The following is a 72,089-nucleotide window of genomic DNA, read 5'->3' as shown; positions in this document are numbered from 1 at the left end:
ATTTTGCAAAGATTCGTGCAAAACACGTACAAATGTTTTTGGCTGCAATTTGGCAAATGAAACATGATGGTTGCGTTCTATACAATCAATGTTTTTCAATAACTTTATTAGTTAGAACGCATATTTGGGATTGCAACAACAATTACACCTGTGTACTTTCTTTTGCACGTCAGTTTATATTGAAAGGGCTGGGTGATATTACGTAAGGCCAGTCTCGTCGGGGCCTTCATGTTGATAGACGGACAAATCTGACACAGGAAACAGTGTCCGGAACACATTTCAACAACATTTCAAGATTAGGAGTACCCGCTGGAGACGTGTCTAGATCAAGGGGAGATAAGTCACATGGTCAATCTGCAGGCTATAATAAAGATGTCCAGGCTGTGTGATTAGTGTCCTGTCAGGTACAGCGGCCGCAGCCGGGTGTGTAAATGGGAGGGAACGCCGATAAACACTGCGCCTCAGTAGCGCGGCATTGTAACCAACATATGTTAAGAGGCTGTGTTATCAGCCGACACAAAGATACCCAGCTCTCTAATGGTTCTCCCAGCTGTGGGTGTTCGAATCCGCCCAGGAGGTCGCACTTGCTAAATCGGTCCGTGTCATCTTGGGAGAGTTCACAACAAGGAGAAATCCTCTGAGTGAGAGTGGTAACGCATTTCGTACACAATTTCCAGAATTCATCCTGGGTTCGAACCTAACGGCCAGCAGATCCTACCACGGCTAGCAAGACAAACAAAACACACGGACTAACAGTAGACTGTGTATTAAATAAATAACAACAGTTGAAAGGGACATGTACAGATAAACAATTAAAGCGGCATTAGAAAGTTTGACATCTCGTCATATATTTACTGAAAATCTGAAAGGAACGGGGATTTCTGTAAGACCGATGTTTGTGCCAGTGATACTGGTAGCCGGTAACTATTGCCGGTGCCGACTCCGGGCAGATGAGCTCCACATATTGACTGGTGCCCGTGTAGTAAAGCACACAAACACGGCGTCTCTGACATCTTGTTGAAGACTTGCCATCAATACAAGGGGATCAACAGAGGACAACCCCATTGGAAAGTCAGTCTTTTCTATGCATCTGCCACCTCGAGATTTGATACTGTGACAAAACCAACAGCCACAACCTCTTCTCCATCAATCACACTCGCTGTCAATAAGTCACGCTATGTTCAATAGCCTATTGTCGCGAGGGTGACACTAGCCCAGTGTATCGGCATGTCAAACCACAATCGGGCCTTCATTTACACAGTGATAGAGTCATTGAGGCCTTTGATAACACAGCGTTGAAACTGGAGACGTTGTGGGCACTGATAGCAGCGTGACCAACGGGGATGATGATAACATCGTTGTTTGCAATCAGTTGCAGCTGTGAGATGGGGAAGACGGGTTCCATCTTGTTGCTGTTCACAATACTCAAGTTTTGCGGTTCGCTCATGTTGTGCGATCGGTGACAACAGGGACAATTAAGGGTCGAACGTTTGGGCTGACACTAAATGTCTGTCCCGCAGTGTGAGGAGCCTTGGCATGTTTACGATTAGGGACGGATAATTGGTGTCTTACGGGTAGGGGAAGGGGGTACGTTTTACGACATGGGAACGGGTAACGTCGTCTGTGTAGTAGAAGGGGGTGGGTTTTATTTTATTGGGGAGCTAATTGACGTCCATGGGGAGAGAGTATGGGGTAGACAGAGTGGTGGGGTGAAAGGGTGACTAGAACCCAGTCATTTGCCTGGTTGGGGTTTTATACGATGTTGATGTGTATTTCTCATTCGAAATTGCCAGAAAGCAAGAGATTTTGTACATGACTTGATGGCGGCTAGTTACATATGGGAGGTGAATATAGGCAGTGAATATGGTTGGTGTATATGAGTGAAGAAAATAGGTGGTGAATATGAGTGATGAATATGGGCGGTGAATATATGTGGTGAATATGGGTGGTGAATATGGGCGGTGAATATGGGTGGTGTATATACGTGTGAATATGGGCGGTGAATATGGGCAATGAATATGGGTGGTGAATATAGGTGGTGAATATGAATGATGAATATGGGCGGTGAATATAGGTGGTGAACATAGGTGGTGAATGTGGGCGGTGAATATGGGTGATGACTATGGGTGGTGAATATGAGTGATCAATATAGGTGGTGAATATGGGTGATGAATATAGGTGGTGAATATGAGTGATGAATATGGGCTGTGAATATAGGTGGTGAATATGGGCGATGAATATGGATGGTGAACATAGGTGGTGAATGTGGGCGGTGAATATGGGTGATGACTATGGGTGGTGAATATGAGTGATCAATATAGGTGGTGAATATGAGTGATGAATATGGGCGGTGAATATGAGCGGTGAATATGGGTGGTGAATATGGGCGGCGAATTTAGGTTGTGAATATGGATGGTGAATATAGGTGGAGAATATAGGTGGGTGTGTCGGCTGTTTCTGTTGCCATAAATCTGACATGACACGTGGACATTAGGGCGACATGCTGCTTGTGTTACAACCACACACATGTGTGTGACAGTGTATACCCGGCAGTCATTGGTGGAAACATCTGAAATATATATCGTGCTATATAGATGGACCATACTGTCAGTACAGGTGCATGATATTGATATATATATGGACCATGCTGTCTGTACAGGTACACGGTATTGATATATAGATGGACCATACTGTCAGTACAGGTACATGATATTGATATATAGATGGACCATGCTGTCTGTACAGGTACATGGTATTGATATATAGATGGACCATGCTGTGTGTACAGATACATGGTATTGGATTGATATATAGATGGACCATGCTGTCTGTACAGGCCTGTACAGGTACATGATATTGATATATAGATGGACCATGCTGTCTGTACAGGTACATGATATTGATATATAGATGGACCATGCTGTCTGTACAGGTACATGATATTGATATATAGATGGACCATGCTGTCTGTACAGGTACATGATATTGATATATAGATGGACCATGCTGTCTGTACAGGTGACATGCTGTCTGTACAGGTATTGATATATATAGATGGACCATGCTGTCTGTACAGGATATTGATATATAGATGGTCCATGCTCTGTACTGCGTACATGTACTGATATATACAGGTACATGGTATTGATATATAGATGGACCATGCTGTCTGTACAGGTATGGTATTGATATATAGATGGACCATGCTGTGTGTACAGGTACACGGTATTGATATATAAGTATTGATATATAACATGGTATTGATATATAGACCATGCTGTGTGTACAGGTATGGTATTGATATATAGATGGACCATGCTGTGTGTACAGGTATATTGATATATAGATGGACCATGCTGTCTGTACAGATGGACCATGCTGCCTGTACAGGTACATGATATTGATATATAGATGGACCATGCTGTCTGTACAGGTACATGATATTGATATATAGATGGACCATGCTGTCTGAACAGGTACATGATATTGATATATAGATGGACCATACTGTCTGTACAGGTACATGATATTGATATATAGATGGACCATACTGTCTGTACAGGTACATGATATTGATATATAGATGGACCATGCTGTCTGTACAGGTACATGATATTGATATATAGATGGACCATGCTGTCTGTACAGGAACATGGTATTGATATATAGATGGACCATGCTGTGTGTACAGGTGCATGGTATTGATATATAGATGGACCATGCTGTCTGTACAGGTACATGGTATTGATATATAGATGGACCATGCTGTCTGTACAGGTACATGGTATTGATATATAGATGGACCATGCTGTCTGTACAGGTACATGGTATTGATATATAGATGGACCATGCTGTGTGTACAGGTACATGATATTGATATATAGATGGACCATGCTGTCTGTACAGGTACATGGTATTGATATATAGATGGACCATACTGTCTGTACAGTACAGGATGACCATGGGTGCATGATATATAGATGGACCATGCTGTCTGTACAGGTACATGGTATTGATATATAGATGGACCATGCTGTCTGTACAGGTGCATGGTACTGATATATAGATGGACCATGCTGTCTGTACAGGTGCATGGTACTGATATATAGATGGACCATGCTGTCTCTTCGGGTACATGGTACTGATATATAGATGGACCATGCTGTCTCTTCGGGTACATGGTACTGATATATAGATGGACCATGCTGTCTCTTCGGGTACATGGTACTGATATATAGATGGACATGGTACCATGCCATGCTGTCTCTTCGGGTACATGGTGTTACCGTAACGTTCTGTAACTATATTTCACTTGATATTTACGTGAAATTTTATAACTGAATGTTCAGCGAATTTAGAGGTTCCCAATTGCAGATTGTTGGCCGAATGTTGGCCGAATGACGGACGAAACACGAATGTAGTTTCAGTAGGTAAAGGCAGGCGTTGACCTGTGTGTGTTAATCCTGCCCTATAAACTGCGGGAAAAGATAGTATACAGTCTGGTTTGATGGTAAACAAGAACGTAAACAAAAATGCTTGTTCGACAGTGATGTATTTGAAGGCTGCAGTATTTTGCATAATGATTCCAGTCCAATAACCGTTTGAAAAGATCGGTGTATGCTTTGGTCTGATCCAATGCCCAAGTTCATACTTTCTTTTGCCTGACAGTTTTTATTTGTCAATGAATTCATCTCACAGCTTTCTAAACTTTCTTTATATAATGTCAAACGTGTTCGTTAAGTTACATAGCACATTAATCAAAGGTTTTTGTTCCCCAAACTGGACAAGCATTTCTATTTCGTTGTGTGTGGTTGTGGCAGCAGGGTGAGGGCTATTACTGCACGTATGCCGGAGGGTAGTGGGAACGGAGGGCGGGGCAGCAACATGAGGGTCAGATGTTTCGTGTGAGGCCAGACTTGGCGTGTCAGGGGAGACCTAATTACAATTATGTGTGTATGTTGTGAGGGGGTAGGGCTCAGTTGGCATACGAGAGTCTGACAATGTACTTCGGCTGATATCTGATGTGTGGAACAATAGTGCAACAATAGTTCAACAACAGTACAAATACAACAATAGTGCAAGAATAGTACAACATTGTAACAATGAATGTCTAGGACTACTTGATTCTTGTCATCAATGACCGTTGGAGATTCATACACAGCACTTCCTGTATGTATTAGAACTGGACAGCAGTTCGTCGTATTTTCATTGCCAATATAATGATGGGACGTATAGCTTGCAGTCGGTAGAGGGCGATGTCGGGCACGTGATTGCCTCCATGACGCGAACTTTGTAGGTCATTAAAGACAACTAGGCTCTCGGGAACGCTAGTAATGATTCGTTGTGAACAGGGTTGTCATTTTAGGGAGAGGTGGGAGGCTGAGGGTGGGTCTGGCGAAGCACCAGGTGCCGGCCGACATGGCTTCATTACGGCACTGATCGCTGCAGTCACACAGCAAGTATATCCAAACCCATGCCAATTACGCAGGGGCGGTTGTCCCTTCAGTCGGCGGGTACCCGGTGTCACGGTCAGGCTAGAATACAAGTAGTAGGCTCACCAGGCTCCCCAGGCTAACCTCACGTGCATCCCTTTCCCTGCTAATAAAACTGAGTCTTTTACTTTCCGATTGCTAGATCTGGTTGATTCCGGCCACAAATGACATGGAATAATCCGCAAGGGTACAAGAAAGTGGAAAACAGAAGGAATAAATACACTTCGCTTTGAGATAAAAAGAGAGCATAAGAAAAGGACTTTAATCACCAGGTTTTAGTTACCCAACATCAACAATGATGGTACAGAAGCGTACGTCCACATATACACCCTAGCAAAGGAAACTTCAGCTGAAGGGGTCGTTGTCGGTACGGGTACTACAGATGTCTACCCCAGGTACGTTTCTGTATACAGACATGTACCCTAGCCAAACTCAGAATACAGAAACGTACTCTAGGACGATTCCATTCCGCACTGTGTCGTTTTCTTGATCGGAACTGCCATGCTGTTGTATTACATGGCGTTATATAAGAAACGGCCTTAAACAGTAATGAATATTTCGCGATGCACAAGAACCACTCGCAATCTGTTGAACGGGAACAGCTACATACGGTTCCGGTTTTGGATTGTGGAATGTGGACTCGTCTCCCGTTTAGGGTACCGGGTACGTTTCTGTATTTTGACTTTGTTTAGGGTACATTTTGTATACAGAAACGTACCTGGGGTACCTGTGCCGACAACGACCCCTTCAGCGAGTCTACACTTGAAACCTGGATTTGACTAGGACTGACCGATCATTAAAAATGCCTTCTCTATTTTGTTTCGTTTTGCTGACTAGGGTGGATGTGTTGCTGAACTTTTCTCGGCATCGAACACAGGAAACAGCCCGCGTGGGAAAACCCCCTCGTCCAACTTCTGAGGGCCCTCTTTGTCCCCAGCATGTGACTGACACTTACACACCTTCATACAGATCGTAGTATCGACGTGACAGGCATCTACCTGGGAAACAAGACACTGTGGTTCCATTGTTGATGGTAAAAGCTGTTAGTTTGGACACTGATGTCGGAACCAGATAGACAGCCAGTGCTAATGTTCCAACAGCGCTGACCCCTCCTCCCCAGCCAGGTGGTCACACATATACAGTTTACTTTTCTATTTGCACCTGTAATTGGAAGTAAGTGGTGACGCTTTGAAGAGCCCGTGAAAAGCAGGTTTGTCCCAGGTGTTGACAAGATTTACCCATACTGCATAAGTGTGGGTAATATTAGCTAACTCTGTGCGTGCGATACCCGTCCTGTTAAGCTGGTCACGGTATGGCCCGAGAATGCAAAACCGTAGACTAACGTCGAAACATACATTACAGAAAAAACGGTTCCTTAAGTATATTCACAAAATATATAATAAACAGGAGCTCAGAGACTTTCTTCGTTTTAAAAAATTGTGGTAATCTAGACTTGACAAATGTCGTAGATCTGTAGGCTGTATTGGGTATATTGGTTTTTGTAGACTAGACTTGACAAATATTGTAGATCTGTAGGCTGTATTGGGTATATTGGTTTCTAGACTTGACAAATATTGTAGATCTGTAGGCTGTATTGGGTATATTGGTTTCTAGACTTGACAAATATTGTAGATCTGTAGGGCTGTTTTGGGTATATTGGTTTGTAGGACAAATGTTGTAGATCTGTAGGCTGGGGTATATTGGTTTCTAGACTTGACAAATATTAGATCTGTAGGCTGTATAGAGATCTGTAGATCTGTAGGCTGTATGGGGTATATTGGTTTCTAGACTTGACAAATATTGTAGATCTGTAGGCTGTATTGGGTATATTGGTTTCTAGACTTGACAAATATTGTAGATCTGTAGGCTGTATTGGGTATATTGGTTTCTAGACTTGACAAATATTGTAGATCTGTAGGCTGTATTGGGTATATTGGTTTCTAGACTTGACAAATATTGTAGATCTGTAGGCTGTATTGGGTATATTGGTTTCTAGACTTGACAAATATTGTAGATCTGTAGGCTGTATTGGGTATATTGGTTTCTAGACTTGACAAATATTGTAGATCTGTAGGCTGTATTAAATATTGTAGGTATATTGGTTTCTAGACTTGACAAATATTGTAGATCTGTAGGCTGTATTGGGTATATTGGTTTCTAGACTTGACAAATATTGTGTAGATCTGTAGGCTGTATTGGGTATATTGGTTTCTAGACTTGACAAATATTGTGTTGGGACTATATTGTAGATGGTTTTGGGTATATTGGTTTCTAGACTTGACAAATATTGTAGATCTGTAGGCTGTATTGGGTATATTGGTTTCTAGACTTGACAAATATTGTAGATCTGTGTAGGCTGTATATTGTATATATTGGTTTCTAGACTTGACAAATATTGTAGATCTGTATTGGGTATATTGGTTTCTAGACTTGACAAATTGTAGATCTGTAGGCTGTATTGGGTATATTGGTTTCTAGACTTGACAAATATTGTAGATCTGTAGGCTGTATTGGGTATATTGGTTTCTAGACTTGACAAATATATTGTAGATCTATTGTAGATCTGTAGGCTGTATTGGGTATATTGGTTTCTAGACTTGACAAATATTGTAGATCTGTAGGCTGTATTGGGTATATTGGTTTCTAGACTTGACAAATATTGTAGATCTGTAGGCTGTATTGGGTATATTGGTTTCTAGACTTGACAAATATTCTGTAGGCTGTAGATCTGTAGGTTTCTAGACTTGACTGTAGATCTGTAGGGCTGTATTGGGTATATTGGTTTCTAGACTTGACAAATATTGTAGATATGTAGGCTGTACTGGGTATATTGGTTTACAGACGGCGGACTGACAGCACCGTTACATGCTTGAAACAACAGACAGGTGAAACAACAGGTTGCTGCAGCAGCAGCAACAACAGCAGCAGCACTCGTCCCTTACCGCTACCATTAAAGATGGCACGGACACAGTGTACAAGGTTAAGTTTGAAGAAGACAAAGCGTCGGGGCTTTACAAAAACAAAACAGTTAATGAATAATGAGGACTATATTTATGGATATACAACTTCTTTATTCTATATAGGCGACGGTTCGACATAGATTCTAATGTCGTTGTCAAGCAAGTGGTGACAACGACATTAGAATCTATGTCGAAACGTCGCCCATATAGAATAAAGATGTTGTATATCCATAACAATAGTTCTCATTCTTCATCTACCCAACTTCTAGAATGCCAATCAAAGAAAACAGTTAATGAAAGAAACCGCGAAATACGTTTTGCTTTTTGCTATTTTGTGCCTCCTATACCTTTGTCAGTTCATACAAGTCTAAAGATGTTCTTATAGCTATGTATGTGTAACAATGGTTACAGAGGAGACCGGTAAAGGACAAGATAAGTTGCCATGAATTTAATCTTTTATATCACCTCTATAATACGTTTTAAGGTGAGATTTGATAAACAAAACAAGGTGATGGGTAAAAGTGTGTTAAAGAAGTGAAGCTAAAAGTGTGTATGTGTAAAGTTAGAATGGATGAAATAGTGCAGTTAAAAGTGAAAGTTTGTATGTGTGAAAATAAGAATAGAAAGGGTAAGCTACTCGTACAAATAGCAAGATGTAATTAAGTTATTAGAGATAAAAGTACAGAGAAAGAGAAGTGCGTACTTGGAAAGTGAATTAATAGTGCACAAAGGTAAATGCTACAGTGTATGTAGGTAAATATGGAGGTGTGTGTAGGTGTAGAACGGTATGAATAGAACAGGTAACACTGTCACATTTAAACCTATAACTGTGTACTCACAAAACGATCTTTAAGCATTCAAGGTATTCTAAACCAGCTTGCTAAATCGTCTGTCTTCATAAACATATTAGCAGTACATTTCTTATATTGGAATATTTTTCTTTTTAAGTCTGTTTGAAATAGCTATGGCCTCCAGCCCACCAGGGGGTCGTGATACCAGGTGGATGTGTCTACCTCTATTGGCAATCATATCAAAAACATATCGGGTCCGATTCTTGTTTCTATGCAATATGAAGTGAAGTGGATGTTTGTATTGTGCGATATTGTGTTACACACCTTTAACATTGTTAAGCATCGAAAAAAACTGCATATTGATATGTAGATCAAATATCGCATATGTATTTCAGGGACATGAATGTGGTGTTGACTCTGTGTAGCCTATGATAAATCCAGTACATAACACTCACTCCAGTCGGGGTTCTCAGTCACCGAGCGCTCTCTCAAATGTTCACCTCAGCAATCAAGAGTGTTGATAAAGGGCTGCCATTAAACATGACATCACACGTGCAAACAAATCCCTCAATAGCGTATTCTAACCGTCTCTGCTGTCAATGGCGTTTCATTCTCAATCAAATTTCTCATAATCGACGCGGTTTATTGCAAATCTTGTGTCAAACGAATTGTAAAAAGTGCATTCCCGCGGTGTATTAGCGTAGTTGTATGTTTTGGGTATAAGTGATATTGGTATTTAGATGTATATGGAGTTGTGTGCAGGTGGGTAGAGCGGCCTATTGTTACCTGTAGCGCTATTGAGCCCACACACCTGTGAGGGCCGACTCCGCCGTCGGCGAGACAGACTGGCGCCATGCAGATACTCAAGTATGTGAAACGCCGCACACCTGAGGCCCGTGATTGCCCTGGTCCACCTTTTCTCACCTGTAAGGACCCGTAATCTCTATTGATAACTGCTTACCTGTAGCGTTCGCGAGCTTTCGATAAATATTGAAAGATTTTATTCTATCAGTATGTTATGTTTGCCAAAATAAGGTTGGTTTGATAAATGAGTCACACACAGTATATTGTAGGGTAGGTTTCCGACGGGAATGCTACATTATTCCAAACACACACACACCACCTTGGGACTTTTTAGTCCACAAAATAAATTAACAGTATAAAGCAATGAAACAGATGAGTCATTTGGATACGAAATAGTTATATCAGGAAGATAATCCTTATCTTGTCAATAGGCAGCCCTCCACAGGGGGTAAAGCTGAACGGAACGTGCGATGAACATGACATTGTGACAAAACAATATGACATGAATAATATTATAATTAATTGCATTCGACATTAAATACTTTGCCTCCATGGGGAGCACTCAGTATTATCCACTCGACTTAACGTTTTCAATAAGTGTAACATGGCTACAAATCCATGTCATGTTTGGTACCTCTAAGCTCTCTCTCCACCTCCCAGTCTAGGTACAGCATGAACGACCGTTGTAAGCATAGCCGCATTTGTTGAGAATAAAAAGTATAATAATTGTATTTAGACAGACAAACATGTTTACTCATTAGATACCAAATACCACAGTACAGTCATTGTGTTAAGTATCAGCCATTGCATGTCTTTCCCAATTCATATGATACTAACATGCCTCTTTCAGGTACCCACAACAACTGCAGAGTTTCTGGATTTTGTGTTCCTTACATAGGGACAGACTTATGTTGAGTCCTTTAGGGGGAATCTTCTGTTGCCTAACGTCAGATAGCATGTCGGTTTTTATTTAAACATATTTTGAGTCAATGATTCTAAATCCGTAAACAAACCAAGAAGGTTTATGTTGAATAACTCTAACACATGATGAAAACTAAATATTGTTGTCAAAAGTATGTGGTCATGAAAAACAGCTTTGCGTGACGACTAGAATATGGATATGCGGGGGTTGTAGTCTCTCATTTTTTAAGCCTGTAGGAATGAAGTAGGTATGAATGTACAGGTTTCCACCATCTAAAGTACTATGTTTTATAAGGTTCATTACCTGGAAAGGAAACAGTGTGCCATGTTTTCATGTATATAGCCACAAGAACAACGCGCTTCGCTCGGGTCTGATTGTTATAATCTTCTACGACATGGTGGCTAGTTTACACTGGTTATCAGTAATCATTCCTAACTACATGTACATCAATTAGTACTGCCAAATACAAGCCAGATACCTTATTAGTGTGACATTATGGAATGATTCGATGTCCGCAACATGCACCTGCAGTCCGAACAATCCTGAACGTGTTAGCCTTGGACAAGCCATGTCAATGCAGAGATTGATATAAGACAATACATGATTATCACAGGTTCAAACGGAAAAATATATATGGTAGTAAATGTTGCGACTACTTTTGACATTATTTTAACTTATTTATGTTTTCCAAAGTGAAAACTATCCTCGCTACAATATCAACAAATGATATATCTGTATTCACTTCGATGTAATGTGGATTGTGACGGATGTACACACGGGACCGCGCACACACACACACGCACACACACACACACACACATTTTCAAGGGCCATAGTTATCCACAAAGAACACATCTGACGACGATCATTTGATAATATTCTTAATTACGCTTCACAAAATTTGATACTTGTATGCTCCAGTACAAGCATTGAAGACTACTTAATACAAATTGTTGTACCTAAACTTGGGTATTCAAGTTTCATAACACCCATTTTCTCTGCAAGCCATATTAAACATTAGATTAGCTGAAAAGATAGAAATATTCGGGGACGGGGGAAGAGGTCAAATCACTTGGATACACCTATTGCTTCCCTGCTTGGGAAAAATATGTTTTCTTTTCACAATTCCTATTTTCTCCGAGTTAGCTGTCATCTGTTCTTCATGCCCAAGCATGTGATCAAGGCATATTTTTTAATCGACTTCTCATTCTTTAGCATTTCTAAACATATTCATGAGCGGATAACCCTATTGTACTGCACTGGTTAACCAATCAGAAGAGTCTGTCAATTTTCCACATCGTGTCTCGAGGAAACAAACACCGCTATTATCATGCTAATGAAGATGACATTTATCCACGAATTAAACAATTCTAATAACAATACTACTTTTTCCACGTGAGAAGTCACGGGGCGAACTTGTAGATAAAAGACGAGACCACTGCGATCCCAGATTTCAACAAGTGTGGGAAAAGCTTCGAAGCGAGTAATGAGTGGGGGTACTACAGTAATCTCAGTCTGCCCGGAGCCGACATGTGAAAGAATGCGCGTTAAACGCCGGGCGAGCGGCCCAGGTGCGCGCGAGACAGACTGGCGTCAGGGCTTTACACAACGAGACCCATGTAAACAAGCCACCAACTCGCTGGCTGCGCTCTTGAAATCACAATACCCACTGACTGCCTGAACGGTTATCTGATGTTGTCTACCTATCAAGTCAGCGCATTTTCCTCACCCCTCACCTGGCGAGTCAGGGAGTAGAGAACCAAGGACAGGGGGAGGGAGGGATGGAAGGGGGAGGAGCACTTAATCAGCTGACGGGAAGTCAGGCGTTGTTTCGAGTGCATCCCATGTGTAATTAGTGTACATATTTCCACATGTAATTACCACGGCCTGAGAATGCACCGATGATAGCCATGAGTGTAATGTTTATGACACAGTTACTACAAAAGCCCAAGACCAAACCGATGAGTTATGTTGGCTATGCGGAAATTGTTTTAGAGAGATTCCATGGTGGTCTAAAATTGCCAGAAGAAGGAACGGAAGTGTTTCTGCGAGTAATGTTGTCAGAAGTTGTTTCTTTTACCTTCTGTTCAGGTCTAAAGAGTCACGAGTTTGTCAGATATTAGTACATACACATCGTAGTCGATTACACATGGTTCATAACGAAGGAACCCAATGTTAAAGGAAACATATAGAAACATGATGGCCCACGAAGACACTAAACACAAGACGAAGACAAACCTGGACGGTCACCGGGGAGTCACTTTGTTGCTAGCAGATTGCCTCGTGCTCGGATCGGTCGCTGTAACTTTCAAAGTTACCCGATAATACAACACTCGAATGTCAAATACTTGAATGATTAAAACGATAATCTCAATAACAGATTTCCAGTTTCGAGATCAAAACCAGTAAAATGAGGAAATGAAGCATTACGGAATATTTTCTAACTTAGAAGAGTATGTAACACCGTGTTACTTTATTTCAAATACAAAAATATTTCTCAATCCCTAACTGAAGAAAAATGGTTGCCAAACTTCAAAGGAAATGAAAAATGACTGTATATCTTAGATATATCGTGAATAATAACAGTAATCTAAATTAACAGATATAACCCTCTATCGTTTTAAATATTAATAAAAAGATAACAACATTTTATTGCGCAATTCATCTGTCGGCTAGTGCATATGTAGGTAGAGACATATTACCATGATTTATTAGAGTGTTATCCGTCGGCGCCGAATGTCTGTCGTTACAGCGGGATGTGACACCCGATGACATCGCCTACAACACGAGTCTATTTAACTCTGTCGTACTTGCCGTCAAAGGTCCCGGTGTCTGGGTAGTTGGTAAATTACCCATATGTCACGGACACGAAACATGGGGAGTAAAATAGACATAATTCGCTGTCATTTTAAATTTACTGCATTTACATCAAATTAGCGTACCTCATCAGTGTAGATATTAAATACAACTTGATAAACCCAGTACCACTGGGACCGATTACATAGTCTGATTTGGACTCATTACTGTACTTGTAGACTCGGAGTCGTTACTTGGAGTCATTACTTGTAGACTTGGCGTGATTACTTGTAGACTTGCAGTCGTTACTTGTAGTTGCGTCAACAGAAGACTTCGACATTGACGAGTCAGAATTTCCTGAATATATCGACAGCCACATAATAGAAATACAATTAATCATTAAAATTGAACAAGAGTTATTGTAAATCAAATAAAAATACTTCTTACATTTTAGCACAATATGTACTATAGTCTTGGAAAAATAAGGACACTGTTTCCTGAGCGATGGGAAACTCAAGAAAATTAAAGTAATATTTTGATTGCATGTTGTTTTATCACGTATGTATTCATTCACTTGTATTCAGAGCCGACAATTGTACGTAGCTACAAGTATACGTGTATTTCGACAAGTCTGAATGTGGGAGATATTCCTAATCTATACATGTAAATATGTATGTGAGGTGTTCCTGGTCTATACAGGTGAGTATGCATGCGTGGTGTTCCTGATCTATACAGGTGAGTATGTATGCGAGGTGTTCCTGATCTATACAGGTGAGTATGTATGCGAGGTGTTCCTGATCTATACAGGTGATATGTATGCGAGGTGTTCCTGATCTATACAGGTGAGTATGTATGCGAGGTGTTCCTAGTCTATACAGGTGAGTATGTATGCGAGGTGTTCCTGATCTATACAGGTGAGTATGTATGCGAGGTGTTCCTAGTCTATACAGATATGTATGCGAGGTGTTCCTGATCTATACAGGTGAGTATGTATGCGAGGTGTTCCTAGTCTATACAGGTGAGTATGTATGCGAGGTGTTCCTGATCTATACAGGTGAGTATGTATGCGAGGTGTTCCTAGTCTATACAGGTGAGTATGTATGCGAGGTGTTCCTGATCTATACAGGTGAGTATGTATGCGAGGTGTTCCTGATCTATACAGGTGAGTATGTATGCGAGGTGTTCCTGATCTATACAGGTGAGTATGTACAGGTGTTCCTCATGAGTATGTATGCGAGGTGTTCCTGATCTATACAGGTGAGTATGTATGCGAGGTGTTCCTGATCTATACAGGTATGTATGCGAGGTGTTCCTGATCTATACAGGTGAGTATGTATGCGAGGTGTTCCTACAGGTATATAGGGTGTTCCTAGTATGTATGCGAGGTGTTCCTTGTCTATATCTATACAGGTGAGTATGTATGTATGCTATACAGAGGTGTTCCTAGTTCTATACAGGTGAGTATGTATGCGAGGTGTTCCTGGTCCTATACAGATCTATCTATACAGATGAGTATGTATGCGAGGTGTTCCTGATCTATACAGGTAAGTATGTATGCGAGGTGTTCCTTGTCTATACAGGTGAGTATGTATGCGAGGTGTTCCTAGATCTATACAGGTGAGTATGTATGCGAGGTGTTCCTGATCTATACAGATGAGTATGTATGCGAGGTGTTCCTGGTCTATACAGGTGAGTATGTATGCAAGGTGTTCCTAGTCTATACAGGTGAGTATGTATGCGAGGTGTTCCTAGTCTATACAGGTAAGTATGTATGCGAGGTGTTCCTAGTCTATACAGGTATGTATGCGAGGTGTTCCTAGTCTATACAGGTATGTGTATGAGGTGTTCTTAGTCTATACAGGTGAGTATGTATGCGAGGTGTTCCTGATCTATACAGGTGAGTATGTATGCGAGGTGTTCCTGATCTATACAGGTGAGTATGTATGCGAGGTGTTCCTGATCTATACAGATGAGTATGTATGCGAGGTGTTCCTGATCTATACAGATGAGTATGTAAGCGAGGTGTTCCTGATCTATACAGGTGTATGTATGTTCCTGATCTATACAGAGGTGTTCCTGATCTATACAGGTGAGTATGTATGTGAGGTGTTCCTGATCTATACAGGTGAGTATGTATGCGAGGTGTTCCTGATCTATACAGGTGAGTATGTATGCGAGGTGTTCCTGATCTATACAGGTGAGTATGTATGCGAGGTGTTCCTGATCTATACAGGTGAGTATGTATGCGAGGTGTTCCTGATCTACACAGGTGAGTATGTATGCGAGGTGTTCCTCATCTATACAGATGAGTATGTATGCGAGGTGTTCCTCATCTATACAGATGAGTATGTATGCGAGGTGTTCCTGATCTATACAGATGAGTATGTATGCGAGGTGTTCCTCATCTATACAGATGAGTATGTATGTGAGGTGTTCCTGGTCTATACAGGTGAGTATGTATGTGAGGTGTTCCTGGTCTATACAGGTGAGTATGTAAGCGAGGTGTTCCTAGTGTATACAGATGAGTATGTAAGCGAGGTGTTCCTGATCTATACAGATGAGTATGTAAGCGAGGTGTTCCTGATCTATACAGGTGAGTATGTATGCGAGGTGTTCCTAGTCTATGCAGGTATGTATGCGAGGTGTTCCTAGTTTATACAGGTGAGTATGTGTGCGCGGTGTTCCTAGTCTATAGTATGGGTGTGATTTAAATTTGATCCATTATTTTATAAACTGGAATACATAAACTTGGAAAGTTTTACAAAGTTTTGCTTGTTGTGTATGACAAGCATAAGAAGCACGTTCAGACAGATGGTCTGATTGTATCGTTCGCCTTTTGCAAATACATGTACACAGAAGTCGTGGGAATATCACAGAGCAATAGAATGTTTCCCGTCGCTGCAGACTGATGCAGCACGATGCACTCAGCTGACAAACAGTAGTTTCTGTATGTCTGTTGTTTTTCAACAAAACGTCTGTGGACATTTTTCCTGAAAGTCATTACTCTCAATGAACCACTGTGAATTTAATGAGCTATTACTATACCATTTTGAATCGGTACTATTCAGTGCGGACTCTCCATTCAATATATCTATAAAGGGAAAGGAAAATATGTATTGTACATACAAATTCACTTGAGGCCGGGTACAGAAACAAATTAAATATGAAATAGACATTACAACTTATAAACATTCACAAGATGTAGATGATAACGATCTACCTGTTTAGTCATTTAGTGGAAGAGTTTATGTTGGCGCACTTCAAGATTGGCATGCATGGCTAGAAAGATCATCACATGAATTTTATAAGTTTCATAAATTTAGTTGTGAACAGTATCTGTTGGGTATGTTTTGTTTTTTTGGGTTTTCTGTTTTAGTCTAAACGAAAGCAAAACAAATTTAGAAGTGGTTACCCTTGGCATCCAGTTATCCAGATACAGTAAGCTGTGATTATCAAACTGTGCAAACATTTTGAATGCAACTGAAGACAAACTACGTGTTTCTACCACTGTGTATTCAATGATAGTTAGTGGAAATATTTAATTCCCCAAACTGTAAACTAGTATACATCACAAAGGATATATAAGTCAACAGATATAGCCGTGTGTCTGTCTGTTACTGATGATGTTTAACAGTGAGGATATTAACACAGGGAGCACTGGCGCCGTGGTTCAACCTACACAGTGAGGATATTTTGCTGCACCATGCTGTGAGCGGGCTATACAACCACCACAATCAGGGAAAGGATTTTTTAGGCTTTTTACAGCAGTGTCATTTTCAACACAGGTCATATTTAGCATGGGTACGGTATATTTTCAACATTGGTAACATTAAGCATTGAAATGGTACATGTTGAACACAGGTAATATTTAGTACGGATACGGTATAATTTCAACATTGCTAACATTCAGTATATAATTGGTATATTTTCAACACGGGTAATATTTGGTATGGAAATGGTACATGTTGAACACAGGTAATATTTAGTACGGATACGGTATAATTTCAACATTGCTAACATTAAGTATATAACTGGAATATTTTAAACACGGGTAATATTTGGTATGGACATGGTATATTTTGAACACAGGTAATATCTAGTATTGAAATGGTATATTTTTAACACAGGTAATATCTAGTATGGAAATGGTATATTTTCAACATAGATAATACTGAGTGTGAAAGTGGTATATTTTCATTTTGTGATAATGAACTAGCAACCTGGCAGTTTTCAAACTGCATCATTGTTATGAAATATTGGATACAGATACACAAATTAGTATATCTGTACTGGATATTGTGTCTTATACAGTGATGCTTATTTATATACAAGGCGGGAGAGTATACTCGTCGTTAGGTGAGCATCCTAAACCGAGACACACTTTCCCAGCTATCATATTGACCCTGCTTTCCTTTCTGTCGGCCATATCAAAATTCAAATCAGAAGTAAGTATCCCGACTTCAATAAAGTGATAAATCAAGCACCTTACAGGCGACTGTGGTTCCGCCCCTCACTCTCCAGTCAGTAAAGTCAACACGAGATTAGTTAAGTGCAGTTTAATACTACTTTAACTGTACGATCTAATCCATTACATGGGTATGATAAGTCCTCGGCCAAATCTACGGACTCTCCAACAGATTAACACGTCCAACATATATTCACGGCTCACTTTAATACTGGAAATATAATTAATGTTCAGAGGTAACCTGCTTTCTCAATATATTGTCGTTAACGATATTTCCCGAGAATGTTTTTTTTGTAAACTATTGCACGAAACATATGTTACAAATGAATGTTTTAAAGAGATAAAATTAAACACAACTACAGATGCAGTGGTGTAATTCTCCTCACTGAAACGTGATCAATTACCCAAACGATTTCTTTATTGCAAATGATGTGGAGCTCATTGGAAACCCAACAGCGACATGATCTGTGCACTGGTTTGATGGAGATGGTATAGGGGTGGACTTGGCTGTACCAGGAAGTTGTCAGATTCTAACTGTCACAATGTTTGTTAGTCCTTTTGTGTACCAACAATACTGCTGGTTCAAGCATGTGGACATATTTTTTGTAAAGTCCGATGCAAATCGTGTGTTGAACTTTGACAACAACTGTCACTCAGGTTTAACATCTGCATTGTGTTGATGGTAAAATGTACACAACATATTAACACATGTTAATCTGATAGCGAATCACTCAGTACCGCATCATCATCTGGAAACTCGGTAGTCAGCTGGTCACTGTCGTGAGGTTTTGAATGTTGGTAACAAAAATACAAAGAGTACCACAGTGATGTAACACTCATCCTATACACGCTGTGTCCTGCAATACAGACAGGTAGAGGTGTTTTAACGCGAAGGTAATTTATTTATACCTGTCGTGCTGCTATATGATAAATATGTTGAGCCTGACGGGTGCAACGCCTCTTGTTGTCGACATGAATTATGACACCCCGTTAACTCGTAAAATGGAAGTTTTTTTGCATTTTGACAGAGAAAACCTATTCATCATGCAGAATGATCTTGATGGGCGGTCTTTCAGGTACATCAATCTTTTAATATACGTGTCAGATTTATTTATTTGAAACCATTATACCGACCACTGCAACCTCGATCATCGTTACGGAATGAAGAGGTTTGTATCAAGACTCTTCACCCCAGAAGAAATGATTGGCACACGCTTAATCAAAGGGAAGTAACCCTACAGGAATTAATTTGACGCAGCATTTGAAGCCATAGCTCCTCCAACTGTTTCAATCCCTCATTGAGATTGATTTTTATTGCATTTACATAATATGATTTGGAACAGATTGGGACATTATACAATAAACTAGCGATTTCACGTTGTCATTCAATAAACATTGTTTCTACAATGCCACGGTGTTTGTGGTCTGAGCCCCGTTTCACTGTGTACCCGTGTATTAGCGGGCCCTGGTTCACCCTCTTGTATCGTGTTCAAGCATATATTCCCATGGAAAGGCTACAAGAGTCAAGTACCCTACTCCAAATCTGCCCTATCTTATCTGTTGTTATGTGCTTGTAACAGATCACTTAATATTATCATGCATCAAGTGGGATAAGTCGACTTATGCTTAGTTCATTGTAGAGGCTGCTTTGAGTGCGATCTGGCATTTAACACCGATCCTAGAGATTCAAGTCACTAACCGAGTTACGGTCGAGAACTCACAATATCATTCTGAATACGTTCGTAAAAAGTGCGTTTCCTTGATTCCAAGTGTAAATCTGACTTACTGGCCACAGCAGAAAAGACGAATATTGCTACATAACAACCTTCACTCACAAAGTGTATTGAAGGAAGGAACTCACCACAGAGCCTACTGAAACTAGACAACCATGACATACTCCAGAGAAGGAGACAACATTTAATAGTTAGTTGGATGTCTCAGTTCAAAAACCAGGCATATCACACTGGATATCGGAGTTGCCGACCACATGGGCATAAGCCAGGTGACATGTGGATTGTTGATGTCTACATCACACACAGATTCTGTTGTCTAGCGAATTAGAGCCAGTCCTCACACTTGAGTTTAGACATCACACATAGGTTCCGAGTTAGAGCCAAGCTCCACACTTGAGTTTCGATGACAGGTAGACATCACAGAGATATACAAGAGACAGGGAGTCCAGGCACTGGATTTCAGCCTTACAACCCAGCTGCAGTAGGTGTTGAACCTAAGAGGGAAGAGATCAGAGCAACGCTACAAATTATGACAGCTACTACTGCTTCAGATGATGATGATGATGATGATGAGCAATGTTCAAGCAGCATGGGACGGGGCACACCTAAAACAGTCTTCACATATTGTACCGGTCCTTCAGGATAACCAGCTAATACTTAACCACTAGGCTGGCTATGATGATGACCACAATGATTGTTGCAATATGAAAGTGACAACACTTTATTACCTCAGAGGAATTCTGTATCCATAAGAAAGTCCTTCATGTTACCGACTATGTGTACATACACCAGCCATAAAGTGGCAGAGCTGTAAAACTGTACAGAATGTCACTGTCAATTTGAGAAGAGGGTGCTTGTTGTCATAAAAGCATTAAGAGCTCTGCTATAAAACCTGGCATGAGCTATCCGAAAGGAGTGCTTGTTCAGCAGAACAAAATTCAGTAATAAGTTCTCAAGTATATATTTCATTTATAAGAACACAATGGGTTATAATTAATCAATCTTATAACATGCAACACGACACATTCTGGGTGTCCTTCAGGAACTAACTCATATCCCAACTAACCAATAAGGTGCCATTTAAAGTGATCTGTTGGTAACAACGCACGAAGTTGTGGCCAACACAAAATGTACCACGCCAAGGACTTCATGGCCCAGAGACATATATTTTACGAGCGTTTCAATAGGCAACTTATCTGGGTAAATATGTTCGAACTTAAAACCAAGCGAAGAGATACGTGCCTGTGTGGCGATGGGTGGATTTGCCAGCACATACGGTCTTCCTATCAGCTCCGACGCTTTGTCCATGTCCTTCTTGGTGAAGGGTATAAACACCGACTCGTGGATATTAAGCCTGCTTTAGAGAGCACATAATTGTCTGCTTTTACAAACAATGGAGTCTGGTTCATCATCATCATGTAACGAAACCAGTGAGCAAGATATCAAATCCTTATGCATCTATGTAACAAAATAGCTGTGCTGCCGTCTCAGTAATAAAACTAGTTTTTGTTTTCTAACTTTTGTTGATTAACTTGAAATTATTAAAAAAATAATGCTGTTCGAATGTATAGAAAAAGAATTAAAGCCTGTGATAAAGAATTAAAAAAAGAACCGGCAATTGTTTGTTTGTATTTCCTTAATCGTAAATGCTGTTTTATTGAGAAAGGGCCAGTCGTTAACTATACCCAGTAAGGTTTGAGGGTGGCGTATATGAAACAAAGAAGGAATGGTCATTGGCTAATGATGTGCTTCATGTGATCATCAAAGGCGATATCCCACCTTACGTCTACTGTCTTTCAGCGATTACTTTCAGCCTTGTCCACTTTTGTTAGTGTTTGTAATTGTTTGCTCAAACACAGTTTTCATTACATTCCACGCAGTTTGTATGACACAACTGAATGGAAGAGTTTCCGGGCTGTTTGAGCTGTGTGGCCGACATGACCAGTTTTTCAGTTTCATTAGGCCTGTAAGCTGGTGATGGGATGAGGTCGCTGGCCCCGAACGTTCACCATTACCATGAAACCCAGGAGAATGGGCTGCTGATAAACCTACACACATTATCAAGGGGAAGATTCACACGGTCAATGGGGACAAAACTTCCCTGTGAGTTTTGTCCAAGGCAAACCCTAGTCTATTACGAGCAACTGTAGCAACTATTTTAGTATATTACGAACAACTGTAGCAACTATTTTGTCTTCTAAATCCTCCATACCCGTCCAGGTCCGTTGGTAGAATCCCGAGCCACTTCATGTTTGGTACAACCAGGAATCTGTTTTCTGCCGCTTGTGCCTGCAAGTACATCATGGGTCATACTTCTATATCGTTGTGCAAGTATATCATGGGTCATACTTCTATATCGTTGTGCAAGTACATCATGGGCCATACTTCTATATGATTGTGTAAGTACATCATGGGCCATACTTCTATATCGTTGTGCAAGTACATCATGGGCCATATTTATATGATTGTGCAAGTACATCATGGGCCATATTTCTATATCGTTGTGCAAGTACATCATGGGCCATACTTCTATATGATTGCGTAAGTACAGTATGGGCCATACTTCTATATCGTTGTGCAAGTACATCATGGGCCATACTTCTATATGATTGTGTAAGTACAGTATGGGCCATACTTCTATATCGTTGTGATAGTATATCATGGGTCATACTTCTATATGATTGTGCAAGTACATCATGGGCCATACTTCTATATCGTTGTGTACGTATATTCTGGACCATACTTCTATATGATTATGTAAGTATATTATGGACCATACTTCTATATGATTATGTAAGTATATTCTGGACCATACTTCTATATGATTATGTAAGTATATTCTGGACCATACTTCTATATGATTATGTAAGTATATTCTGGACCATACCTCTATATGATTATGTAAGTATATTCTGGACCATACTTCTATATGATTATGTAAGTATATTCTGGACCATACTTCTATATGATTATGTAAGTATATTCTGGACCATACTTCTATATGATTATGTAAGTATATTATGGACCATACTTCTATATGATTATGTAAGTATATTCTGGACCATACTTCTATATGATTGTGTAAGTATATTCTGGACCATACTTCTATATGATTATGTAAGTATATTCTGGACCATACTTCTATATGATTATGTAAGTATATTATGGACCATACTTCTATATGATTATGTAAGTATATTCTGGACCATACTTCTATATGATTATGTAAGTATATTCTGGACCATACTTCTATATGATTATGTAAGTATATTCTGGACCATACTTCTATATGATTATGTAAGTATATTCTGGACCATACTTCTCTATATGATTATGTAAGTATTTCTGGACCATACTATATGATTGTGTAAGTATATTCTGTATATGATTATGTATATTCTGATTCTGGACTATACTTCTATATGATTATGTAAGTATATTCTGGACCATACTTCTATATGATTATGTAAGTATATTCTGGACCATACTTCTATATGATTATGTAAGTATATTCTGGACCATACTTCTATATGATTATGTCTATATGATTATGTATTATTCTGGACCATACTTCTATATGATTATGTAAGTATATTCTGGACCATACTTCTATATGATTATGTAAGTATATTCTGGACCATACTTCTATATGATTATGTAAGTATATTCTGGACCATACTTCTATATGATTATGTAAGTATATTCTGGACCATACTTCTATATGATTATGGACCACCATACTTCTATATGATTATGTAAGTATATTCTGGACCATACTTCTATATGATTGATGTAAGTATATTCTGGACCATACTTCTATATGATTATGTAAGTATATTCTGGACCATACTTCTATGATTGTGTATCTGGACCATACTTCTATATGATTATGTAATTCTGCATATTCTGGATTATGTAAGTATATATTCTATATGATTGTGTAAGCATACTTCTATATGATTATGTAAGTATATTCTGGACCATACTTCTATATGATTATGTAAGTATATTCTGGACCATACTTCTATATGATTGTGTAAGTATATTCTGGACCATACTTCTATATGATTGATGTATATTCTGGACCATACTTCTATATGATTATTCTGGACCATACTTCTATATGATTATGTAAGTATATTCTGGACCATACTTCTGATTATGTAAGTATATTCTGACCATACTTCTAGATGGACCATACTTCTATATGATTATGTATGGACCATACTTCTATATGTATATTCTGGACCATACTTCTATATGATTATGTAAGTATATTCTGGACCATACTTCTATATGATTATGTAAGTATATTCTGGACCATACTTCTATATGATTGTGTATATTATGGACCATACCTCTATATGATTGAGTAATGGACCATACTTCTATATGATTATGTAAGTATATTCTGGACCATACTATATGATTATGTAAGTATATTCTGGACCATACTTCTATATGATTGTGTAAGTATATTCTGGACCATACTTCTATATGATTATGTAAGTATATTCTGGACCATACTTCTATATGATTATTAAGTATATTCTGGACCATACTTCTATATGATTATGTATTATATTCTGGACCATACTTCTATATGATTATGTAAGTATATTCTGGACCATACTTCTATATGATTATGTAAGTATATTCTGGACCATACTTCTATATATTATGATTATGTAAGTATATTCTGGACCATACTTCTATATGATTGTGTAAGTATATTCTGGACCATACTTCTATATGATTGTATGTATATTAACCATACTTCTATATGTATATATTCTGGACCATACTTCTATATGATTATGTAAGTATATTATGGACCATACTTCTATATGATTGTGTAAGTATATTCTGGACCATACTTCTATATGATTATGTAAGTATATTCTGGACCATACTTCTATATGATTATGTAAGTATATTCTGGACCATACTTCTATATGATTATGTAAGTATATTCTGGACCATACTTCTATATGATTGTGTAAGTATATTCTGGACCATACTTCTATATGATTATGTAAGTATATTCTGGACCATACTTCTATATGATTATGTAAGTATATTCTGGACCATACTTCTATATGATTATGTAAGTATATTCTGGACCATACTTCTGGACCATACTTCTATATGATTATGTAAGTATATTCTGGACCATACTTCTATATGATTATGTAAGTATATTCTGTAAGTATATTCTGGACCATACTTCTATATGATTGTGTAAGTATATTCTGGACCATACGTCTATATGACCATACTTCTATATGATTATGATTATGTAAGTATATTCTGGACCATACTTCTATATGATTATGTAAGTATATTATGGACCATACTTCTATATGATTGACCATACTTCTATATGATTATGTAAGTATATTATGGACCATACTTCTATGATTGTGTAAGTATATTCTGGACCATACTTCTATATGATTATGTATATATTCTGGACCATACTTCTATATGATTATGTAAGTATATTCTGGACCATACTTCTATATATGACCATACTTTGATGTAAGTATATTACTTCTATGGACCATACTTCTATATGATTATGTAAGTATATTATGGACCATACTTCTATATGATTGTGTAAGTATATTCTGGACCATACTTCTATATGATTATGTAAGTATATTCTGGACCATACTTCTATATGATTATGTAAGTATATTCTGGACCATACTTCTATATGATTATGTAAGTATATTCTGGACCATACTTCTATATGATTATGTAAGTATATTCTGGACCATACTTCTATATGATTATGTAAGTATATTCTGGACCATACTTCTATATGATTATGTAAGTATATTCTGGACCATACTTCTATATGATTGTGTAAGTATATTCTGGACCATACTTCTATATGATTATGTAAGTATATTCTGGACCATACTTCTATATGATTGTGTAAGTATATTCTGGACCATACTTCTATATGATTATGTACGTATATTATGGACCATACTTCTATATGATTGTGTAAGTATATTCTGGACCATACTTCTATATGATTATGTTCTGGACCATACTTATATTATGGACCATACTTCTATATGATTATGTACGTATATTATGGACCATACTTCTATATGATTATGTAAGTATATTATGGACCATACTTCTATATGATTGTGTAAGTATATTCTGGACCATACTTCTTTATGATTGTGTAAGTATATTCTGGACCTGTAATATAGGGTTAGAGCCTGTAATGACAGCCAATAGATAATCAAGTCTGGACCAGACAAACCAGTGGTTGATATTATGAGTGAAGTTCACACAGTCGGGGTACGGTGACAGACAGCGAATAAAGGCACCCAGTCTGACTATGTAACAAGCGTAGACCATCATACAACATGCATCAGGGCGGGAGATAATTTCTACCCATATACCCCATGGCTTCAAACATTATGACATTATGGAACACCCTCTAGACTGGTTGCACAGTGTAACATATGTTATATTTGGGATTACACGTAACGTTGGCTGAGTGGGTTAGGCGGCTGACTTTGTGTGCTGGTGATTAGGTGCCTGACTCTGGGGGTAGGGGTTCGAATCCCGGATGGGACTCAACCCAACAAAAGTACTAGAATCGGTGCTTTACTAAGAAAGAGTGATCCCAAATATAACAAATGTTACATTGGACCACTTTCTAAATGGCATTGTGTAATCATGGTTTCACAGTGCTGGGTTTTACTTCAAGTACATATGTACTGATAACTTACCTTTGATCCGAATTTGTAGACACACATGATCTCTATACCTGAAATGTGAGGGGAAGAGCACAACTGCCACATATCATATGATACACGAAGAGGCTAGGAGACATCATGGCAATAGCAGGACATTAATATACTCCTAACCACTGCATACATAATAGGATTTCGTCAAATACTTTACGTGTGGCCCTAATATATCCGTTTATCATGGTTTTTTCAGTGAGACATCATTATATGTTTTTCAAGTACTAAATATCGGGAAACATCGAATCGTTACTACATTATTGCATATTATTTTATACACACAGAAATACTGCCATAACATCATGTGTTATTACAGGTTATACCGTGAGGGTCTGCATCGACCAGAATAAACATGGGGAGCTGGAACCTGTCCCACAGAGCCCTCAACAGAAGCCTGGTCCCCAGGTCCGGGAAGCCTTTACCCTGGATCACATGCAATAATATACCACAGTTAGTGAGCATGAAAATCAAGAAGTACAAATTGTACCAAGGCATTTTGGGTAACAACTGAACACTTTTGCTTCCGACTTTGTCCTAGTAGAAATATTCAAAGATCAAGTCATTCCTGACGAACTTGTGTAATTCTGGCACATGCTGATGGAGACTGTGCCCTCTCAAAGGTTTTCATACTGGCCTGTGAACATCAGAAGTACTTCAAACAAGAAAGATAACTCTATTTATGTTTATTCCCAATAGTAATATACATAATAGAAGTGTTTGTTTGTTGGTTTTAAAAGAAATATACGACTTTCATATACTACTACTACTACGACAGCGACGACGACGACTACAACTACTAGTACTACTAGATTCGTTGTTCATCAATTTTGTCTTTACATAAGAACTGCTTTTATTACTTTACAAAAGAAATAATATAACTTTTGATGATCATTGAATTTGCCTTCATACACTGTATATGTAGCTTACGTAGTTTCTAAAATAGATTGATACATTAAGGTAACCATAACCAGATAGTTCAAAAGTGGGGCAAGTTTATATCTGTTTCGATGAATCAAAGCAGGTATGGATACACAATGACCCTCAATAGTAACTATGGATTATTTTCATTTTATATTCTATTCATTGATATCTTAAAACGCTAGATTTTTAAACAGGCAATTCCAGGTAGTGGCGTTTCATATAATTACTTTTTAAAATATCTTCAACTGAAGATGGAGAGTCATGTAAATGATGTCGTATACAGTGTCTGTGTCCAGTTGCCTGAACATGCATATACCCTTGATGCCATACCCCTGATGGAATTTTAAAATGACCGGGATGGTTATAAAATGAGAAATGTCTGACACACATATCCCCAATAAAGTGAAATCAAGCACAACATTTCAGATTAAAGTTCATTAGTTATATATGAATATATATTGTTAGGAACCCTGTAGCTATTGTAATTTCCTAAAATATTTCCGCCTCTTAGTTCATAGCAAATTTAATATGTAACTTGAAAGTCAAATATCATGTTAACAGACTTTTTCCAGTGAAAGTATAAATAATATAGTGAGTATAAATAAAAAAACAAAAAAATGAACTATTCAAGTTGTTGGTTGTCCCTAAAAAAGGGGGTAACTCATCGTGGCAGTGTCTACGGTAACGGTTGTCTAATCCGGACTGCTTTATAATCCGGACAAAGGAATCAGTCCCCGGCCAGTCGGTTATAGCAGGGAGACTATAAGACGTTGTAGATTATCCCTGGTTATAGACAGATTCCACTGTAGTTCGTCTGAGAACATTACTCCATGGAAATCCAGGGAGCCGTTATGACAAACCGACCTGTGTGGATGTGAAAGCTCACCGCCACGGCCCATTCTCTATTAACAACTTCAATTCATGCAAAACAAATATGTTGGCTATGTACTTTGTAATATTCTTTCACGATTTTGAAAGATCATGTACTGCCATAACCATATAAGTACTCGGCATTATTCTTACGAGCATTTTGATTGGTCTGTCGTTCTTGCGTACATCCCCTTCATGGACAGGGAGACGAGTCGTCTGTCTCACAGTCCGTGACACCTTACCCTTCCACCCAGCTCACCTATAAGGTCACCAAATGAGGCCTTTCATCACACACTAGGTACATCCATGCCATATACCCTGGTGGAACGTTTCTACTCACGGTAACCATGATGCACGGCCGGAACTTGTGACAAAACTGGTCCCCTAGCAGCCTCTGGAACGTCGCATCCTTCTCCACAATGAGGACAAACCTAGCACCCGTTGTCATGTCTCCTGGGTCAAGGTTCAAACATTGGTAGACCTGTACTCAAGGCTGAATGAGTGAGTTGGGTTTTACACAGCTTTTAGCAATATTCCAGCAATATCACGAAATGGACTTCACACATTGTACCCATGTCGGGAATCGGACCTGGACCTTCTGCCTGACGAGCTAACGAATTAACCACTGGGCTACCCCACTGCTCCTTGTGCTCAGGGAGTTCAAAAGCACAAAAAGAACGTCTTAACCTAAACACTGGTTTTCTAATACCAGAATATTTCTAAGTCGAACGTCCACAATGCATTAGTGAAAAACGTTATTATTATATTTGAATGGTTTCTCTTTCACACACAACATAGGCTTGAACTTATAATGTTCAAGGTACAGGTTAGTTTCTAACAATCTTGCCAGTGACGACTGATATGAGGTAAAATATACGTCACCTAACCTTCTGCATAAAGGATACTCTGCATGTCCTTCATATGAGCTGGAACTGGGACTCCCTGAAAGGACGTGGAAAGCCATATATGTGACATAATGTAATGTTCTCATTTCTTCACAAGACATTTTAAATTTGCCTTAACACTCCGTTCTTTATAATCAGAATTCGTTACAGCCTACTTCTACACATTATAGGCACCAGTGAGAAACTAAGTGGCCGTCACTGTCTGACACCTGTGGTCAATGTGTGGCTACAACAGGCTAGATGTCAGCTGTTGGATTGAGGACACGAGTACTTACTGTCTGGGAGACGCTACAGTCAACGAAGTGTCCCTGGTCGCTGTAAAACTGCAGGTCGCCAGCAACACTGCCTTTGCATGTGGCCAGCTTACAACATGAACAAAACGTACATCAATATGGAAGCTTGGTAATCTTCATAATTGAAAGGCAAACTGTTAAAACGGTTCTAGGGTTTTTAAAGTGCACGTAAAATCCGTGATCTAGCGCAGCACATCCAGACCCTTCTCCAGATTCCACAACTGCTTTAGGGCAAATGTTACATCTAAATATTCTTTTCTGTTTATACCACCTACTAGTATAAATATACAAACTTTTTTTAGCAGGTTACATTTACAGAATCACAAAAGCTCACAAACCACATGGAGATCCCATCTTGGTGTTTCCAGCAGACAAGCCACGTTGTCAACGAGATTGTCCAAAGTTGTCTGCGACCCCAGCAACTCCGGAAATTGATAGTAAAGATCGCTAAAGAAGGATTAAAGTATATGGATGAACAACTTCTTGGTTACATTGAGAGTGGTGTTTCGGTGTTGGTACTTGCGTTATCGCTCTCATTGTAATAAAGGAGTTGTTCATCCATACACTGTTATCCTTCCTCACTGCCCCAACTTCTAAATGTCTCTCAAGTTTAGTTTACGCCGCACTCAGCAATATTCCAGCTATATGGTGGCGGTCTGTAAATAATCGAGTCTGGACTAGACAATCCAGTGCTCAACAGCATGAGCATTGATATGCACAATTGGGAACCGATGACATGTGTCAACCAAGTCCGCAAGCCTGACCACCCGATCCCGTTGTCACCTCTTACGACAAGCATGGGTAACTGAAGGTTCATTCTAACCCGGACCTTCACGGGTAAGATGCTGTTAAAACAGTAGTAAGTACAGTTGCATCGTGTAACTTTGTGTATGAACTTGCTTCATGGTAACCTGTTAGTGTCCGTGGAATATGGGAGGTCCTGGTATGGTATTTAGAATCTGGTGTCCCTCAGTGATATAGCGTAATAAGAACAGAAAATCTTCACACATATAATCATTTTTGCTGAACAAAATATGCTAATTTAACCCGATAAACCCATTTTAAGCTGTACTACATTGTACTTTTAATAAATACGTTCACAGGCTTCAAATCTTCATGTATTGAAAGTTTATTGTTTAATCTTCTGGTTAAGAACATTATTACACTAACCGTTTGGTACAATATTTATTCTGCTGAATGAGGTTATAGATGATGGACAGTATTCTTGTCATTAAACCTAAAACGGCAAAAAATAGATATGATGATTAATAATGATAATACACTGATAAGAAATACATTACCAGGGGCGTAGCTACCATTACAACAAAAGCCCGGCTTACACATGATTGTTGCTAAAAAAAGTTGGGCAAGCCCTCAATACTATCTTAATATAAAGCTTTGCAACCTATCGGGCTTACACCAGAAAAATGGCTTGCTACGCGCCTGATTACACCTACTAAAACCAGAGGTACTGAACTACAATAACATAATATACTCATGCCAATAATGGTTGTCACCCCCCTCCCCAACCCAACCTCACACCCCCATCCCACACCCCCTCTTTAATTAAAAAAATTGAAGGGGGTGACAACCTTTATTGGCATGAGTATATAACGATCCATTGCAAGATGAAAGTAACCCTTTGAATCGTCAAAATGTGTTTTGGCACCGATTCAGTAAATACACGTTTACTCTGCAAAGTTTATTTAGAAAAAACATTCTTCTCGTCGTCCTTTCGGACGAATCCAATCGAATCATCGCTGACTTGCGACTCAAATATTTGGCATTAATCGAACGAGCTTGGACTAGAACTCACATCCAGATGGGTCACCGTAGGTAAAAGTAACCGTTTGTAATTGCTTCAGTATGTATGATAACACCTCATTGCTGAAATTATATGCACATTCAATTTATATATTTTTTAGGTTACAATTTCAACTTACCAAACTTCTTTACCGATTGGAGACTGTCGAATCGTACATGAGACAACTTTTGATCTCTTGCAGGTTCAATACCGATGCCGTTTTCAAACCTGCACATATATAATATCTTCAATTTCATCATATTTGTTTCACTTAATTAAACAACTTTAAAACATATTGTGAGCAAGGGAGACAAAAGAAATCAGCAATATCAAATAATAGATGTGCTACAACCAGCATTTCCAAAGTGAGAGATGTGATCTGTTTTATAATATATACTCTTCAAAATGGTTGGGGATACGCTGAAATAACTTACAATTTCCAAAACTGTAATAGAAAGTAGTTACTAGTATCTAATATAGCAGTATGATGATAATGACCCTGAAAGACAGTACTGGTAAGGTGGGAAATATTATTAAAATGAACGCTTTGGATCAGGAGTAATACCACAATGATTTGTCAAGCGATCGTTCGCTCAAGGTGGCATATTGTGGGAGTCTGCACGACTCCTCTTGCAGACCCTGGCAAAGTTCGGCCTGTAAAACATGCATTAGTTTAGAGTTAAACAAAGCGTACTGAGCCAGTAGATCTGCTTGCGACTAAGTCCACATTGTTTCCATGAGACAATATGCGATGATACTAGCTAGACAGTCTTCACGAAACTTTTCACCTGACACTGTCCCATGACGATTTGTTTGGATAGCTGAAGACTGGTGCGTCACCCTCCGATATAGATTGGGTCATTTTAAGGATAACCTTTTCAATCTTCTTTAGAACGTCATGCCTGTAGGTAGAAATGAGGTTTTAATTATGTTTCTTTTGCCTTTAAATTTGTAATAATATGGTTGTAAAAGCAATCTCAGCTTTATTAAACTTAAAACATTCCTTCAAAAACATAACTATAGAATAATGCTTCAAAAGATGCAGTTGGGAGTTTGTTGTTTGGTTGGGTTGGGTTGGGGTTTTTAATGTACAGCTAGCCTATTTATTCCAATGTAGTGGCTGTCCTTTCTCAACAAGTGCCCACCTTTGACTGACGAACAAACCCGATTGTCCACACTGAGCATCCTTCGGAGTTTCTCTTCTTTTTGATTGCTGCCACTCCACACACAACTGACGACTTAGAAAGTCAACAGAATGCCAAAAGTCTGCACTATTATTCATCGTCTGCTATTTTGTCAACAAAATATCTTCCCGGTGAGAGTAGCCCCCCTTCTTTACATGTTCCACACACCAACTTGTAACGTTTTCAATATGCCTAAAAAATTTGTTTAAATGTTTCATTATCTGTAAAATCAGGCAATAAGAACACAGGCGTGTACTAGGCAACATCGATGTTGCTTTAAATTGTGTGTATCACTGTGTATCGTTAAGTACCAGTGAAATTCAATCCTTTCATGTTTAGAACTGATATCAGTGATGTGGGGAGTTCAACAGGTCAGCGCGCAAGTTACTTCCCTTTAGTAGATTGTCTGCCCATTGCTCACGAGTCATCAGCTGGAATGGAAACATCCGGTCCTCAGTAGAAAAGCGTGCGTGTTTCATTTGTTTTTCATTTCTTTGATGTACTGTTTAGAATTCATTTCCAGGCATTGATTATCTTTTATCAATCATGTTAGTAACTGATTTCTGTTTAACGAATACAAAACCGGCAAGGTAATTTATAGCCCGTTATTGTTTATGTCAGTCCTGCCTCGGCTATCAAAATCCAGATTGACGGATACGCAATCTTATAGGTGTTTCTTTTATCTTTGGATAAAATATATTATTAAAACTCTCAGCGAAAACACACAATTCAGTTATCGGATTAAATCACTTTTGTATTGGAAGTCTGATGGTGCATTTGACAAAGTTGTCTCCAAATCACCTGCAAAAGGTTTTGTTGACAACCAACCCATCTTACAGAATCACTGTCTGACCGTGTCTGCGGTTTGTCTGTATCAGAGTCACTTTAAATCAGGAACCATGAAGTTGTTATTGTGACCAGGAATATTTATCTACTACCACAGATGAACACTAAACTATTACATCATATCATTTTAAGCCTTTGGTGATATATTTGCTGTCATCCTTACTTTGCTAAAAATCTATCACAGCCATTTGCCATGTTTCAGCCATGGAAATATGGGCAGCATTTGACCTCACACAGCAGGGAACAGGGCAAAAGGGCCAAAGGAAAGTCAAAAGGGCCAACAGAAAGCCAAAAGGGCCATAGACTTAAGTCAAAAGGGCCAAACTTTTATAAAATAGTAAGATTAAAAGAAATTCATTACATGTTGTTGCAGTAGTTCTAATCCTAAACATCCTAAATACATCAGAGTGCCTGAGTGTTGTTTATTTAAATAATCTCAAAGTGGTTAAGTGTTTACTTTATACCATACAACTGTTTGTCTAATGTTTACAAGTAGTCAGTAATCTAAACAAGATTAACAGCAGTGGTTAAGTGTTTATGTTGTGAGTATAGTCAACCATACAACTGTTTCTGTAATGATTACAAGAGGTTTAAACAGAGTCATGGGTGTCAGACACTAGTCAGTAATCTATAGTAATATATATTAGTTTGTATGTTCTTTTTTTACCTATGGCCCTTTTGACTTTCTATTGGCCCTTTTGACTTTCCTTTGGCCCTTTTGACTTTTTCAATTTGGCCCTTTTGTCCTTTGGCCCTTTTGACTACAACCCACACGGCAGGGACTCACCAATAACACAAAACTGTTGGCATTATTAGGTAGACTGAACAATTCATTTACTTTTTTATTTAGTCAAGCTCAATAATTGTCAGATCACAAGTGATCACAATGTGATCATAATTATCTAAGGTGCCACAACACAGTTTAGTACCTTTGTCAGCCAGTTTTCTGAAGATATTACAGGCTTCATGCATGTCATGGTAACATAAAACTGTTATGTACCTTATGTTTCAGATCAGTCCATCATCTTGCCACATCCCTGATGTACACATTGCTGTCCGGCCTGTACAAGTACTTGTTCCAGAAAGATGAATACTTTGTCCTCATCCTGGGACTTGACAATGCTGGAAAAACGGTGAGGATAATACTTCTTTTTTCATTCATTATTTTATTTGATATTTTCCTGAAATGTTATTATTCCTAATAGTGACAGGTACCGTCCTCACAATAGTGCTCATTCACAAGTCAGAAGAGCATCTCTATCATAAGGAAACAATCTTCCTACCAATAAGGGTACAAGTTGTTCTCAGCTTGCACAAGTTCATGCTACCTGTCTTGTTCATGGCCATTGTTTAGGAAGCAGCCCCTTGCAGCTTGTTACAAATAATTGAATGTGACATCAGGGTTTTACTCGACGCACAAATGTGCAACTTGTATGCCCAAATGTAGAGAATTGATGCAGAAAAACCCAAAATACTGCATCCAGAGAGACGCAGAAAATACCAAAGGCATACCTACAGCACATCAAGAGTAATTATCTGTTAGTTCACCAATCAGTCCTGACCATTGTCCACATGATCACTGATTCATGCCAGGATCTGAACGTTACACCACATCATCTCAATACAGGACCCTCATACTACCAGCAAGGACCCCTAACATATATTGATGACTTTTGTAAGTCAAGGTAAAACCCTTGTGACATCATTCATTTTCATAACAATGGTTCTTTCACATGACCAGTAGGCACCAGCATATGTCTAGCTAAGCTAATTTTAAAGATGTCTACTTGTGAGTGAATTGAAAACTGATGTTAGTTGTGTTGAAAAATACTACTTTCATAATCATGTTTGTCTGGCCATATCACCAGAATTATGTGAAGGCACACGTGTGAGGAATGTTTGAACAGCTGCATGTCTCTACTGACCCTCTACATGTAGCTAAGTGACCAGTCATGTGACCCTCGGACATTGCCCACTGTAAGCCCCATGAGTAGCTGTATGATCGAGCTCTTGATTGAGCACTGTCTTAGGACAATCGAGAAACACTCAGTGTTATATCCATACATGTAAGCCACGGTATGGTGTCTTTGTTGGTTTTCTCCTTTTTTGAAGGAATTACATTGTGTGAAGGCAGTGTCACATATTTTAGAAGTTTGTATTTGAAATTACAATAAATAAGATTAACTAACTTTAAAGTTGTGTCAGAACTGGTCAATTTGTCTGTCAGGTGTGGTTGGCCAAGTCTACGTCCCAACCTTCATCATCAATGGCTTCACCAGTATACATTGGAGAGCAACATGTTTTAAGCAAGATAACTGTAACCATTTTTATGATATGGAACTATTCAGAACATGTACGGTGCCACCAGGCCCATCTGTTCAGCAAAACAATTCATTCCACAATAATTCCTGAATGACCTTCAGTGCATTATTTCCTGTTTCTTGGACTTACTAAGAACTTGATTACTGACACAAACTAAAGACACATACAAATATAAACATGTTTTGGGTGATATAATGTAGACAAGTGGTCATGTGTATGTGCAGGGGGACTTGTAAAGTATATAGTTTATAATTATGTCCTTACTTAGTAAATGATTTTCATAACCAGGACTGTTGGTGATGATATGAAATAGTGTAGTGTAATGTGCTGTAGGATGTAATGATTTCTTTTATAACAGGAACTTTATGTTTTTATTATATACCCATGTAAACTTAGGATAGTAATACAGGGGTGCAATACGGATGACGTGGTCAAATTCTGTATTGCACCCCAGATTCCGTATTGAACCCTTGCCGGTTCTACTTATTAAGTAACAGATTCATGCAAGATAAGATATATAGGATGTCATACTAGTGCATTTGGATGTTTTGTATTGAACTCGAAGATGTCATGGGAGCAGAGAAACAAAGAGTTTGAAGAACGAGTTGTTTCTCTGCTCTCATGACATCTTCTCGTTCAATACAAAACATCCAAATGCACTAGTATGACATCCTATATATATTTGGTACAGTGAATATTATTGTGCATCCCTGTATTTTTTTGTTTTGTTTCCATCCATTCCATATTTTTGTGCTTATTGGAAGTGAGTGAGTTACTGGTGCGAGATGTGATCTACTTTCCAAGTTTCTATACAGGATGTATAGAGTTGTTACTTTTGTCATCAGACATATCTGGAGCAGACGAAGACCAAGTTCAACAGGAACTATCAGGGAATGAACCTGTCCAAGATCACCAGCACAGTTGGTCTCAATAGTAAGTGATCTCCCGGCTCTGTAAGTCTCGATACAGGTTTACATTGTCATGTCTTGGAGGAAAGCTTGTATGACGAGTAGTAGTAGAGGGGGGGTTTTGCCGCATATGCGGCTTAGAGGCTTATTTGTGTGAATTAAGCGTCCCAGCCCCCTTAAAGGCATCCTTCGATGTGCCGCCAGCCTAGACCAAAAGTTCCAAATATTGACTGATCGGGAGTCCTGGTTGTGTGATGGTAGAGCGTAGGAGTCGTAATCCAGCGACGCAAGTTCGAGACGGGGTACCGGCGGAAACTTTTGCAAGTGGAGTCAGCGATGGGCTGGTGCAAAGGTTTGCACCAAAGTGACCGCTCATGCTATGAGCGGTCAGTGTTCAAGGTCGCGCTGGTGCAGAGGTTTGACCGCTCATACTATGAGCGGTGAGGGTTCAAGGTCTCGGGTCAGGATCGTGGCTTCTGGCTGTGGCCTGTCACGTGGGTATTGAATACAAAGCAAGGCACACAGCCGTATTAGGGTTGCTGGCTGGTTGTAGCGAAAAGGATGTTTGAAACCAGACGCTGAAAACATTTTTAGAAGCTACAATCAAAGCGTATGAGTTAAATATAGCAATGTTAAAATCTACAAAAAACAGTTTGCTTGATGTGCTTTGATCTAAACAGTAGCTGTTGCCTGACTGCCTACGGTCGGGTTGACCTAATGTGGGTTTCTTGAAAAGTAGTAGTACGATGAGGGTTTATTATTTTTTACTAGGTTATGTTTAAGGTGAGTCTTTGATGAGATCTTTGTTCTTGGTAAGGAAGGTTTGAATGATTTGTTGTCGACCCTGTTCTATGAGCTCTTTTTCTCGTCTTCGCCGATGTCAGCGGTTTTTCGAGTCTTGGTTCGAATCTCTTCTTTCATTCAGTGGTATTTCGCGATTTCCAACATCACCAAAGGAAACTCTTCCTCGGAGATTTTGCTATCGGTGATCCCGGTGGAAATATGATCGTTGATCGTGTTTAACTTGGCTTCGACCAGAACCCTGGTCCTATCATGCTTCAGCGCTTTCCGTTGCAGACGACGTGAAATGAATTTAAGGGCTACTCCCGCCAGCCCCGATACCCCGGCGGTTATTTCTAACCCGAGGACGACGGGTGTGGCCATGATAGTGGATAATAAGCCAACGCCTGCTACTCCTAATCCCATGCTAGCTGCCACGAGAGATGTGTCCACACTGTTGATGGCATTGACGGCTCGATGGTATTTTTTGTGCAATCCGAGTCGCACACCGCGCTCTCGTTCCAATTGGTGTTTAATTTCGCTGATCTGTCTGAGCGTTTGAGCCCCGTCTTCCATGGCCGGATACAATCCCATCTCGAGTATATTATAAGTTAGGAAATAAGCTTCAATTGGTCCTCGGTCAATCTTTGATTAATATATTTATAGCTAATGAGGTTGAGATTGTCATATAAATAAACCCTTGATACTATAACGGATTTCGTGGTATCAGGACTACGAACAAAAACTCCCACCAGGTTGGTCGTGGGAACTGTTCCGGGTTGTATATAAATACGGCAACGTTGATGTTCATGTTCCCTAACCCAGCGTAGTATATAGAACTACATATTTTTGCAGCAATGCATATTGTATACAAGAGAGGAAATCCACCCTGCTTCCCATTCGAGGCATTCGACAAAGCAGAGGCTGCATACTGGAAAGAGGACCCTATGGAGTATTCTTCGATGGACGAAAAACTATGAGAAATGGCTGGGGAAGGCCCAACAGACCAAACAGCTCCTATACTAAGCCACTTTGGCATACATACAGCAAAACAGTTTGTAAATCGTAGCAGAATGTATATCATTGGGTACACGAGAGGTATTCTATTCTGTATCCCTGGTGGGACTATTTGTTTCTTTAGCTGTATACTACAGACACCAGTCTATCTTTGTTTTTTTGTGGTGTTGTCTTTTCTGGACCTACTCTACAGAAAAGCAAGCTGTCTGCTTTCCGCAGGGCTTCTACTCTGCCAAGTTTTTCTATTTCCTTCTCTAGAAAGTATCCATATGTCGGTATTTCGATGTCTGTGGTTGGGTTCCCTTCTACCCCCACTGGCAGCAGATACAATACAATTCTTGCTTTCCCTCGGAATGTTGCAGCGGCAAACTTTCTGCACATGTATTTTCCAGGCTCGACATCTAGAAGTTTGGTTGTATCCTTTGGAAGTGGGTCTATTGCAGTCTCTACCACAATGGTTTGCATTTTTTCGTCTAGCAGGTTGTTGTAGTCTTGCTCTATCTCGGTTTCTATAGAAGATAGCTTTCTAGGATCTGGGGCAACTACTACGGCAATAGGATTCCAGAATATGGTCCTTCCATCTTTCTGGAAAGTTCTGGTGGGTTCTATGCGGATGTGCAGGCCAACAGGGTATTCTTTGCTGCAGGCCAAGCCTCACGATTTTCGTCCGTGCGTATTTGTCCGTAGTGGTCTCCACAAAGTCGTAGTTCTCTTCCAGCACACGCTCCATGTTTGCCCAAACCACAATTGGCATTTCTACGCCTTTTTGCAACAAGACTACTCTGCTGGCTGTTTGTCCTCCTGGTTGTTTGCGGTATCCTAGAATGGACCATGTAGTATTTGCAACGTCTTCTATTTTTTTCGTTTGTGTATTTCGTAGAAGCCTTGCCTATGGTGCTACATTTGGCTGTTCTCCATTCCCACTCTACTGTCTTGCAAGAAGGCAATAGAATACTTGGATCTGCTCCATTTGGATGTAGCTGGGTTGGTCTTCTACTTGCAGACAGTGTCGTTTTGGTATCAGGATCCTTTGTATAGCAACGTAGTGGACCTAGCTCCACACCAGCATCTGTAGCGGAGAGTATATCTACCCGAAATATTGGACATGCTCGGAAACCAAAATCTGCTGCAGCCCATTCTATCGCTTTCTCCCACGTAGGATCGTCGTCAGCTCTTGTTGGAGCAATACGGACCCCAGAAATTCTACCCGTCTCCGAATGTGCATACCAAACTACGAATATGGTGCCCTGTGGGCGATCTGCCAGAACAAGACAGCGGTCTAGATATTTCGATAGGTTTTCCCATTGTTTTGCTTGTGGTTGTACGACGAACAAGTTGGTGTCTGGAGGAGATACCATTTCTAGAGTTTGTTCTACCAAATCGTTTGCTATTTCTTCCGAGTTGTGTGGATGTGTGTAGAGCGAAACTTCTATGCGAGTACAACCATGGGCTTGCACGTCTGGATGCAGGAAAGTTTTCCACAAGTACAGTATAAACCTGATAAGTAAAATTTCAAGGGACTCGCCAAAATTGTTTACTTATCAGGTATTTTACTTATCCAAACTTATCAAAACCCGGAAATGACAGCAGAACAACAGACAACATTTGTAAGTAATATGACATGTTTTATTCTCTAACATTTCATTGCGTTAAGTAATACATTTATAATACAAAGTAATAAAAATCAAACATAATGAAACAAAATATTTTAGCCTAACAGTCTAACTTATTACTCCACAAAAGATGTCATGAGGGATTGTCTCTTTGTGAAACATTTCTTCATTTCCTTTTGTGTTACATAGTTGGCCACCATGTTGTATCCTGTCATTACACTGTCTCCATCGTCTTGTGATATCACATAACGCCTGACGATTTCTAGGGCTGCTGTTGTGGCATCAAGAGTAGGTGGTAGAGGAGGGGGCACATCGTCTTCATCTTTGTCGTCGCTGGGTCCTGGTCCTGGAATCAATAATGTTCTGGACGATGTCTTGCTCACTGGCAGGGCAGCTGGTTACTAAGTCATCATCTACACTGGCATACTGCGCAAGAGTGATGTTGTTGACAACTAGGGTGGCAAGAGGCACATCATCCTCAGGGTCGCTGTCATCATCGTCTTGGGTGTTGGTCTGGTCTGAGATCTTGAAGCCTGCATGCAAGTAGCACTTGTTGATTGTCTGGGGTTGGACGCAGTCCCAAGCCTGTCGTAAATGCTGCATGGCATCAAGGACTGTTATGCTTACAGACTCCTTCTTGTCAATGGCCTTGATGAACTTGGTCTTCAGCTGCTTTCTGTAGTGGACCTTTAGGTTGTTGATGACGCCTTGGTCCATCAGCTGAGTCTTGGATGTTGTGTTTGGAGGCAAAAACACAAGTCTGATGGCCTTCAGATTGTCTACATCAGGATGGGCGTTTAGCGTTTTCGGGACGTCACATGAAACACAGCGTTTGGGTCCTCACGCAAAAAACTTCCTGAAAGACCTGAGGGAACAGACGTGATGGGTCGCCCTGTTTCACTGCAAGGATAAGGATTCGTTCGAGGAATGTTTAAGGGAAAACGACGTGATTCCCACCAAACCCGAACGAGAACGCGTGAGAACCTTGTTAGCCCAAACGAAACACGCCAAACTCGTGCTGAAAACAGACCAACCCGTGACTTATGTGGTGTGCTAGCTTAGCAAAATCAAGCAACCTGCTAAGCAAAACCAAGCAACCTGCTTAGCAAAATTAAATGTATACCATGACGATGTTTGAAATTCTCGTGTTGTTTTACCTGCTATTCATCTCATTCTGTTTGGGCTATGTCAGATTTTATAATATTAGATTTAGAAACAGATTGATGTATTACAAGATGGAGTTGGACCCCATGTTCGTGCAAATGATATCCGAGGAAGAGAAGGAGAGTGAAAATGATCATGTCAGGGATAAACGAGAGAGACTCGTGGCCCTCATCGTGGGTGGGAAGGGGAAACAATACTTGGGCAAAACCATAACCACCGATAAAATTTATAAGATGTCTGAGGGGGACATCGATAAACTGTACGCAAGATACGAATCCCGATTCGGTGCCAAAATGACAAAAACCATAGGGTCGACTCTTTAATGTTACACCACGATCGCTTTGTCTCTGCTTCCCATTCCACTGGCACGTCGACCTTATTTGTGTGAAGATCTAGACGTGGATCCGTTTATCGGTCACTCCTTGAACACCCTCAGTTGCAAGTGGTATCACCGATACGGTGTATTCTTAGCTCCCATCACCGCGGCGATCATTACGGCGAGGCACTCCCAATTTAAACATAAATGTCAGACTACTGATATACGAGATGACGGAGCCGAACACCGAAACGACTCCTGCGATGGAGGAGACCCCCCACTGAGTGATTGATACCGTCACGAAGAAACCCAAGAATCCAAAAAAAGTAGCCGCCGGTAAAAAAAGGGGGTTAGCTAAGCATCATAAACCGACCCCGCCGTGGATTCCGTACTCTGTGGCAGCCCGCTGTCGTGGGTATCACCGCAGTCGTATGGCTCCATCAACAAAGGACACCACCACCACCACCGGTGGTGACCCCATCGACAAAACCACAATTAGAGGTAAACCCACACCTTATGTTATAATCATGTCTAACCCCGACAGAAAAACGTTCGTCAACGACGCGTATCACGCCGCCGGGGTCAGCGGGTTGGCCATAGGCTAAGCAAAATGATCACAAACAACCGGCACTCAAACTCAATTTCAACCTGCAAGACATGGGCATGCTCGTGCTCGACTTGGGACTGGCGATGGCCACCAAAGAGATGCTCGTCAAGCAAGGCATCATTCCGGAAAACATATTAAAGTAAGAAAGTATAAAATATATTAAAAAAATGGCCACGGTCGCGATCATGTTGGGGGGCTTTAGTCAACGTCCTGGCCTTTTCTGGGAGCAATTATCTCTTTTCCTGATTACGAACGTCCAACGCGACCGACCGATATCCGAAACATCACAATTTGGCCGTGGAGAAACTGATTTATGAGAAGAAAAAAGATTATCTCAACGATCGTAAACGACTCCTCAGAATAAAAATTTAAAAAAAAGAAAAAGATTTTTTATGTGCGCTTCATTTACAAAAGAGAAGGCTGATGGAGTTATCTCCCCTTGAAAAAACAACCAATTAGACATTTGACTTTGCATGTGGATATATCAATCAATTAGACATTTGACTTTGCAGGTGGATATATAAATCAATTAGACATTTGACTTTGCATGTGGATATAGCAATCATGACGACCGGTGGCGAACTCAAAGCTCTTGCTAAAAGTCTCGGATTGGTGGGTTATTCTCGCATGAGGAAACCCCAACTGCTCACTTTGCTCGACATGAAATATGTCAAGCCCCCTACTGTGCGAGACCTCAAACTCCGAGCTAAAGAACGAGGATTGAAGGGTTATTCTCGCATGAGGAAAGCCCAACTGCTCACCTTGTTGGAAGACACCATGCCGGTCGAGTAGAGATATGTGCCGACGGACCATGCCGTGGGTAAGTATCTGAGAGGCTGGTAAATAACCATGCAGTCTAACATCGACGTCAACAGCGTCAAACCTCTGATCGCCAACAAAGTCGAAGAAAAGTTGGATGATTTAAAAAGTATCAAATACCAGTTGACCATCCACATGTAGCTCAACAAACAGCAGACGGATGGCAGTACCGAGTCCATCGAGCCTTATTTCAGAGGCAAGCAGGAAGTCGTACTTCAATCCGACTCGATCCCTTCGACCCTCCATACCTCGCTACAAAAAGTACAAGAATCGTTGGCACGGTGGATGCACAGGGGTTCTGGGTGGGTGGTGGGAAGTATCAACACCATCTATTTGGACATAGTGAACTACGTACCATTCAGTAGCTGATCGTACCTAGACTTGCCTCCGTATAAAAGAATAAAAAAGCCATCGTGAACGTTAAAAACTACAACGACGACGATCACTGCGGGTTCAGGTACATGGTCGTCCGATGCGACGGACGAACGAATGCTCCCGTGATCTACCGAGGTCCCGATGCGGCCGAAACATTACTCACGTTCTTACAACGTGAAGAGAGAAACATCAGGGAACCTTTGTCGGACCCTGCCCCGTAATCTCGCTCACAAAAAGGCTCAGCATTGCTACGTGTGCGACCAACCCCTGAACGGGGATGTCGTGAGAGATCATTGCCACATCACCGGTCGATACAGAGGTGCTGCCCATAACGCTTGCAACCTCCAGCTTACACCGATGCGGCAACTCGACCTCTGCTGCTATGGAAGGGCGTGTACCCGAGTACATGGACAATTGGACCAAGTTTGGGGAGCCACGATTCTCTCTCTCTCCCCCCCTATCGACTGATTTTACAGTGGCTTGCTGCTGGCCGACGTGTTCGAGACATTCAGAACGACGTGTTTGAAACAGTATCAACTCGACCCCACCTGGAACTACACCAGCCCCCGGTCTCTCGTGGGATGCACTGCTGAAGAAAACCAGAGTTAAACTGGAATTGCTCACGGATTACGACATGCACCCGTTCATCGAGAAAGGCATGCACGGTGGGATTTCCATGGTCTCCAAACGGTACGCGAAACAACAACCAATACATGGAAAGCTATGACTCAAGCAAGCCCACCATCCACCTCCTGTATGTGACTGGATGTCGGACTATCAACTAACGTTGCTATGGAAAAATAAGCTCGCCAAAAACTCGTTCCGAACTTGATGCACAAGACCAAGTACGTGGCACACTATCAGAATCTGCAACTGTACTAGTTGCTGGGCATGAAGCTAACCAAAATACATCGGGTGCTGCAATTCGATCAAAGTTCCTGGATTGAACCTTACATTCGGTTGAACACCGAGCTGCGAAAACAGGCCACCAGCGACTTCGAGAAAAACCTCTACAAACTCATGAACAATTCGATGTTCGGCAAAACCATGGAAAACTTGAGAAAACACGTCAACGTAAAACTCGTGCGATCTTACGAGAAGAAAAACTCAGGCAACTCATAGCCAGCCCGGCCTTCAACCAGAGCAAGCTATTCCATAAGGACTTGGAAGCGCTACACATGAACAAAAGCCATATCAAGCTCAACTGACACAGTCCAAACATTTGATGTACGCCCTTAATTACAACCGACTCAAACCACAGTACGGCGATCGGCACGAGCTGCTGTACACCGACACCGATTCCTTGTTGTTGAATATACACACCAAGGACGTGAACGAGGACATGGCGAAACACCTGCACCTGTACGACACCAGCGATTACCCCCGAGACCACGCCCTACACAGCACGACCAATAAAAAGGTCCTCGGCAAGATGAAGGACGAATGCGCCGGCACACCCATCGCAGAGTACATCAGATTGAGACCTAAAATGTATTCCATTCAAAAAGCCGATCATGATGAAATCCAAAAGGCGAAAGGGGTCAAGAAATACGTGGTGAAACAACACATCAAACACACCTTCTTCAAACAGGCTCTCTTCGATAAATGCATGTTCAAACACCCCATGAACACGTTGAGAAGCAACAAACACATCATCTATGGCATCACTCTCAACAAGACCTCGCTATCGCCCCTGGATACCAAACGATCGATTGCGAACAATGGCATCCACACTTATAGCTATGGGTACCAACAGTAGGCCTCGACGCGTTGGGAGTTTCCGAGACCCCCAATAAAGGAAACTCCACTCAATGCGTCGAGACAATTGAATGAAGAATAGCGTGTATACATCATGGAGAAGGTTTACAACAGCCCTCGGGGTTACTGGAAAGGCGTGAGCGCCATCCCGAAGCAAGCCAAAGCCACTCGCGTCTCTGAGGATACCGCCAAAGCTTGGCTTAAAAAACAAGCCATCTGGCAAGTGTACCTGCCGGCTCCCCGATACATCCCGAGAAGAAAGTTTGACATTTCCATACCCAATCGTACCAATCAAGCCGACCTCCTGTTTCTCCCACACGACAGGGTGAGAAACAAAATGTACAAGTACGCCCTGACCGTCGTGGACGTTGCCAGTCGCTACAAGGAAGCGGAGCCGTTAACGACCAAAGATTCGAGTCAAGTTGCTAAGGCCTTAGAACGCATCTACAAATGCTGTTGCTTGACATGGCCAATTACAAGTCGATCCCGGACGCCGAGTTCATGGGAGCCGTGTCGCAGCTGTTATCAAAGCATAAAGTCCAGGTGAGACGAGGCGTGGCCGGAGCTCACCGAAGCCAAGCCATGGTCGAAAGATTCAACAGGACTTTAGCTGGCGAGGTCATCAGTATGCTCAAGAGATGGTCAACCCAGAAAAACGATCGACGGAATGGGTCGTTTAGGTCTCGTGGGCACCGAACGGTTACAACGTCTCATGGATATGTTAATCGATTATAGCTTCAAGACCCGAGAATGTGATGTCCTGTACTCTCTAATCGTCTTCGACGACTTCATGGCAGACCCACTCCATAAAGTCGTCGCCGAATATTACGGCTACATTTAGATGGGTCGGTCAGAATAAACCCAGTCCACATGGCGTTGCTAAGCTCGGCCATCTTTGTTTGGCTTAGAAACCACGATCCTGACCCGCAACCTTGAACCCTCACCGCTCACAGCATGAGCGGTCAAACCTCTGCACCAGCGCAACCTTGAACACTGACCGCTCATAGCATGAGCGGTCACTTTGGTGCAAACCTCTGCACCAGCCCGTCGCAGACTCCACTTGCAAATGTTTCCGCCGATACCCCGTCTCGAACTTGCGTCGCTGGATTACGACTCCTACACTCTACCATCACACCACCGGGACTCCCGATCAGTCAATATTTGGAACTTTTGGTCTAGGCTGGCGGCACATCGAAGGATGCCTCTCGCTATTTTTTTTAAGGGGGCTGGGACGCTTAATTCACACAAGTAAGCCTCTAAGCCGCCTGTGCGGCAACAGCCCACACCCCTACCACCCCTCTACTACTACTTGACGCATACTTTAAAGAGTTACCTCCCTTCCAACATTGATCTGTAAACAAAGTAGTCCAGGCAAAAATAGTGCAACAGTGACATCCGTATATGTATCCTGTACCAAGACTCGCTGAAATAAAGTGTTGTTTTAGAAGTTCAGCAGCTTGCTCTGTGTGATTGTCCTCCATCCATTTCTAGTTGGAAAGATTGACTTGGGCAAAGTGCGTCTCAACTTCTGGGATCTTGGAGGTCAAGAGGAGCTTCAGTCCCTGTGGGACAAGGTGAGACCAGTGACTGTGATGTTTGATGATAGTTTGTAAATAATATTTGTTTAGAATACATGCACAAATAACGAAGATGTTAGTTAAAACATTGACTCGACAACTGTTTTGTTTCATGAACTGATTAATGGTGTATGTTTTGAGTGAGTGTAGTTTTACGCCGCACTCAGCAATGTTCCAGCTATAAGGTGGCGGTCTGTAAATACTCGAGTCTGGACCAGACAATCCAGTGATCAACATCATGAGCATCATTCTACGTAGTTGGGATACAATGACGTGTGTGAACCAAGTCAGCGAGCCTGGAGTGAGTGTAACTGTTTGGTGTGAGAGTGTGTGTTGTGGACTTGTGCAGAATTCCCCAGTGATGGTGACCAACCTGTCAGTCAGACTACGACACAAGATTATCTAAAAACTCCAGAAAAACTGTTAACTATTCTAGGGCAAGTGTATATAAAGCGCTTCTCAGGGCTCCTTTCAATTCAGTCGTCATGGCCATATTTTCAAACTGGTAAAATTACATTGTCTGTATTTGAGTGTATCAAAACTTAAATTCCTTTTCATGCCAGTGGGTTATTTCTTCAACTAAGAATAGAGATACTTTCTTATAGAAAAAAGACCCTCGTGCCAAGGCATGATCCACGTTGCCTTGAACTTTCCCAGTAGTCGAGTGATGTCACCTGTTTTTATCCACCTGACTGGTTCGGTTCCATGAATGTACAGTCATGTTTTGTCACACAGTTCTCAACATAATTCTTGAACGTTACCACTAGAATTTTAAAAGTTTGAAACCTATTCACAAAATGTGGGTGTTAGTCTGTGCTCAATCTGTTTTCAAGATTGTCCTCAATATTTTCATTTCAGAGAAGAAAGTTTCTGTTTTTTAACAGTGTGTATATATATGTGTTCTTCAGTACTACGCTGAGTCCCATGCAGTCATCTACATCGTGGACTCCTCAGACACCGAGAGGATAGAGGAATCCAAAGCAGCATTTGGTACGTTGTCATTCTTCTTACTCACATCTTATTTCAAGTCTCATTAGAACCATATATCAGGTCTCACCCTCACTATATGAGATTCCAATCAGTTACACTGTAAAGTCCTTCTCACACTATATATCCAGTCCCACATACACACTATCAGGTCCCATACACACTAAGTGAGGTCCTACTTGACCAAATAGCAAGTCCCACACATACTTATATGCAATATCCTGCCCCGATGATGTTGCTTCTTTGTTTAGATACGATGATCACGAACAACACCCTGTTGGGGTTGCCCCCGATGATGATGATGTTGCTTCTTTGTTTAGAAAAGATGATCACAAACAACACCCTGTTGGGGTTGCCCCCGATGATGATGATGTTGCTTCTTTGTTTAGAAAAGATGATCACAAACAACACCCTGTCAGGGCTACTCCTGATGTTGTTTCTTTGTTTAGAAAAGATGATCACAAACAACACCCTGTTGGGGTTGCCCCTGATGATGTTGTTTCTTTGTTTAGATAAGATGATCACAAACAACACCCTGTTGGGGTTGCCCCTGATGATGATGTTGCTTCTTTGTTTAGAAAAGATGATCACAAACAACACCCTGTCGGGGCTACTCCTGATGATGTTGTTTCTTTGTTTAGAAAAGATGATCACAAACAACACCCTGTTGGGGTTGCCCCCGATGATGATGATGTTGCTTCTTTGTTTAGAAAAGATGATCACAAACAACACCCTGTTGGGGTTGCCCCTGATGATGTTGTTTCTTTGTTTAGATAAGATGATCACAAACAACACCCTGTTGGGGTTGCCCCACAAACAACACCCTGATGATGATGTTGCTTCTTTGTTTTAGATAAGATGATCACAAACAACACCCTGTTGGGGCTTCCCCTGATGATGTTGCTTCTTTGTTTAGAAAAGATGATCACAAACAACACCCTGTTGGGGTTGCCCCTGATGATGTTGTTTCTTTGTTAAAATAACATAATCACAAACAACACCCTTGCTGGGGTGCCCCTGATGATGTTGTTTCTTTGTTTAGATAAGATGATCACAAACAACACCCTGGCTGGGGTGCCCCTGATGATGTTGTTTCTTTGTTTAGATAAGATGATCACGAACAACACCCTGGCTGGAGTGCCCCTGATGTTGCTGGCCAACAAGCAGGACCTCGATGTAAGAACTATACATGCTTGTTACAATACACCTGTGCAAAACAATACATATCTGTTGCACCTTATCCCTCCCTGGACGTTTTTTCACCTCCTTAGTACCAAAGCCATTCACTAATGCATGAACTAGACACCCCCCTGATAGTGCCACCGTGGGGCAGGAGACACCCTAGAGACCCTACCTGTGTCAGTTATTCACCCAGACACCTAGGCATGAGACACCCTAGAGATCCGCCAGTGTCAGGCAGTCACCCAGACATCTGGGCAGGAGACACCCTAGAGATCCGCCAGTGTCAGGCATTCACCCAGACATGTAGGCAGGAGACACCCTAGAGATCTGCCAGTGTCAGGCATTTACCCAGACACCTAGGCATGAGACACCCTAGAGATCTGCCAGTGTCAGGCAGTCACCCAGACATCTGGGCAGGAGACACCCTAGAGATCCGCCAGTGTCAGGCATTCACCCAGACACCTAGGCAGGAGACACCCTAGAGATCCGTCAGTGTCAGGCAGTCACCCAGACACCTAGGCAGGAGACACCCTAGAGATCTGCTAGTGTCAGGCAGTCACCCAGACACCTAGGCAGGAGAGACTCTCCTGTGTCAGGCATTCACCCAGACAACTAGGCAGGAGACACCCTAGAGATCCGCCAGTGTCAGGCAGTCACCCAGACATGAAGACAGGAGACACCCTAGAGATCCGCCAGTGTCAGGCATTCACCCAGACATGTAGGCAGGAGACACCCTAGAGATCTGCTAGTGTCAGGCATTCACCCAGACACCTAGGCAGGAGAGACCCTGAGACCTGTGTCAGGCATTCACCCAGACACCTAGGCAGGAGAAGCCCTAGAGAGCCTCCTGTGTCAGTCATTCACCCAGACACCTAGGCAGGAGACACCCTAGAGATCCGTCAGTGTCAGGCATTCACCCAGACACCTAGGCAGGAGAAGCCCTAGAGAGCCTCCTGTGTCAGGCATTCACCCAGACACCTAGGCAGGAGAAGCCCTAGAGATCCTCCAGTGTCAGGCATTCACCCAGACATGTAGGCAGGAGACACCCTAGAGATCTGCCAGTGTCAGGCATTCACCCAGACACCTAGGCAGGAGACACCCTAGAGATCTGCCAGTGTCAGGCAGTCACCCAGACACCTAGGCAGGAGACACCCTAGAGATCCTCCAGTGTCAGGCAGTCACCCAGACATCTGGGCAGGAGACACCCTAGAGATCAGCCAGTGTAAGGCATTCACCCAGACATTTAGACAGGAGACACCCTAGAGATCTGCCAGTGTCAGGCAGTCACCCAGACACCTAGGCAGGAGACACCCTAGAGATCTGCCAGTGTCAGGCATTCACCCAGACACCTAGGCAGGAGACACCCTAGAGATCTGCCAGTGTCAGGCATTCACCCAGACACCTAGGCAGGAGACACCCTAGAGATCTGCCAGTGTCAGGCATTCACCGAGACACCTAGGCAGGAGAAGCATTGTTGAGTCAAAGCACCTGTTAAATATTGAATCAGCTGAACATTATGCATCATAGTGTTTGATCATACACTGTTACAGCATATAATATGTTCTTACCCAAACCTAGTCAGTTCATAAATCGTTTTGGCTAATGTGACAAGATGCAAGAATGCAATAGGGTTGCTTCAGTCAGTGAACAATAAGCACAAGGACAAGTATGAGTCTGATGTTGTACTGTTAGGTTTATGGATTTTACCTTATCCTCATACTATTTCCTTCTCTCTCCCCCCACCCAAGATACAGTGGAAACATTCTGTTTTATGTTCCCCAAGAACAGCAGAAACATCTCACCTGAACGCAACCCCTCCGCTGTGTATGTGCACCAGCCATCCACATGACCAGTCTCTCAATACACAATACTTTATCCTGCCTCATACGCCAATCCATCCCTGCTCTCCACTAATTTGTTAACAATTTGGAATTTGCAAAAATGGAGAGAGTGACAAGTCAACAGCTGATCACATGGGAGGCCAGTGGGCATGCGAAATGTAGGGCTATGTTCACAGGAGATGCTTTTACTGTTCTTGGTTAACATTAAACTGAATGTTTCCACCGTATCTCAGGTCAAGGGAGAGAGAAGCAAATAGTATGAGTTAGGATAAGTAATAAATAATATTTTTACTCTAGAAAAATACAGTTTTGAACACTGTGTGTATGAAAGGGTATTTGCTGTATATTTACTAATGAAAGATATCTACTGATATGTCATGCAAGAAGGGGCATATTGTCAGTAAAACACTATGTTTGCTTGTTGCGATATAGGCAGGATTAATCTGTGAATCAAGACCTGGAGTTGTTAACAATGAAGAGATAATGATTCAGGACAGGTTTCAGTGTACACAATAAACCTCGAGCTCCATTCAGTGAAGTCAAGTTTTGTGAAGGATCTTATTGGTAGCATGTTAGAAATCCTGTAAATTCTGTTTAGTTGCAGGGGTTGAATATTTTAATCTGGCTATATCAATCTATCAATATTAATGGTAATCATCAATAATGCTATCAATGTTACAGTGTAGTACGAGTGCAGTGTGGTAAAGTATTAGCTTTGTAAAGCAAGACCTGGTTGGATTTCTCACAGAGGTTATATGTGGAAGGCCATCTTGATGACCCCCAATAAAACTGACTTGAAACTAAAATCATTCAATCAATACAATCAAGTAAAATGAAAGTGTGACGACAACTTTGAAGTAACTGTTACAGCTTCTCAAGTTACAGAAAGAATTACGTGAGACTTCCATTGTAACACTCGTAGCAGTTGAAAGCCATGTGTTGGTGGTTATCAGTATGGCGGCTTGCAACAGGATCATGTTTGTGACTGATTGTCTCATGAAGACAGCTCTGTCTGGAATACTCATGCCATGTTGTCCTCCCCAGGGCTGTGTGAAGGTGTCCGACATGAGGACCGTCTTTAGCCCCAGCCAGGAGCTGATTGGTCACAGGGACCTGCATGTGTCGGGAGTGTCTGCACTAAAAGGGTGAGTATGGAGATATTGTACCTGTGGTACATACAATACAGGGACCTGCATGTGTCGGGAGTGTCTGCACTAAAAGGGTGAGTATGGAGATGTTGTACCTGTGGTACATACAATACAGGGACCTGCATGTGTCGGGAGCGTCTGCACTAAAAGGGTGAGTATGGAGATGTTGTACCTGTGGTACATACAATACAGGGGACCTGCATGTGTCGGGAGTGTCTGCACTAAAAGGGTGAGTATGGAGATATTGTACCTGTGGTACATACAATACAAGGGACCTGCATGTGTCGGGGAGCGTCTGCACTAAAAGGGTGAGTATGGAGATGTTGTACCTGTGGTACATACAATACAGGGACCTGCATGTGTCGGGAGTGTCTGCACTAAAAGGGTGAGTATGGAGATATTGTACCTGTGGTACATACAATACAGGGACCTGCATGTGTCGGGAGTGTCTGCACTAAAAGGGTGAGTATGGAGATATTGTACCTGTGGTACATACAATACAGGGACCTGCATGTGTCGGGAGTGTCTGCACTAAAAGGGTGAGTATGGAGATATTGTACCTGTGGTACATACAATACAGGGACCTGCATGTGTCGGGAGTGTCTGCACTAAAAGGGTGAGTATGGAGATATTGTACCTGTGGTACATACAATACAGGGACCTGCATGTGTCGGGAGTGTCTGCACTAAAAGGGTGAGTATGGAGATATTGTACCTGTGGTACATACAATACAGGGACCTGCATGTGTATGTGTGTCAGGAGTGTATGGAGATATTGTACCTGTGGTACATACAATACAGGGACGTACATGTGTCAGGAGTGTATAGAGATATTGTACCTGTGGCACATACAATACAGGGACTTACATGTGTCAGGAGTGTATAGAGATATTGTACCTGTGGCACATATAATTAAGCATACAACGTTATAGATAACAACTTCACATATAATTAAGCATACAACTTTATTGATAACAACTTCACATATAATTAAGCATACAACTTTATGGATAACAACTTCACATATAATTAAGCATACAACTTTATGGATAACAACTTCACATATAATTAAGCATACAACTTAATGGATAACAACTTCACATATAATAAAGCATACATCTTTATGGATAACAACTTCACATATAATAAAGCATACAACTTTATGGATAACAACTTCACATATAATAAAGCATACAACTTAATGGATAACAACTTCACATATAATAAAGCATACAACTTTATGGATAACAACTTCACATATAATAAAGCATGCAACTTAATGGATAACAACTTCACATATAATTAAGCATACAACTTTAATGGATAACAACTTCACATATAATAAAGCTTACAACTTTATGGATAACAACTTCACATATAGTTAAGCATACAACTTTATAGATAACAACTTCACACATAATAAAGCATACATCTTTGTAGATAACAACTTCACACATAATAAAGCTTACAACTTTATGGATCACAACTTCACATATAATAAAGCATACATCTTTGTAGATAACAACTTCACATATAATAAAGCTTACAACTTTATGGATAACAACTTCACATATAGTTAAGCATACAACTTTATAGATAACAACTTCACACATAATAAAGCATACATCTTTGTAGATAACAACTTCACATATAATAAAGCTTACATCTTTATGGATAACAACTTCACATATAGTTAAGCATACAACTTTATGGATAACAACTTCACATATAATAAAGCATGCAACTTAATGGATAACAACTTCACATATAATTAAGCATACAACTTAATGGATAACAACTTCACATATAATAAAGCATGCAACTTAATGGATAACAACTTCACATATAATTAAGCATACAACTTAATGGATAACAACTTCACATATAATAAAGCTTACAACTTTATGGATAACAACTTCACATATAGTTAAGCATACAACTTTATAGATAACAACTTCACACATAATAAAGCATACATCTTTGTAGATAACAACTTCACACATAATAAAGCTTACAACTTTATGGATAACAACTTCATATAATAAAGCATACAACTTTGTAGATAACAACTTCACATATAAAGCATACAACTTTATGGATAACAACTTCACATATATATAAGCATACAACTTTATAGATAACAACTTCACACATAATAAAGCATACATCTTTGTAGATAACAACTTCACACATAATCAAGCTTACAACTTTATGGATAACAACTTCACATATAATAAAGCATACATCTTTGTAGATAACAACTTCACACATAATAAAGCTTACAACTTTATGGATAACAACTTCACATATAATAAAGCATACATCTTTGTAGATAACAACTTCACATATAATTAAGCATACAACTTAATGGATAACAACTTCGCATATAATAAAGCATACAACTTAATGGATAACAACTTCACATATAATTAAGCATAACATATAATAAAGCATACAACTTAATGGATAACAACTTCACATATAATTAAGCATACAACTTAATGGATAACAACTTCACATATAATTAAGCATACAACTTAATGGATAACAACTTCACATATAATAAAGCATACAACTTAATGGATAACAACTTCACATATAATAAAGCATACAACTTAATGGATAACAACTTCACATATAATATAGTATACAACTTTATGGATAACAACTTCACATATACTTGGTATATTGCTTCCTGGGTGGTTGTCCAGGTGAGAACAGGTGAAACAGCACCCTATTGCTGGGTGTAACAGGCAACTGAATGGGATCAGTGTGTAAGACTTAGTGACACAGCTGACTGGGTGTCACCATATTTTGGACCTTGCTCACCCACTGGCCCAGGACCTGGTTATTTACTTGCATTATAAACTGGAACATTACTGTGTGTAGCGAGAAACAACAAACAATTGTGAATTAATTGTGTTCAAGTTCTGCTAATATTTTTTATTTCACTAACAATATCCAGTGTGATGTCTGAAACGGGTTGAAAGTGTACATGCTCAGTCTCACATTGTGTCAGCCATACTTTCTGAAGTCAAAACAGGGTTATGTCCCTTGGATCAGGAAATGAAGCACAAGACAGGCCATACATTGTTGAGACCTTTACACTTCCTGTAGATTTAGTCATGTGTATATACTTTTGTTTTGTATAATACATCAGTTTTGAAATAATTCAGTAGTAATAAAATTGTCATTTATAACATCCTTACATGTGGGATAGCTTAATTTATGATTAAATAAATCACATCTTTCTCAATAACAGTCACTTAGACAGTGGTGCATGTTCTGGGTCATCATGGTAGTCACAGCAGAGACAGTGGTGCATGTCCTGGGTCATCATGGTAGTCACGGCAGACAGTGGTGCATATTCTGGGTCATCATGGTAGTCACAGCAGGCAGTGCTGCATGTTCTGGGTCATCATGGTAGTCACAGCAGACAGTGGTGCATGTTCTGGGTCATCATGGTAGTCACGGCAGACACGGTGGTGCATGTTCTGGGTGATCATGGTAGTCACGGCAGACACAGTGCTGCATGTTCTGGGTCATCATGGTAGTCACAGCAGACACAGTGCTGCATGTTCTGGGTCATCATGGTAGTCACAGCAGACACAGTGGTGCATGTTCTTGGTCATCATGGTAGTCACAGCAGACACGGTGGTGCATGTTCTGGGTCATCATGGTAGTCACAGAAGAGACGGTGGTGCATGTTCTGGGTCATCATGGTAGTCACAGCAGACTGGTGCATATTCTGGGTCATCATGGTAGTCACAGCAGACAGTGCTGCATGTTCTGGGTCATCATGGTAGTCACGGCAGACAGTGCTTCATATTCTGGGTCATCATGGTAGTCACAGCAGACAGTGCTGCATGTTCTGGGTCATCATGGTAGTCACAGCAGACACGGTGGTGCATATTCTGGGTCATCATGGTAGTCACAGCAGACAGTGCTGCATGTTCTGGGTGATCATGGTAGTCACAGCAGACACGGTGGTGCATATTCTGGGTCATCATGGTAGTCACAGCAGACAGTGGTGCATGTTCTGGGTCATCATGGTAGTCACGGCAGACACGATGGTGCATGTTCTGGGTCATCATGGTAGTCACAGCAGACACAGTGGTGCATATTCTGGGTCATCATGGTAGTCACGGCAGACACTGCTGCATGTTCTGGGTCATCATGGTAGTCACAGCAGACACTGTGGTGCATGTTCTGGGTCATCATGGTAGTCACAGAAGAGACGGTGGTGCATGTTCTGGGTCATCATGGTAGTCACAGCAGACAGTGCATGTTCTGGGTCATCATGGTAGTCACAGCAGACACGGTGGTGCATGTTCTGGGTCATCATGGTAGTCACAGCAGACATGGTGTTCTGCATGTTCTGGGTCATCATGGTAGTCACAGCAGACAGTGCTGCATGTTCTGGGTCATCATGGTAGTCACAGCAGACACAGTGCTGCATGTTCTGGGTCATCATGGTAGTCACAGCAGACAGTGCTGCATGTTCTGGGTCATCATGGTAGTCACAGCAGACAGGTGCTGCATATTCTGGGTCATCATGGTAGTCACAGCAGACAGTGCTGCATGTTCTGGGTCATCATGGTAGTCACAGCAGACAGTGCTGGTAGTCATAGCAGTCATCATGGTAGTCACAGCACAGTGCTGCATGTTCTGGGTCATCATGGTAGTCACAGCAGACAGTGGTGCATGTTCTGGGTCATCATGGTAGTCACAGCAGACAGTGGTGCATGCATCATGGTTCTGGGTGGGTCATCATGGTAGTCACAGCAGACAGTGGTGCATGTTCTCATGGTAGTCACAGCATGGTATGTCTGGGTCATCATGGTAGTCACAGCAGACAGTGCTGCATGTTCTGGGTCATCATGGTAGTCATGCTGCATGTTCTGGGTCATCATGGTAGTCACAGCAGACACAGTGGTGCATGTTCTGGGTCATCATGGTAGTCACGCAGACAGTGGTGCATGTTCTGGGTCATCATGGTAGTCACAGCAGACACGGTGGTGCATATTCTGGGTCATCATGGTAGTCACGGCAGACACAGTGGTGCATGTTCTGGGTCATCATGGTAGTTAATGCACTGAGAGGCACAAGCCTTTATGGGGGAATTTGTTCTGTGTTTAGGTTGTCAGAGAATCACTGTGAAACTTGGCAACTTCTCAAGATTGAAATAATCAGAAGGTGATAAGGTTTGTTTGGTTTAGGCTGGGGAATTAGTATTTCCAGTTTGAATAGCCAAGATGGAAACAGATAGGACATAGGTCTCTGATGTGTCATTACATGTGACAGGTGTGTTACACAACATGAGACAGGTGTGTTACCCGTAGGTCATAATGCAAGGCAAGTGTGTATGTTGTCTTCTTAGGTCAAAATACAAGGCAAGTGTGTATGTATGTGGGCATGTGTGCTAATTCATACTGAATGCATACTATACACCACAGTGATACTATACACCACAGGGATACTATATACCACAGTGATACTATACACCACAGTGATACTATACACCACAGGGATACTATACACCACAGGGATACTGTACACCACAGGGATACTGTACACCACAGTGATACTATACACCACAGTGATACTATACACCACAGTGATACTATACACCACAGTGATACTGTACACCACAGGGATACTGTACACCACAGTGATACTATACACCACAGTGATACTGTACACCACAGTGATACTATACACCACAGTGATACTATACACCACAGTGACAGTGATACTATACACCACAGTGATACTATACACCACAGTGATACTATACACCACAGTGATCACCACAGGGATACTGTACACCACAGTGATACTATACACCACAGTGATACTATACACCACAGTGATACTATACACCACAGTGATACTGTACACCACAGTGATACTATACACCACAGTGATACTGTACACCACAGGGATACTGTACACCACAGTGATACTGTACACCACAGTGATACTGTACACCACAGTGATACTATACACCACAGTGATACTATACACCACAGTGATACTATACACCACAGTGATACTATTTTGGTGTTATTATACACCACCCGGGTTCGATTCCTCACATGGGCACAATGTGTTAAGCCCATTTCTGGTGTCCCCCGCCGTGATATTGCTGGAATATTGCTAAAAGCGGAGTAAAAGTAAACACAGTCAGTCAGTACTATACACCACAGGGATACTATACACCACAGTGATACTGTACACCACAGTGATACTATTGTGGTGTTACTATACACCACAGTGATACTATACACCAGTGATACTGTACACCACAGGGATACTATACACCACAGGGATACTATACACCACAATGATATACTATACACCACAGTGATACTATACAACACAGTGATACTATACACCAGTGATACTGTACACCACAGGGATACTATACACCACAGTGATACTATACACCACAGGGATACTGTACACCACAATGATATACTATACACCACAGTGATACTATACACCACAGTGATACTATACACCACAGGGATACTATTGTGGTGTTACTATACACCACAGTGATACTATACACCACAGTGATACTATACACCACAGTGATACTATACACCACAGGGATACTGTACACCACAGTGATACTATACACCACAGGGATACTGTACACCACAGTGATACTATACACCAGTCATACTATACACCACAGTGATACTATACACCACAGTGATACTATACACCACAGTGATACTATACACCACAGTGATACTATACACCACAGGGATACTGTACACCACAGTGATACTGTACACCACAATGATATACTATACACCACAGTGATACTGTACACCACAGTGATACTATACACCACAGTGATACTATTGTGGTGTTACTATACACCACAGTGATACTATACACCACAGTGATACTGTACACCACAGTGATACTATACACCTCAGTGATACTATACACCACAGTGATACTATACACCACAGGATACTATACACCACAGTGATACTATACACCACAGTGATACTATACACCACAGGGATACTATACACCACAGTGATACTATACACCACAGGGATACTATACACCACAGGGATACTATACACCACAGTGATACTATACACCACAGGGATACTGTACACCACAGGGATACTGTACACCACAGTGATACTATACACCACAGTGATACTGTACACCCCTATACACCACAGGGATACTATACACCACAGGGATACTATTCACCACAGTTATACTATACACCACAGTGATACTATACACCGCTTTCTTTCTAGTCACTTGTAAGTTGTGGGGCGTGGTGGGCGAGCTGGCTAAGGCACCAGGCTAGTGATCCAGAGAGCTTGAGGTGTCGGGATTGAGCCCACCTGTGACCGAGTGTAAAAACCTTGGAGTCAACTTTATGTGCAGACTCTTTCAGTGTTGTCACAACCCCTAGTGTACAATACATAACCCTGTGCACTTAAAAGAACCCATGAATCCGTTGGTAAATGACCAGATGGTGGCCACATGAATACGTGCAAACACCTAGTTGCGGGTACCGCAACGTGCAGTAAACTTGGACAAAGTACTGTGACTATGTGTCCCAGTCCACCCAGCTGTGAATGGCTACCTCGTAAGGATGGGAAAGCCACATTAATTCGGTGCGCCTAGCAGCTGCAAGTGTTCTATGCTACCCAGGGATAATACGATGTGCCAGTTGAGTTTGACATCCAATGATCGAGGGAAAACAAGCGCCTTTGAGCAGCTGAGCTGGGCAGTGGTTGCTATACAAATATTAGCATATTGTATATTTAGCATATTAAGTTGAGAATACCTTTATATTATAGTTACTCATAAGCTTAGTGTATTCTAACTTTATAGTCTCTCTTCAGCTGAATATATTCTTGCTTTAAGGTAACTCGTAAGCCGAGTATCATGTAAGCCATGTATACTCTTACATTATGGTCACATGTTACATTTATGATGTAAGTCGAGTATACTCTTACATTATAGTCAAATTTAAGCAGAGTATAGTCTTACATTATAGTCACATTTAAGCAGAGTATACTCTTCCATTATGGTCACATTTAAGCAGAGTATACTCTTACATTATGGTCACATGTAAGCCAAGTATACTCCTACATTATAGACACATGTAAGCCAAGTATACTCCTACATTATAGTCACATGTAAGCCAAGTATACTGTTACATTATAGTCACATGTAAGCAGAATATACTCCTACATTATAGTCCCATGTAAGCCAAGTATACACCTACATTATAGTCACATGTAAGCAGAGTATACTCTTACATTATAGTCACATGTAAGCAGAGTATACTCCTACATTATAGTCACATGTAAGCCAAGTATACACCTACATTATAGTCACATGTAAGCCAAATATACCCTTACATTATGGTCACATTTAAGATGAGTATACTCTTACATCATAGTCACATGTAAGCCAAGTATACTCTTACATTATGTAATGCTGGTCTTCTACTAACTTGAGATGAGATGTGAGGCCAAAGTTCACTTCCCTTCTATGCCTCTTTTTTTTTAGGCAGCTGATTCTGGAACAAGCTCTTTGTAGATCTGTCCAGATCATTATGACTAAATCTGGTAAAGTGTAAACACATAGCAGAACTCCGACCGACAGGTTTATGTTCCACAGTTGAAACATTGTTCCACTGAGTACACTGGTCACATGCCACATCTGTTATATTTGCTGTAAGTCTCGAGGCAACCCCCCAACCACCCCTCCAATTTACATAACATAACGTATAACACTGCCTTGTAACAGTATATTCATACACAATAGTCTCTCGTAAGCCACATGTACTCGTACAATACTTGGAAGTTGAGTATACTCTTACATTAATATGTGTAAGCATAGGCTCTATTATTATGAACCATCCTAACGTTGGCTCTCCTACCTTGTCAATTATCACTTTTGTGTTTATATTTACATTACGCAATACATTAACATGAATTAGAGAATGCAGTGAAGTATGCATCAATTCTTGCAAAGCGCGCCATTGTTTATGAAGCTGAAGTTGAGGATAGAGCAACAACACACCCTGTAATCACTGTAAAGTGCTTTAGTTGAATAATAAAGTTGACGCTTGTTATGCAGGCTTCCAATAACTAGATAATGTGTCAGGCAGCTTGCCAAGTCCTCCTTTTTATGTGCTCATTTGATTGTCTATAACATTTGAAGTAGGATCTCGGATACCTAGATGTGTTCCCTTCCTCTACCTTTACACAGACAGTTTGATGGTTTAAATAGATAAGATTGCTATAGACACAAACAGTGTTCACTGTGTGCAACCGATGAGCACCATAACACACAACATAAGACCAGGTTCTGATCGTGTTTCGTCATATATTATTCCAGGAATAATTATAGTATTCTTATTTCAGTGTGATCAAAATGATCATATGACTTGATGTTAGTTAATAAAAATTACATCAAGAAGAACACACCAGTATAGTTGCTAAAAGCTTTGTCAGTTGAATTCCGGCTTGATGAGAGTTTAGAGAGAGAGCAGTAGATGTGAGGATTTCACCCTAGTTGAGAGAAGAGTTAGTGAACCCTGGTAGAGATATTAGGCAGTGGCCTCTGTTAAAGGGAAGGTAATAGCCCCTAGTTGAGGCAGTGGTCCTAGACGAGTAGGATGCAGTGGTCCTAATTGAAAAGGAGACAATGGTCCTAGATGAGGAGGCAGTGGTCCTAGTTCAGAAGGAGGCAGTGGTCCTAGTAGAGAAGGAGGCAGTGGTCCTACTAGAGAAGGAGGCAGTGGTCCTAGGTCAGAAGGAAGCAGTGGTCTTAGTAGAGAAGGAGGCAGTGGTCCTAGTTGAGAAGGAGGCAGTGGTCCTTGTTGAGAAGGAAGCAGTTGTCCTCGATAAGGAGGCAGTGGTCCTAGTAGAGAAGGAGGCAATCGTCCTAGTAGAGAAGGAGGCAGTGGTCCTAGTTGAGAAGGGAGGCAGTGGTCCTAGACGAGTAGGATGCAGTGGTACTAGTTGAGAAGGAGATAGTGGTTCTAGTTGAGAAGGAAGCAGTGGTCCTACTAGAGAAAGAGACAATGGTCCTAGATGAGGAGGCAGTGGTCCTAGTTCAGAAGAAGGCAGTGGTCCTAGTAGAGAAGGAGGCAGTGGTCCTAGATGAGTAGGAGACAGTGGTCCTAGATTATGGGGAGGCATTGGTCTCAGTTCATAAGGAGGAAGTGGTCCTAGATGAGAAGGAGGTAATGGTCCTAGATGAGGAGACAGTGGTCCTAGATTATGGGGAGGCAGTGGTCCTAAATTATGGGGAGGCATTGATCCTAGTTCATAAGGAGGAAGTGGTCCTAGATGAGGAGACAGTGGTCCTAGATAGATGAGAAGGAAGCGGTGGTCCTACTAGAGAAAGAGGCAGTGATCCTAGTTGAGAAGGAAGCAGTGGTCCTAGTAGAGAAAGAGGCAGTGGTCCTAGTTGAGAAGGAAGCAGTGGTCCTAGTAGAGAAGGAGGCAGTGGTCCTAGTTGAGAAGGAAGCAGTGGTCCTAGTAGAGAAGGAGGCAGTGGTCCTAGTAGAGAAGGAGGCAGTGGTCCTAGTAGAGAAGGAGGCAATCGGTCCTAGTAGAGAAGGGAGGCAATCGTCCTAGTAGAGAAGGGAGGCAATCGTCCTAGTAGAGAAGGAGGCAGTGGTCCTAGTTGAGAAGGGAGGCAGTGGTCCTAGACGAGTAGGATGCAGTGGTACTAGTTGAGAAGGAGATAGTGGTTCTAGCTGAGAAGGAAGCAGTGGTCCTACTAGAGAAAGAGACAATGGTCCTAGATGAGGAAGCAGTGGTCCTAGTTCAGAAGAAGGCAGTGGTCCTAGTAGAGAAGGAGGCAGTGGTCCTAGTTGAGAAGGGAGGCAGTGGTCCTCGTTAAGGAGGCAGTGGTCCTAGTAGAGAGGGAGGTAGTGGTCCTAGTTGATAAGGGAGGCAGTGGTCCTAGCTGAGAAGTAAACAGTGGTCCAAATTAATAAGGGCCTGGCTAGCTATTCTCGAAACGTTCGTAGCCCTACGAACTTCTTACCCATTCTTAACACATTGCCTACGATCAAAGTTAAGAATTCTTAGGGTTACGATCGTTTCGAGAATAAGGGCCTGTATTAGAAAGGCAAGGCAGCTGCCCTGTTTGAGAGATGAGGCAGTTGTTCCCATGTGATGGAGAGGCAGTTGTGTGTAGAGAGGGATACTTGATACCTGCTTATAACAGGTTTACATAAGACTTCACCCCAACACATGTTCCTATCTCCAGTCAAAATAACACGTGACTTACCTATGTTGAAGCCTCATTATTCCCTAGAGCTTCCCACTCTCCTGAACAGGTGTGTAGAGATTGCTCCCTAGGAAACTCGTTTCACATGATGTAGTGTCAACTCATTTAGAAAGGACTTGCTGAAACAAGCTATTCTGGATTGTGTGTAGTCAACATTGGACTAATTAAAGTTCAAACATAATCATTGTTTTGTAGACTTACAGTATAATATTTTGTCAACAATATTTATTCCTAGGTAGTTTTTTCTGGCGTATGTCCGTCATGTTGACATGCTGTGTCACCCCAGTGATACAGGTCAATGGCATGGTTACACTATCCCTCCTCCATTTAGTGGACCTCCAGGTTGGACTGGGCTGGCTTTCAAACATCATTGTGTAAAGAGGCAACGTAAATCCTGAGATGAACTATTCTTGAATAGAGGACAGTCATGCAACACAGTTCATTCCCTGGACACATGCGACAAAGCACTCACAAAAAATATATTATGGTTGTAATGCCATTGCAATATAAACAGAACCTACTCAGGCTTATTGGACGTGACTGCAAATGAAATTCCTCACAGCAATATTTGACTGCAAGTTCATTTTTAGGGTTATTGATCAAGCACAGACTAATTACACAGATAGTGCCTCTGTTTTACACACCACACTAAGTACACAGAAAGTGTCTCCGTTTTTACACACCACACCAATTGTAATGCAGAATGGTGCTAGGCAGAAACTGGGTACCAGATAGTAATAGAATGTAGTCTACGTTCTCCAAACACCCTCAGTCATAACACTAACAGGTTACCATGAAGTACTCCTTGATTTCCTATGTTTTTTTCTTTTTAAATCTCATAATCCTATTTTCAACTAATCAGACACACTCTTTTATGTTTTCCCATTACCCATTGTCTACCTTTGTTAGACTTACAAAATTGTAAGAACCTGAACTATTTGCAAATTGAATGAAATGAGATGGAAGTGATGTGCACTGGGACCACTCTCTATTTGAAGTGTCCCGAGCAGTATTTTGATTACCACAAAACACGTCCAAATACCAGCTGAGCTCAGACTCCATTAGAGACTCTGAACTTGCAGCATTCCAATAATTTATGTTTTGTTTTATGTGGCCAAGGCCCACGTGTTTGTCTAGTTTGACCTGTAACACTGCATCCTAATAAAGGTGCTACTAAAGATGGACTAGGTTCCCAACACTCTGTGCCAGTTGTAACAGTTGAGGCTGGAACAATACATGTCCTCGCTGATAAAGTTGCATCATTCTCTGATGGCGACCACTGCTCATGCTGGCACAGGTTTAAACTGCTGTAACCAATGGAAGTCTATTGCAAGTATATTGCTGACTGGAGCACAAAACATTATTCACTCAGAGTGAATGTGGAGCTGGTGGTAAGCTGTCTGTTTTGTATTTTGCAGGGACGGTGTCAATGAGGGAATCCACTGGCTGGTGGAGAGCATCAAGAAAAACAGTATACAGAGACCCCCAACCCTGAAGGAGATTACCTGACCCCCTCATGACTGGAGGGGTGGGGCTATCTTGTACAGAGGGGTGGGGCTATCCTGTACAGAGGGGTGGGGCTATCCTGTACAGAGGGGATGGTAATACAGTAGAGTTTGTCACACTGCAGCTCAACTGAGGGTATCAAGCTTGTCTTCTGGTTCATAGCTAGCACCATTAAGATGGTTTTAACACAATGAAGAACTGGCCGTATGTCTTCTCATTACTGCTTCCATATCTTACTGACGTGCTACGTCCACATCATGTACAGCTGTACACCCCATGGGGGAGCACACATAGGCCTGGGTCTGTTGTCAGTATGAGTAACATGTTCAAGACCTTACTAGGACTTTTAGTTCTTCTGTCCCGTAGAATATTATGTTGTCTGCTTTTTGCGGGAGAACTGTTACCTTTGTGTTTTTGAAATGTGTCACTCTTACTATCAGTAACAAGTTATCCTGTTATTCCAGGATAATCATTAGAACTGTCACTGTAAGCAGAAACATTAATTATGGCTGCAGCATACAGTACCCTGACATTAACATACAGGGGGACATGTGCCTGGCCTGGGGCTCAGTCCTCTCATAACCCTGGGCTGCCACATAGCTGCAGCACAGTACCCTGACATTGACAGAATGGGGGACATGTGCCTGGTCTGGGGCTCAGTCCTCTCATAACACTGGGCTGCCACATAGCTGCAGCACAGTACACAGACGGACTTACAGTCAACAGACGAGGGTCTTTCAACAGCTCATTCCTGGTGCTGCCAGCATGGAACTGGAGAACACTCACTCAGCTGGTTCATTACTATAGTTGATGTCAATACAACAGTAGACGAACGTTTAATCACAGAAAATATATAATATTGATAGAAGTAGAGAACTCAGTTTTAATAGTAAAGGATCTCCAGTGAGATAGGAGATGCTGAACCTGTGCAAAGTCTCATATACTATTCACACTTTGCTAAGGATCAAATCACTGATTCAACAGAAAGCTATAATGTGGGGTCTAATTTGGTTTAAATATCTAAGCTTATTGTAAGCATGGATCCTAGGTTTCAGTATGTCACTGCATCTTGTGGATCCCATACCTAATATTGACAATTGTTGTGTACTTGTCAATGACTCATTCCATGATTTGCAAAATGGTTGATTGGTTCCATGAAAACTATTTTTATGGTTACTCATGTATCAAGTGCATAAGGTTAGATTAAAGTGGCTGTTTGCCTAAAGAAGGGTTACCTACCATATTATTATTTATCCAGTTTTAAATGGATACAATTTCAAATTATAACTCTATGTTTAAGTAAAGTTGGGAATTTTTGTGATCCTTAGCAAAGTGTGAGTAGTATACATTCATTATTTAGACAATGTAACATTACAGTAAGACTGACTTGATGGGAAATGTAAAGTTCATAAACTGAGATAGACTTTAATCTACATTGCAGGGGGTATATGATATCGATCATATTGTTGTGTTAGGATATGTTTTAACCTTGTGTCTTTAAAACACTCTTACCACAAATACAATTCATAACATTGGAACAATGTTTAGGACTGTCATTCAGTGCATATGTGTTCCTGATTGACAATTTCAGGTGTTCTTAGTGACGTGGGAAAGTATATGGGTTGACTGGAGGGACAGTTTCAGGTGTTCTTAGTAAAGTGGGAAAGTATATGGGTTGACTGGAGGGACAGTTTCAGGTGTTCTCAGTAAAGTGGAAAAGTATATGGGTTGACTGGAGGGTCAGTTTCAGGTGTTTTAGTAAAGTGGGAAAGTATATGGGTTGACTGGAGGGACAGTTTCAAGTGTTTTAGTAAAGTGGGAAAGTATATGGGTTGACTGGAGGGACAGTTTCAAGTGTTTTAGTAAAGTGGGAAAGTATATGGGTTGACTGGAGGGACAGTTTCAAGTGTTCTTAGTAAAGTGGGAAAGTATATGGGTTGACTGGAGGGACAGTTTCAGGTGTTCTTAGTAAAGTGGGAAAGTATATGGGTTGACTGAAGGGACAGTTTCAAGTGTTTTAGTAAAGTGGGAAAGTATATGGGTTGACTGAAGGGACAGTTTCAAGTGTTTTAGTAAAGTGGGAAAGTATATGGGTTGACTGGAGGGACAGTTTCAAGTGTTTTAGTAAAGTGGGAAAGTATATGGGTTGACTGGAGGGACAGTTTCAAGTGTTTTAGTAAAGTGGGAAAGTATATGGGTTGACTGGAGGGACAGTTTCAGGTGTTCTTAGAGAAGTGGTAGGGTATAAGGATTGATTTGAAGCTGGCAGATCCTGCTGGCCTGAATGACTATGGTTTGTGCCAGGTTGCCCCTGGATCACACCTGCCTGGCTCTCACGCGCTCTCTTCATACAGCCAATTCTGTGGACATCTAAGAGTGTTTACTAACTTAGATAAATATCTGCGAACAATTTCTATGGTTATTTATAAGCATTTGAAACACTAGGTCATTTCAGCATAAATTCATGGGTTCAAGACTCACTGACAAGACCTTAGCAAGTCCAACGGTGCTGTCATCTGCCAAGTTGGATAACCTGTTAACTCAGGCAGTAATGGCTTCCAACGGTGCTGTCATCTGCCAAGTTGGATAACCTGTTAACTCAGGCAGTAATGGCTTCCAACGGTGCTGTCATCTGCCAAGTTGGATAACCTGTTAACTCAGGCAGTAATGGCTTCCTAGTCTGAGAGACACTCACTAGTGTAAGACATCTAAAGAAGGTGGAAGCCGGTGTTAACTAGTCAACATGTTTATTTGGAGCACATTCGGGGGAAGCCATGAACATCACAATAGCAGTAGGGCTCTGATGTAACCAGCCTTTGTTATGCTGATGTCTGTACATGGGGCCAGAATAGATTCATAGAGCTCATCACCAACAGAACTTCCCACCTCACATGGTTGCGTTTGTTGCATGTTGATGTTCGAGACATCTTTTTCTTTAAAAGTAATCACTTTGTACAAATACTTCAGAAGAAACAGATGATATCTGCTTATGGATTTCTACAGCTGTAACCTTAGCTGCTATAACAGTATTAGATTTAAATGACTGTACCCCAAGGCTGTAAACACATCAGGTCTTGCTCCATCAACATGTCCGCACACGTGCTGACTAGCCCTGGGACCCCCTCCAGTCACCCTCTATAATTCTAAACATGGACCCCCTCTGTCACCCTCTATAAGCCTAAACATGGACCCCCTCTGTCACCGTCTATAATTCTAAACATGGACCCCCTCTGTCACCTCTATAAGCCTAAACGTGGACCCCCTCTGTCACCTCTATAAGCCTAAACGTGGACCCCCTCTGTCACCCTCTATAAGCCTAAACGTGGACCCCTCTGTCACCCTCTATAAAGCCTAAACGTGGACCCCTCTGTCACCCTCTATGTCACCCTCTATAATTCTAAACGTGGACCCCTCTGTCACCCTCTATAATTCTAAACATGGACCCCTCTGTCACCCTCTATTATTCTAAACATGGACCCCTCTGTCACCTCTATAAGCCTAAACGTGGACCCCTGTCACCTCTATAAGCCTAAACGTGGACCCCTCTGTCACCCCTCTATAAGCCTAAACGTGGACCCCCTCTGTCACCCTCTATAAGCCTAAACGTGGACCCCCTCTGTCACCCTCTATAATTCTAAACATGGACCCCCTCTGTCACCCTCTATTATTCTAAACATGGACCCCCTCTGTCACCTCTATAAGCCTAAACGTGGACCCCCTCTGTCACCTCTATAAGCCTAAACGTGGACCCCCTCTGTCACCCTCTATAAGCCTAAACGTGGACCCCCTCTGTCACGTCTTCCTTGTACATACCAGTGTTTATTTATTGTCAAGTCAGTCAGTGTCGCTATATATTCGGGTTTCCATGGTTACTGTACATAGACACCACAGACAAGAAACAGGACAAAAAAGAAGGATAAAAAAAAGCGCCTCACTCAAAAAGTCCATGCTCTGGAACATTACTCCCTCAAGATGTTTTTACAATTAATTCTGTTTAGGTACCAAGTTGCATATATCTTGCTAGGATCATCCCTGTGGGTTTAGTGGCTGATGAAAGTAAAGTGTAGACATCATTTCTTGTATTGTATTTTGGGGAAACTGTAAATACATTGACTGGAGGAATAATCCCTTTCACAGACACTGACTATGAAAAAGACCTTCAAGCATTTGTTTCTTCCACGCAATGTGAAAGGGTTCTCCTGAGGTGTAATGGCCATTTCTAGAATGTTTTCAAGCTGCTTTTGTTGAAGTGTTTGTGTTCTTCTAGAACTATTTATTTCTGTATATATGAGTATACATTGTGTAGTGAAGAAAACTACTGTCACTGAGAATGTATCATGATGTATGTAATGCCTGAGTGCGTGATATCTCGTGTCCCACATTATCTCCTGCATTGTAAAGTGTATAACATTGTATATATGTGTGTAGTAATGACTGTGTAGTTGTTATTGTATATATCGGCTGACAAGCCACACACGTTCCTATGCCATGTATCTAGAGCTGGTCCATCACTGATTAAAACTTGCTATGGTGAAGGAAAATGATCTTTGTTTGTGTTGAACATTAATCTTTATTTTAGTTTAAGTAATGTTTCATTGTCACAGATTTAAACGTGGTTGTTTTGTTTTGCAAAGGCTCTCAGTGTTATTGATGTGATTGATGAGAGCCATTGTGAGATGCAGCAATACTTGCTCAATAGGCTGGGGATGATTCATTGACAGGAGATACAGCACTCATCTTGGCCTTGCGTATGGATTAAAAGAATTCCACCTGAAGCATTATTAAATTGGATTACAAACTTCAAACTTTTGAAATGGCTGCAGATGTGCAGCTATTTTGACATTTCTGGATGTAGGAAATATTGATTTTTGTGGGTAGACATTGAGAAGGGGCCTCCGTGGACTGAGTGTATAGCCAAACTCAGGACGACAGGGCATGAACTGCCTCTGACTGATTCCAGCAGCATGTGGTAATTTCATCCCACCGAAGACTGCAGCCACCCACTAGATATACCCCTATATTTAGACAAGATCAAGTTACTGTAGCCACCCACTAGATATACCCTATATTTAGACAAGGTCAAGCTACTGTAGCCACCCACTAGATATACCCCTATATTTAGACAAGATCAAGCTACTGTAGCCACCCACTAGATATACCCCTATATTTAGACAAGATCAAGCTACTGTAGCCACCCACTAGATATACCCCTATATTTAGACAAGATCCAGCTACTGCAGCCACCCACTAGATATACCCCTATATTTAGACAAGATCAAGCTATTGTAGCCACCCACTAGATATACCCCTATATTTAGACAAGATCAAGCTACTGTAGCCACCCACTAGATATATACCCAAGATCAAGCTATATTTAGACAAGATCAAGCTACTGTAGCCACCCACTAGATATACCCCTATATTTAGACAAGATCAAGCTACTGTAGCCACCCACTAGATATACCCCTATATTTAGACACTAGATATCAAGCTACTGTGGCCACCCACTAGACATACCCCTATATTTAGACAAGATCAAGCTACTGCAGCCACCCACCCACTAGATATACCCCTATATTTAGACAAGATCAAGCTACTGCAGCCACCCACTAGATATACCCCTATATTTAGACAAGATCAAGCTACTGTAGCCACCCACCAGATATACCCCTATATTTAGACAAGATCAAGCAACTGTAGCCACCCACTAGATATACCCCTATATTTACCCACTAGACAAGATCCAGCTACTGCAGCCACCCACTAGATATATATATTTAGACAAGATCAAGCTACTGCAGCCACCCACTAGATATACCCCTATATTTAGACAAGATCAAGCTACTGTAGCCACCCACTAGATATACCCCTATATTTAGACAAGATCAAGCTACTGTAGCCACCCACTAGATATACCCCTATATTTAGACAAGATCAAGCTACTGTAGCCACCCACTAGATATACCCCTATATTTAGACAAGATCAAGCTACAGAAGCGTTTTGTGCTTGGCTTGGGTGACCATTCCATGAAAGAGACACAGGCTAATGCTGAAGGTCGTCCATTACAGAAGTACACACTCTGTGAATGGTGCCACTCATGACGTCCTGGCTCATTGATCGTGTCATGTTGACACAGTTAATGCGGCAGTGAGTCCATCCTACTGTATCTGGGAGGCAGTATGGCCTCTTCTCATTACATGTGTGCTCACACAATATTGATACACGTCCCTCGCTGTGTTTGTCTTCCTCTCAAACCAACATATCAACGAGAAGACAAGTTGTCGAATCTTTCTTCATTAAGCAAACACTTTAATACAGCATCTCTGAAAACATGAAACATTGTTTGCTATTTATAGAAAGTACTTGTTTACTGGTTCCATGCATAATTGCTGTCTACTGTCTACTGTCTACTGATGGTATTCATGTCTACTGTCTACTGATGGTATTCAAGTAGCATAGTCCATGTAATAACTGCAGAGCATTCTTACATTTGACATAATGACAGCCAGTACTGTCTACTGATGGTATTCAAGTAGTCCATGTAATAACTGCAGAGCATTCTTACATTTGACATAATGACAGCCAGTACTGTCTACTGATGGTAATCAGAGTAACCCATGTAATAACTGCAGAGCATTCTTACATTTGACATAATGACAGCCAGTACTGTCTACTGATGGTATTCAAGTAACCCATGTAATAACTGCAGAGCATTCTTACATTTGACATAATGACAGCAAGTACTATCTACTGATGGTATTCAAGTAACCCATGTAATAACTGCAGAGCATTCTTACATTTGACATAATGACAGCCAGTACTGTCTACTGATGGTATTCAAGTAACCCATGTAATAACTGCAGAGCATTCTTACATTTGACATAATGACAGCCAGTACTGTCTACTGATGGTATTCAAGTAACCCATGTAATAACTGCAGAGCATTCTTACATTTGACATAATGACAGCAAGTACTATCTACTGGTGGTATTCAAGTAACCCATGTAATAACTGCAGAGCATTCTTACATTTGACATAATGACAGCAAGTACTATCTACTGGTGGTATTCAAGTAACCCATGTAATAACTGCAGAACATTCTTACATGTAATGCCAACTCAATAGTTTATTGTCAGAGAAAGGGAATTTAAGGAACAACAGTTACAAAGTAGTTTTCCAAAGGCTTGTAAGATCATCTGTGTGACTTGTGTGGATGCTACAGAGAATATGTTTCAACCATGACTGCACACTGCTGTGAATGTCTCAGATCATCTCTTTGTGTGTGTATGAGAACATT

General features: G+C 41.0%; 2 protein-coding genes and 1 long non-coding RNA gene across 8 annotated transcripts; 1 reads left to right on the top strand and 2 right to left on the bottom strand.

The window, feature by feature from the left end:
* Positions 1 to 18,540: 18,540 nt before the first annotated feature.
* Positions 18,541 to 33,082, bottom strand: LOC124263981 (meiotic recombination protein SPO11-like). 3 transcript variants are annotated; one of them, XM_046698712.1, is made up of 13 exons: positions 32,681 to 33,082; positions 32,324 to 32,437; positions 31,675 to 31,763; positions 30,902 to 30,968; positions 30,070 to 30,178; positions 29,714 to 29,800; positions 29,439 to 29,475; positions 28,874 to 28,983; positions 27,066 to 27,165; positions 26,725 to 26,762; positions 22,176 to 22,252; positions 21,206 to 21,320; positions 18,541 to 20,457 (listed from the first exon to the last, which is right to left on the bottom strand). In XM_046698712.1, the coding sequence occupies exons 1-13, from the start codon at positions 32,815 to 32,817 to the stop codon at positions 20,338 to 20,340; spliced, it is 1,200 nt and encodes a 399-aa protein (XP_046554668.1). In that variant the 5' UTR covers positions 32,818 to 33,082; the 3' UTR covers positions 18,541 to 20,337. The 3 variants fall into 3 exon arrangements, with proteins under 3 accessions (XP_046554668.1, XP_046554666.1, XP_046554667.1); XM_046698710.1 differs by lacking the exon at positions 18,541 to 20,457 and having other exon boundaries at positions 20,465 to 21,320; XM_046698711.1 differs by lacking the exon at positions 18,541 to 20,457 and having other exon boundaries at positions 20,465 to 21,317.
* A 43-nt stretch (positions 33,083 to 33,125) lies between these two features.
* On the top strand, positions 33,126 to 65,641 carry LOC124263967 (ADP-ribosylation factor-related protein 1-like). 2 transcript variants are annotated; one of them, XM_046698696.1, is made up of 8 exons: positions 33,126 to 33,185; positions 34,578 to 34,698; positions 36,733 to 36,820; positions 46,736 to 46,818; positions 47,730 to 47,811; positions 48,914 to 48,984; positions 51,876 to 51,976; positions 64,704 to 65,641. In XM_046698696.1, exons 2-8 carry the CDS (start codon positions 34,606 to 34,608, stop codon positions 64,792 to 64,794), a joined length of 609 nt encoding a protein of 202 aa, XP_046554652.1. In that variant the 5' UTR covers positions 33,126 to 33,185; positions 34,578 to 34,605; the 3' UTR covers positions 64,795 to 65,641. The 2 variants fall into 2 exon arrangements, with proteins under 2 accessions (XP_046554652.1, XP_046554653.1); XM_046698697.1 differs by lacking the exon at positions 33,126 to 33,185 and adding an exon at positions 34,236 to 34,381.
* A 2,291-nt stretch (positions 65,642 to 67,932) lies between these two features.
* LOC124263930 lies at positions 67,933 to 68,733 on the bottom strand. 3 transcript variants are annotated; one of them, XR_006894991.1, is made up of 4 exons: positions 68,519 to 68,733; positions 68,311 to 68,415; positions 68,029 to 68,166; positions 67,933 to 67,984 (listed from the first exon to the last, which is right to left on the bottom strand). It is a non-coding gene; the product is annotated as an uncharacterized LOC124263930 (long non-coding RNA). The 3 variants fall into 3 exon arrangements; XR_006894992.1 differs by having other exon boundaries at positions 68,029 to 68,156; positions 68,333 to 68,415; XR_006894990.1 differs by having other exon boundaries at positions 68,029 to 68,121; positions 68,333 to 68,415.
* Between the last annotated feature and the right edge of the window lie 3,356 nt (positions 68,734 to 72,089).

The sequence above is a fragment of the Haliotis rubra genome, unplaced genomic scaffold (genome assembly GCF_003918875.1).
Source record: "Haliotis rubra isolate DU_JTF1 unplaced genomic scaffold, ASM391887v1 Scf90, whole genome shotgun sequence".
Classification (NCBI taxonomy): Eukaryota; Metazoa; Mollusca; class Gastropoda; order Lepetellida; family Haliotidae; genus Haliotis; species Haliotis rubra.
Note: the sequence above shows the minus strand (reverse complement) of the source record. Positions and strands in the feature narration are given on the sequence as shown.

What these genes read in the sequence shown, in the direction of transcription:
- LOC124263981 (XM_046698710.1), bottom strand. Translation starts at nt 32,817, where the DNA reads ATGAATAATAGTGCAGACTTTTGGCATTCTGTTGACTTTCTAAGTCGT. An exon ending in AATAAATATTGTACCAAACG is followed by an intron (nt 30,179 to 30,901) that starts GTTAGTGTAATA and finishes ATCCTTCTTTAG; the next exon opens with CGATCTTTACTATCAATTTC. An exon ending in GGCCGTGCATCATGGTTACC is followed by an intron (nt 27,166 to 28,873) that starts GTGAGTAGAAAC and finishes CATGTGATCCAG; the next exon opens with GGTAAAGGCTTCCCGGACCT.
- LOC124263967 (XM_046698696.1), top strand. Translation starts at nt 34,606, where the DNA reads ATGTACACATTGCTGTCCGGCCTGTACAAGTACTTGTTCCAGAAAGAT. An exon ending in CAGCACAGTTGGTCTCAATA is followed by an intron (nt 36,821 to 46,735) that starts GTAAGTGATCTC and finishes ATCCATTTCTAG; the next exon opens with TTGGAAAGATTGACTTGGGC. An exon ending in TTCAGTCCCTGTGGGACAAG is followed by an intron (nt 46,819 to 47,729) that starts GTGAGACCAGTG and finishes TGTGTTCTTCAG; the next exon opens with TACTACGCTGAGTCCCATGC.